Source organism: Ptychodera flava, chromosome 16, assembly GCF_041260155.1.
Source record: "Ptychodera flava strain L36383 chromosome 16, AS_Pfla_20210202, whole genome shotgun sequence".
Taxonomy (NCBI): domain Eukaryota; kingdom Metazoa; phylum Hemichordata; class Enteropneusta; family Ptychoderidae; genus Ptychodera; species Ptychodera flava.
Window position 1 is genome coordinate 1,868,669 of NC_091943.1, and position 72,089 is coordinate 1,940,757.

General features: G+C 36.8%; 3 protein-coding genes and 1 long non-coding RNA gene across 6 annotated transcripts; 3 read left to right on the forward strand and 1 right to left on the reverse strand.

Moving 5' to 3' along the window:
- Positions 1-1,366: 1,366 nt before the first annotated feature.
- Positions 1,367-8,573, reverse strand: LOC139152489 (carbohydrate sulfotransferase 4-like). Of its 3 annotated transcripts, XM_070725643.1 has the most exons (3): positions 8,492-8,573; positions 8,329-8,376; positions 1,367-3,546 (listed from the first exon to the last, which is right to left on the reverse strand). In XM_070725643.1, exon 3 carries the CDS (start codon positions 3,506-3,508, stop codon positions 2,309-2,311), a length of 1,200 nt encoding a protein of 399 aa, XP_070581744.1. In that variant the 5' UTR covers positions 3,509-3,546; positions 8,329-8,376; positions 8,492-8,573; the 3' UTR covers positions 1,367-2,308. The 3 variants fall into 3 exon arrangements, with proteins under 3 accessions (XP_070581744.1, XP_070581746.1, XP_070581743.1); XM_070725645.1 differs by lacking the exon at positions 8,329-8,376 and having other exon boundaries at positions 8,492-8,543; XM_070725642.1 differs by lacking the exons at positions 8,329-8,376; positions 8,492-8,573 and adding an exon at positions 4,547-4,818.
- On the forward strand, positions 5,969-14,087 carry LOC139152490 (inosine triphosphate pyrophosphatase-like). The gene is made up of 8 exons (XM_070725646.1): positions 5,969-6,253; positions 6,856-6,907; positions 7,344-7,408; positions 7,682-7,755; positions 10,733-10,764; positions 12,106-12,221; positions 13,014-13,090; positions 13,630-14,087. Exons 1-8 carry the CDS (start codon positions 6,113-6,115, stop codon positions 13,742-13,744), a joined length of 672 nt encoding a protein of 223 aa, XP_070581747.1. The 5' UTR covers positions 5,969-6,112; the 3' UTR covers positions 13,745-14,087.
- A 3,454-nt stretch (positions 14,088-17,541) lies between these two features.
- Positions 17,542-43,889, forward strand: LOC139152491 (high affinity copper uptake protein 1-like). The gene is made up of 5 exons (XM_070725647.1): positions 17,542-17,775; positions 20,217-20,345; positions 30,886-30,952; positions 32,683-32,854; positions 40,334-43,889. The coding sequence occupies exons 1-5, from the start codon at positions 17,710-17,712 to the stop codon at positions 40,533-40,535; spliced, it is 636 nt and encodes a 211-aa protein (XP_070581748.1). The 5' UTR covers positions 17,542-17,709; the 3' UTR covers positions 40,536-43,889.
- A 12,792-nt stretch (positions 43,890-56,681) lies between these two features.
- Positions 56,682-59,128, forward strand: LOC139114851 (uncharacterized). The gene is made up of 3 exons (XR_011547976.1): positions 56,682-56,878; positions 57,658-57,702; positions 59,025-59,128. It is a non-coding gene; the product is annotated as an uncharacterized lncRNA (long non-coding RNA).
- The last annotated feature ends 12,961 nt before the right edge of the window (positions 59,129-72,089 follow it).

Below are 72,089 nucleotides of genomic sequence, written 5' to 3' on the forward strand. Positions count from 1 at the left end.
ATTATTCCAAATGACGCGTTCGAGGAGGTACCATGTGATCGGCATCGGAAGCGATCTCTAGCGCGCTCTCCGCAGCCGATAGAGATACAGATGTCATCGCTTGAAGCACAGTGATACACAGACAGTAGCTACCAGTGTTTTCATTCTCTTCTCAGTTTGTCTTTTCCCTTCCCTTGCAATCAAGACTTTTTTAAAATGTACTTTGAGAATTTGGATCAAACGACTCCTATTTCTTTCTTAGATTCTTTGACAAGACTAGCGCATTTACTTTTATTTTGCTGTTGCTATGGCGTTACTGTACCTCTATATTTTCATGCAAAAGCACGTTGACGTAGAGTGATGGACTAAATAATATGCACCATTGGTCTTTTAAGCGATCCCTTTTAAAGCCGTTTTTATGCCTTTGTGAGACGTCTGGTGCTTCCGACGTCAGAGGTATTTGTCGATATAAAATTAATAAATAGCTCATGGGATGAATACAGTCCCGTCAAATTTGAATACTGATACAGCAAATTTGCTTGTCTTGTACAGTTCAGAAAACGTGAAAACACTCCGCGTCATGGAGCAGCATCTGCTGAAATACGGAGGTGGCATATCAGGCTGTTAAAATTTTGCCGTGGTGCACCTCAGTTGTGAGGTCATACACTGAAAAGCGACGCTTTCCTTCAAATCAGCCGTCATCTTGCCTCGGTCTCACTGAATGTGACCATAGACAATACAGAAACGAGACTACGGTCTATCATATAAAGCGTTGTTTTCCTGTTTGTCGACTTAGCTGAGAAACCTTGAGCCTTGTATTGTTTATATTAAAAACAGAAAAGAAACAGTGAAGAAAGAGCAGTTTGTAGACTATCTGTCTATGTGTCTGTCTCCTTCATTCGTAAAGATCATGCATTATTAACAGCAGGATGACTGGAAGAGTAAATATGTACACGGCTTTTTTCGCCTCCGCCCCACGACGTTAGCCAAATTTTCAGAGCCCCTCTGTTGGCAAGAAAATTTGTGGCGTAAAAATGTTGGGCCGACAGACGCCAACTTGTTCCGTAAACTCCCACTGTCACGGCGTGTGTATATCTTTCTATCGAAACTATATATATATATATATATATATATATATATATATATATATATATATATATAAAGATATGTTATTATACTATATATACTATATATTATACTATATATATAGATATATCTGCATTTATGAATGCATGTATGCATGCATGCATGTTTGTATGTTTATGTATATATGTATGTATGTCTACATGGATATATGGACGTATGATGTATACACAAACACACACCATGAACTTTTGCAAAGCTACACACACATAAAATTAGCCATTCTGTATATTTTTTTTTAAACATAAATCAACTTACAGGAATACGGTGCTTTAAAGCGCATTTCTGTACAAGAAATTTAAACACAGAATTTCATCTAAAAGTGTCGTTTCACTATGAACATTTCTTTTTCAACACAAAAGTGGCAATATCTGTGTTTTTATGTATTTTGTAATACTGACATGAATGTACTTCACTAGAATATCGTGATTAAGAGGACAATTGTGTACAAGAAATTTGATTTTGGAATTTCTCATTGGTATACTTTAAATGATCACAAGTCATTGAAACACAGCTGTTTCATTGGATAACAACTGAAATCTGGTTTATGAAAGATTTGTTTCTTTCCTGTTCAGAGTGATTTATCGATAGGATTTAACATTTAGTGAAAATTTGGAGGCCCCCTTATTATACTATGAAATTTTCAAGCCCCGTTGAACACCTTGGTATTTTCGTGGCCCCTTCCCCCTATTTTCTCTTCTGGCCCCTTCCCCTGCCACTAATAATGATTTCCCCTTAATTTATGTGACAGGCAGCCCTTAATTTATGACATTGTACTACATCTGGCCATTCGGATACTGATGTGTCATATTGAATGTCTTCGCTCCCCTGAAATACTCCTACATACGGTACACCATTCTCTGCAATAAAGCGTATCCAATTACACACATTAAAATATATTCCAGAAAAAGAGTAAACTGCTTCAATGGACAATGATGTCATTTCACCAAGACTAACTTAGTTCCTATGACAAACAAGGTTTAACGACAACTGATTTTTTACTCGTCAACGAAAATGGTACGGTAAGTTCAACATAAAGAAATAATCTTCTTAGTAAACAATACATTTAAAATATTGAAAAAAAAAATACTGAGTGCCATTTTTGCAGCAAATAGTCTGCATGATCTATTTCTGCCAGGTGCACGGTGCACGATTTTTACTGATGCAGCCCGTAAATTTTGGATGTCTACAAAATGAAATTAATGCCACTCGGTACAAGAGGCTTTGTAGAAAGAAGTTTGAAATTGCCATTGACGAGTTGCTCTGCGTTGTCAACTTTTACATAACCATAAAATCGAAACAGATCGTCATTGCACACATCCTGGACAATACTTGTTCTGTTGAAAGGCATGTTACGTCTCCAGGCTAAACCATTCCCGAGTTTATCTTTCTGACCGTCGATCATGGATCGTACTCTCTGGTGAAGATCCAGGCCAACGAAATCGTATAACTTGGGTACGATGTCACGTGGTCTGTCTGCGAGATCCTCGTATCTGACGATAACGAAGTTCTTCCGGAGTCTACGTGGAATATTTTGGGCGCTTCTCAAATTAGTCTGCAGCCACTGACAGTAGTACGTGGCGTACTTCTCGAACTTTTCTATGTTTTGCTTGATAACAGTGCCCCACCTAGTTCTATAGTTCCAGTGTTGAAATCTCTCCCTCGCCGACAAAGTAGCGCGAGGATCACGAACAAGATGTACTATTTTAACTTTTCCGTCGATGAACTCCTTTGTCCGGACGATGAAGGCGATATCGCTCAGTCGAATAGTCTTAACGACCCGATGTCGTTTTGATACGCAGTGTGTCGTGAAATTGTCAGTTGTCATAAGGTCTTTAATATTCATTTGGCTTCGGAGCCAGATGTTCCGTGTTAGCAAACTCAGCACGTCTCCTTCGAATGTGCAGTTGAAAAAATCGATGATGCTCTGGACAAGAGGCAACTGCATCGGCGCAAGGTAGGAGGCGCTGTCATTGTACTCGTTCATCTTGTAGAGTTTCTTGACGAGGAGACCAGGCTCGTACAGGTAGGCGAAATCTGGATGCTCAGAGAAGTACTGGCCCATGAGAGATGAACCAGTTCTCATCCGGGCATGTACAACAACCCTTGCAGCCAACGGTCGATCAGACGGTTTGGAAGGGTACAGGCGCTTCCAAAGCCAGAGTCGGTCGGAGTCACCCTCGATGTCGTCAAACTCGACAGGTAGTTTTCCGAACATATGCTTACTAAGTCGCTGGTTGAAGACGACCGGAAACAAGCGTTCAAGGTCATTTGTATTGGTGGCCCAAATGTGAGCCAAAGTCAGTATTGTACTCACAATGTACATCGTCATGACGGTGGAAAAGGTAGTTGAATTTTTTCGGTTTGTCAATCGTCGCAGCTTCATTTCAAACAGTCTTCTCCGACATCAGTGCAGTGATTGACCTGCTCAGAGAAAAAGACACCCATTTAATGTTTTGAGAAATAAAGGCGAAAATCAGACCAAAATACATAACTTTATTACAAAATCTAGGAGAGAGAGAGAGATATACGTTCAAAATATAGTTATGTACATGTCGTACAGAGCAATGAGATTGTCTTAAAACATCAATGTGTGCAGCAGATTTTATACATTGCTGTTTCATGAAGCAACGTGACAAGTTTTGGGAAAAGTGTATAAATGATGACGTCATTATTCCAAACAACCTCGCTTTAAATTTAGCACTGGTATGACTGTAGATCTGAAAAAATACACCTAGTTTCAACAACATGGGTCGCTTTACATTTTCGAACACTGTCTGAACCCCTCTGCATATGATTGCCATCATTGCAACAGGGTTGCACACAATAATTCAAACAGCCAGAAAAAACAGACTTTTTATTTGGATACTCAGAGGCGGTACTTTAGAGTGAAATGCTGCTTTTAGTTTTAGTTTTGCCAACGTTTTTGTGGGTTTGGAATATCCGATAGTCATTCATGTTCTTTGACGAACTACATTTTGGAAAAACCGTTTCATTGTTTTCAAGCTCGGTGATGATGAATAAACAGCAGCTACACATTTTCATCGAGAGTGCCACCACCAGAGCTATAATTCTGAACGTACTACTGGTGATAGATTACAGTTTGGCAACTCGAATTGTAGTTAAAATAGTTTTTTCGCGAACTCATACACTTTCAACTCATACTGGCCCCTACAAAGTATTGCAAGATACAAATCTTAATGGTTCTAGTCTCCCGTTGTCTCTATTCGAAATGGGCGTGTCCTGTAAATGGGCGTGTCCTGTCGTTTCTCAGAAATAGCAGCTCCGCGGAAAGATATCGACGAAACGTATGGAGCAGCCTACGAATTTATCCATGGGAAACTACGTAACATTGTTTGTCGAACAGGCCTCTGTGCGCATCTCTTTCTATCACCTGTGACGCTCATATGTCACCACTACTTACGGGAAACTAGCGAGAATCGACGTCGTCAGGCCTGTCTAGTCTAGGTGGCGCTGCACGCTGGTTCTTCGACAACACACTCAGAACTCCCTTGCAGAAGACTGGTCCCTTCCAACGTACTGCTCGGTAGTTTCTAAATAACTAACAGATTACTTTTGTGCTGTAATTTCAAATCAACCATGCACCGTGTGTACCCAACGGTCAAGCTCTATGGCATATCCTCACGTGATAAACTTTTGTGTCTCAAACCTATTTTGATTGGTCACTGAAATTTTGGGTCTCTGCCATCGTGAATGTAAATCTGCATGGGTGCACCTGTGAGGAATAATGTCCAATGTGTATGTCTGAACATGCTCACTCCCAGTAATTGTGCTGTATGGGAGCAAATGGATAAAAAGATTGATAAATTCGCGATTTGAGAAATCGTTCCGATGTAAGTGTTAAGAGGTAAAACACGAGGATGTGATGTTCTTATATCGGAGTAGGCCTACATGTCGATATTGAAGCAAAAACCAAACCCACCGATAACCACGTGATTACGACATATATGTATGAGCGATAGACAGTGAATATGTAGCGTGACCTGGTCAAAACAGAGTGGGTGTGTCCGTTTTTTGAGGTAGTTGTTTGCTATTATACCATAACAGTATATTGAAATTCTGGTGTGAAAGATCGAAATAGGAATTTTTCTCAAGCCGAGAGCCTGCGCGTGTTCTGTTCACGAATACAGTATGCTTATGTTCAAGTCTCGACCCATAAGATGGATGTATTTGCGCAATCAGTATACCTATATACTGTTCTAATAACTATCAATAGATTATGATATGCTTTTTCTTTGAAACCATGGGGGAACACACTTGCACTATAAAAGTGACGCGATGTTAGAATTTCATTTTACCGGCATAGAATAATTTAGATTTGAAATTGCGTCCAGGTTCTCTCTTTAAAAATGGTGTTTACGTCATTCGGTCATTCACAAAATGCGTAGAGGGGTGAAATTTGAAATTTTCTAACCGGGAAAGTGAGCAGAATTCTCCAACATGGCTGGTATTAGAGAAATTGTTTTTATGTTGGAGTCTGAAGTGAGTGTTCAGTGCAGTCGCATGGTGTCGTCGCCGCCCTCTATACCGGCTATCGCGCTGTCAATGATAAGTAAGGCCAGTAGAGAGTTAATAAACATTTAAAATTTACAATATTAACAATTATTCTTTCCAAATTTACGCCTTCACCTTTCACACTATGACCCTATACTTTGTCTGACGTCAACCGACAACTGATTAAGACACTGATTCATGCAAAGCACAGATAAGAGAATCCAAACGCAGGACAATAGACGTTTTGTTCCATATTTACGTATAAATAATGAAAGAAATTATCAATGCCCAGACATAACAGAACAGGAAGTCGCTTTATATTTGAACTGACAGAACGCATGACGAAACATGTTCGGCCAATGCTGTCTTTCAATCAGCTTTCTGCATTTCAAAAAAGATTTTAGTTCTTTTGGTCATCTTTATTTTCATCGAAAGCTTATATTTGTTCGACGGGGCGGCAAGGTGTTCCTATGCCATGGGCCGGCTAGCATTTGATCGGGCGCGTCGTGTTTGGTCTTTCAGGCCGATGTGGCGGAATCAGCGACCACGAAATATGCACACAGCAGGCACAGATACTGTTGTCTTTGTGACAGGCAATGACAATAAACTCCAAGAGGTTTGTATCGGTTCGTTTGGACTTTCACATTCACTTCCGTAACTCTTCGTTCAGAACCACGCAAAACCGCCACCATTTCTCGCAGACTACAGCCACATCGTGACGATAAAATGCACGTACAAAACCTGTGGGAAGAATAAGCCTTATTACCTGCGTAAAGGTTGGCCGTAGTTCATCTCATTTGAATAACTTTCAACGAAGTCTATTGTTTCTATAACCAATTAACTGATTCTGCTTGATCACAATGCTTAATTCACGTCGTGCCAAATGAATGTCAACAGAAAAGATGCATTGAGTTCAGGCCTACAGGATTGCAACGCACTGAAATTTTCGAAACGATCTCGGAAGCAAGACATTTTGGGTATTTTTTGCTCTGTGTTTCACGTTGATCTAACATTTCTACTTCAAAACGGTCAGGTTTCTCTTCCGAAACACAAACTTACGTCCTTAGCCATTGCAAGCAACTATAGTTCGACGATAGGCTTTAATTTTAAATTTGGAAAATGAAGTGCATTGTACAAACATTCTGTGGATTGCTTTACTTAATACCAATTACTGTATTAATCTTGTAAATCTCTGTTTTATCTTTCTCTCATATCTAGGTAATATCGGTACTGGCTGGAAAGTTCAACTTTGTTTCCAAGAAACTCGATAGTAAGTGACATCGTTGACCCCGAGAGAAATTGTTCAGGCATGTGAAATCACTGTTTTCCTTCCGTGTTGACCGTTCACGAGTTAGGTAGCACTTTACTGAGATCAACTGTAGTGATTTGGCATGATTTGTTTCTCCAGTTCCAAAGTTTCTATGGTCCCCTCTGATTTTATTTTTGATTTGATGATTTAAAGTTCATTGAGAAAATTTTTCGCAGAAGTTTTAAGTTTTTCACTTTCGAGATGCATATTACCTTATTGGTGTCTTTCGTCAGAACCCGTTCTCCAGATTTTGTGTCTTCGTGTATCTGAACAAGTGACTGTTTGACTGCGAGGCTGTCATTATTGCTCTCACCCCTCGCAAGGATCCTAATATCATCAAGTACAGGGATTTAAATATTCGTTACCATCATCTTTTCTCTCAAACTCTCCCACAAAGTTCCAGAATACCAAGGTGAACCGGACGATGTATCAATAGCGAAATGTAAACAGGCTGCCCGCCAGGTATGAATTATAGCACAATTATATTTAAAAATGCATACCAAATGATGATACCCTTTTCCCGGATATTTTAAAAGAAGTCACATACACAAACGTCATAGGAAGACTAAAGGGCCAGTTGATTTCACACCAAAACATTCCTAAAAATCTCACTTGGCAATAAAAGATATGAAGCCGTGTAAAAACACTAGACCATCCACCAGAAGGTGACGCGACAGGAAATACAACAAAAGTATGTATGGAAATTTAGCCATACATTTGTTTTGTCATATCCAGGTCGGAGGAGCCGTACTTGTTGAAGATACGTGCCTCGGCTTCAATGCGTTAGGTGGACTCCCAGGTCCCTACATGTAAGTGTAGAACCTAACTTGTTGTTAATACTCTTTGTTGCGAGTAACTTCGACACCGGATATTTGTGGTACTCGGTTATGTAGTAGCCACGCTGAAGGCAGCTTTGTAAACTTAGGGGTGGACCATTTGATATCCGCGGGGGGGGTCGGGAAGATTTGAGAGGTTGCATTTATTTTTCGTACCTGATCCACTGTTCAATTTTTTTCACTCTCTAATTACTGGTAACTTTTTTTTCTCGCACTCCTTTTTGGATACTTTTTTCCAATAATAAATGTACAGTCCTCTACTGTGTGCGGAGTAAAATGTTGCACATTAGATAATCAGTTGGAACACAATACTTGTACATATATTTACCATTTACCATTCAATGAGTATATATATATATATATATATATATATATATATATATATATATATATATATATATATATATATATATATATATATATATATATATATATTACAGGTGATCCCCAGTGGAGCGTTGAGTGGGGTGTAGATAGAAGAAACTTAGGTTGACACACACTATACTACCACACTTGGTTGTTAGGTTCCAAACGTATTTATTATACCTCAAACACAACGTTTCGCTCTAAATTTAGAGCTTCTTCAGGTGTTTTCTACAATGAAAAGAACGAACATAAAAATTACAATTGTTGAATTGTATAGGAAAACGAGCAATGTGGAGTTTCTGAAAATCTGTTAATGTACATAAATGACAGGAGAAAGACTAACCTCGAGGCTGTGGGTACGGTCAAAACTGTCTGGACCGACGCCGAGAGCTGGAAACTGGCGCACTGAAGTCCAGGCGGGTCCCTTTAAATACTCAAAAGTTGGTATGTGGGGGCGCTGTTGAAGGCTATGCAAATTTTGGGCGAATATTTAGGCCAGCTGGACAGTGTGTCAAGTTTTTTGATCCATCTTGATTCTAAATGTTTGCGTAGTTTGTCATCCTGTTTATTGACTTGTATGATACCAATTACTGAAATATCACTGATACTGTGTAGATCAGAAAACAGTCCCTCGTGGGCTATTTAGCTCTGGGACTATTCGCCCCATAGACGAGTGTACATAAGCGAGAAACACACAGTCCATGTAGCCGACAATGAGATGCAAATGATATGCGGTTAAGGTCTCCTCAACTAACTTTCAGCTGGTTCTTCACTTTCTACTATTTTTATAGTATTTTATACAAAGGCACGTCTTTAGATCAACCTCCTTCACGTCTATGGGGCGCATAGTCCAAGAGCTGAATAGCCCACGAGGGACTGTGATCAGAATTAAAATGTATGGCGACCGGGGTATTTTTTTGTGACGCACTGAGGAGAGGTGGTTATTGAAACGAAGTCGGAGAGATGTGTTTGTTTCCCCGACATAAGCTTACCGTTTATGACAGCGTTGGCATGTTAGGAGGTATACGACGTTTTTGCTGTTGCAGCTGATGGCATTTCTGATTGTGTATGTTTTGTTGTTGACCGTGCTTTGGAACTATGATGTACTGAATTTATATTTGCAAATGTTGCAACCCCTCGTAGACTGACATTTGGTGAAAGCGGAGATGGGTTCACCAGCGTTGTCGATATTCGAACGGACTAGGAAGTCTTTGAGGTTAACATTGCGTCTATATGATATAATTGGCATTTATATATAGGCATTCATTCACACACACACACACACACACACACACACACACACACACATATATATATATATATATATATATATATATATATATATATATATATATATATATATATATATATATATATATATATATATACTTTTGCGATATAATTTTTAGGGTATATTTTAAACATTCAGTCATTCTGTGTTTTATGCAATTGTTATCATGTCAGTTGTAAGATAGGAACTTAAAAGTGTCATTACTAAAGTTTCAATAAAGTATTTTGAATGAGCTGTGAATGTACTCCACACTTTTTATGCGTAACCAGATGTCCAGAACTGTTATAAGAAAAATGTGATAGTGGAATTTTAGTACATGTTGCTTTCTTATACCTTAATTCTCATAGAGAAAACAGAAAAGTATCAGGAATTTGTCATGCTTTTTATGTGAACTGAAAACCCCCAAGGATATCAAATGGTCCATCCCTTATTATGTATTCATTATCTGATTGAATTGTATCGTCAAGCACTGAATATGCAAGGCAACATTTCTTTGATAGAACGGTAAACTTTTAATTTAGAATGCCGTCACTTTGATGTGCAAGTGCAAGTACTGTAGGCTCCATGTGAAAAACAAACCCCTTTAAGTAGCGTGCGCTTGCTCCTCGGGCACAGATTTCGGATTCTCATTTGTGTTCAGTACTTCTATGGTCTAGCGCATGTAGATTTTCATCGCAAGGTTTTCTCTATAGATTTCACAAAGGGATATTGTTTTGAAATTCAAATATCGATAAATGCTTTAAGTAATTTGTTTCTCTGATAGCAAACTTTGCACGGTGACTTCTGACTGTATTCTTGATTCGATGGTATGAGAATGGCTGTAAGTTTCATTGCGATTGAGGAAATTGAAGCAAAAGTTTTGTACTTTAGAGGTGCACACTACCTTAATTACGGTGAAAATCCGTCCCATGGCAAATGCCAGCTTCACCCAGGACGAGCTAATAGATTACAGGGGAAATATCATTACATGTATTTACTGTTCAGGACACTTAGAATTTAAATTCGCCATAACACAAAATGGCAAACAACTCCACGAATTACAGCTAGCTACGATATTGCGATTGTTTTTTAGGTGCAGTTTTACATGAAATTATTCCAAGAAGAAAATGTCAGCTGAATTGTTATTTTCTCAGAAGCAATTTACAAATCAGCACAGTGAAATTTACAAAACCAATGTCGATAACATTTTGCAGCGAGATTACGTTGCTAACTTTAATGCCAATATTACTGAAAGATCGATTAAGATGATGCTGTTTGATGATGTAAATTCTTCGGATTCTACATTTGTTTCAGAAAACACTTTTTCGAAAAGCTTGGATCTGAAGGTGGGTAATAATAATACTTTTATTCTCAAATGTTCCGTTTGTGATCACTTTGAATTATTACCATTACGACAGTTATAAAACAATACATCATGAATTATGTCGCCTTTTTTGTGTATCCGTTGTCCCAGTCGTCCGTCCTTAGCTGCTTCGAAGCATTCACGTTTCCATGACAAATGGTTAAGGTACTTCGTTATACCTGACCAATATTATTTCAAATGCCAGCGTATATACCAGAGGAAATTTCCTTCAAAGTTTTGCATTCGAGCGCCATTTAAACTGCAGCAGTATTTTTCGGTTAGTTATATTTGTTTGTTTGTTTGTTTGTGGATTTTTGTTTCACTTTTGAAAAAAAAAATACCAAATGTATTATCGTTGGGAAGACCGTATTCTGAGTTATGTAGGTTAACTGTTCAATAAATGCGCACATATATACACGTATTGTCATTATCAAATATTTACATCATGGAATCTTAACCACTCATTTTGCTTCTCCTTTAATTAACTAATACAAAACGGCAGTGTAGACATCTCATTAGAAGAGATACGCCAGTTTACGCACCTTCGCACAGACACGGTTGACAGCTTACAAGTATTTTGACATGGATACCACTGGTGATTGACACAGCCTTGTAAAAGACAAAGCCTCATGCTAGGTTTCCTACTGACGAGCAAAAACAGGAAATATCCTACCTGCGCATGAATACGTATACACACTAGGAAAGAAAGTGTTGCATAGCAAAGGCCGAAATAAAAGCCCATTATCTTTGCATTTTTTATTAAGAAAAACTTGCCACATGAGCAGACATAGATACTGGCGCATCCAGGATGACTCAGTAACATCTGTTTTGTAACCATTCAAATTCCGAAAATTAGGCCAGTAAGTAACTAAAACAAAACAAAAAAAACCCCAAAAAACCCAATAAAACAAAAAAGTGAATACAAAATCAATTTGCCTTACGTTTGTTTTCTCATACAAGATGCATATTACTCTCACTGTATGTTTCTATAGGATGACGGTTTCACATCATCTCATGGTTTAATGGCTGTAATATTACTTCGTTGCAATGTCAAAGTTATTGCTTGGTTTTGAACATCGCTATTGATGGCAGCTACTCCTTAACATTTATGGAAACCTATGCGGGCGTGGAAGCAAACAACGAATTTACTTACTTTGGCCTTGCTGCACCTTCATTCCGAAATCGAAATAGCCATTGCTGTTTGCCCAGGATAGTCTATGTGAATATGTCCACGACTCTAATTTTCACTGTCACCCGTAGTTTTTCGCACTCTCCACATGCCAGTCTCACTTCAACTGGTGACCACTAATTGAATTCATTCCAGGGCTTCATCGTCTTCTGGCCGGTTTTGAGGACAAGTCTGCTGTTACACAGTGTACTTTTGCGTATTGTGACGGTTATCCCAGTGAAAATATTCAACTGTTCAAAGCTACTCTTGAGGTAAATGTAGGACTTTCCAATATAATCGTAGCTTGACAGGTTGACAAACAGATGGACACAGATAGACGACCCGACTGGCATGCACTGTTTCATGTCTTTAATTCGTTACCAAATCCTTCCTGAAGAAAATACGGAATGTACGGAAAGACAAAGGTGCAACCATTACCAACAGATTACAAAAGAAAGAAGAAAGAAACTGGAAGGAGAAAAGAAAGAAAGAAATGTTATGATTTGCAAACTGCGGAGGGAAACTTTGAGTCCAAGTATTACAAATATGTTTGAGAGAAATTGAGCAGGGTTGATGATGGAAAAACAAGGTTATCACAAAGACAGCTTAAAGACTTGTCGTTTATGTTTAGATGTCAAGGACTCGATAACAATGCTTGAGCAAAAATTGAGGAACAAAATTTGCCATTCTTTGCAAGCTACAGTGAATTATGAAATATAGTATTCAAATAAGGATCGGCCGATAAAAGGAGTGTTAGTTAAAAAAACAACAAAAATAAATGTGTATATGCTGTGCTAAATCCGAAACAGTTGAAACTCAAAAATAGAATTATCAGCATCTTGACCATCCTTCCAGTGTCTTATGGTGGATCCCTACAGAAATGTGTAAGAGAGGAACAGTCGCTTTTGTAATGAAAGTGGACAAAATATCGTTTAACTATAGCGTGTATTATTTGATAAAGCAAGTCACCAAAGTTTTTATTTCAACGAAATCTTAAAAACACCCCTAAAAGAGGATAATTCCAAAGCTAAGCTTAATTCATATTGCTCTGTTCTTATTTACAGGGTACCATAGTGTCTCCAATGGGCCCAAACGTGTTTGGATTTGATTCCTGTTTTGTGCCCATCGGATATAACCAAACGTAAGGGTGAACCGCCATACAGAAGTATCCAAGAAAGCGAATTTTTCACCAGTCATATATATTACGAATCTCAGAAAAACAAAGTTCTGTCAGGAGTTTAGATTGAAGCGATTAAAAGTGCAACATTTGCTAAATATTCTCTATTTCACAGGTAGAGTTGAGCAAATCCGTGCAGTTTTTAATTTTCTGAGGATCGGTGTATTAGTAGTAGTTCGGCCCCAGTCTAGCTTCGTGATCCATTATTTCCACTTGGCATTTACCTGTCCCCAGAATCACCGAGATTGCGATACCAGAGGTCCTGGTCGGATAATTCAGTCCCAGATACTTTTCTTGAGATTTCTTGAGTTCCTTACCAATGCCATGACTATCCTAAAAAGTTAAGAGTTTGCAGCATCGAAAAGGGTCGGTAGATCTACAAGAAACGTTTTCGCCCCAGCCTGGCTATTATCCCTCCACAGTAAAAACATCACATGAATGTATCACGAACATACAGGTCGTTGACGGGCTGTGACATTTATTTATTTACTTTCTGTCCACAGATATTCTATGATGCCAGAGGAATTACAGAGGAAGCTGTCTCCAAGAGCCAAAGCTTTGCAGTGCATGGCAGATTACTTTTTGAAAGGCAAACTTAAAGACACCAGTGAATCGTGACACAATGGTGCAAAGTTGATCATTCTTTCACTCTCCGCTTTTTACTTCAATATCATCCAACGGACTGTCGTATACAGCCATAAATCTTAACATACTGTATTCTACATTGGGCTCTCATTTGTTTACCAGCTATTAAGTGAAAAGGCTGATGAAGAAGGTTGTACAATTTCGGGAACGTCCCCTAAATGACTCTCAGAATAAATACCGCACATCTTGTGACCGGATTTCGCCATGATATTTGACATATGATTTTTTATTAGGTATGTGATATTTATGTGAATTTACAGTTACCTTGAATCAGTGATCGTCATTAGGAATTTCTAATAAACAGAGGGAAACGACACTTTGATCTTAAACAAACGATGCATTTTGTTGTCTTGCACGCCCCCTGCCCTGAGAATCATCATTTCAGCCGGAAGCAGTTCGCGGCGTTTTGGGTCTCCGGCATCGATTGGACAAATTGATCTCTCTGAGGCAAGATGATACAGTGGTTTACAGCACTGTAAAATAAAATACAATTTATGCAACATTGCTTAACGATCCATGACCACTGAACTTTAAAATGATAAAGTCATGGAATAAGCTTCTGCTTGGTCCAAGCTGTGTATAATTTTCACCAGATTTGTTTTTGACTGTAACATACACAATTAGTTCGAAATGAAGTCTACACAAACAAGGGATATGTTAATAATGTGACACTCCCCCACACACATATATAGTATATATATATGTGTGTGTGTATACATATATATGTATGTATGTATGTATGTATGTATGTATGTATGTATGTATGTGAGTGTGTGTGTGTATACATATATATGTGAATATATATATATATATATATATATATATATATATATATATATATATATATATATATATATATATATATATATATACTCAAAATTTCAGCATGACAAAAGAGTTAGGGTCAGACACGGTTGGTGATATATAGAAGCAGAATACTGAAAAACTTTCCACAAGTTACAGCTTATGTCCCTTTAATACTGTGATATATATATATATATATATATATATATATATATATATATATATATATATATATATATATATATATATATATATATACCTACGCACGCGTGACGTATTAACATCCCTTGAAGTCACCGTCTTACCAGACGACGATATTGTCGGTGTGCATTGGACATTCCCTCTATATATACTACACGGCAACTCCACGCACCTGTGACCTTGGCAAGCGAAGATGGCATTCTGTATGGACACTTACTGTTGAATCAAACCATTTTTCTATGTGGGGGTGGAAGGAAGACAAAACCGACCTAATATTAAGTAAAAATCACCTATTTTGAGCCCCTTCGGCATGATTCTTTTCTTGACATGTAAAAACTTGCTCATCACATTTTATTTACAGTGCAGCAGGTAAGCTCAATTATAAATATGACCAGTTGCCATGGAGATTGTTGCTAGGCAATGCAGAGAGTGAATAATACAGTGTGAAATAGTCAAAAATGATTATATTGAAATCATTCCTCTCCGTACAATCATAATATTATATCATATCTCCGTACAATTCGACGATACTTGGACAATACCAGCACTGAAAAACTCGTCCAGGCGTTCATTACATCTAGATTGGACTACTGCAATGCTGTTCTGTATGGGCTTCCAGAAAAAGTTGCAAAAACTACAACGAGTCCAGAATACAGCCGCTAGACCTGTCGTCAGGAGTAGGAAATATGATCATATCTCTCCTCTATTACGATATCTCCACTGGTTGCCTGTGAAGAAGCGCATAGACTATAAAATTCTACTTACTGTCTACAAGGCTTAAAATAATTCATGTCCATCGTATATCACTGAACTCCTATCTTTGAAAAGGGTATCACTAATTTTGCGATCCAACCAAAATGCTACATTGACTGTCCCGCGTATTGCAAACTCTGCTTACGGTGAACGGGCTTTCTCTGTGGCAGGTCCAAAATTATGGAACTCTGTTCCTTTTAAAATCAGATCCGCTGTATCAATGGGATCTTTTAAAACTCAGCTTTTTACTGTTTTTTTTAAAAATTTATTTATACTGTACTGATTTTGTTAAAATTTATTGTACATGTATTTTACCTGGTTTTGTAAAGCGCATAGAGACTTTATGTATAATGCGCTGATAAGAACTATTTTTAATTTATTTTCATTACAATATAAAATCCTTTTTCTTATTATGCACAGATACATTTTCACTCTGGAAAATCAATGGATATACAACGAATGTCAATAAGGTGAACGGCAATGAAACCTTATTTATCACAAAACACATCACATTGGTGAAGCATTGTTAGAGGGACTAGCATGCAGAATACTCTTGAAATCTACTAAGTAGTCAGTGTCCAACAATCTATTACCTCAGGTTTACTGACATTTGTTAAAATCTCCTTGAATCTTTTCAATGTTATGTAAACAATAATTTAATTCAACTTTCATTTGAGTTCATTTCTAGGCAAATTAAGACATAATAATGGTTAATTACGCTAATTCACACAAAATGCAGTACTAGGTCCAGTTTGAGATACTTTTACTACACCATAAATTTGCCATCACCTTTCAGACTACAATAATTCATCTTCATACAATTATAATTGTTACAAATGGAGAAATACAATTTTATAGTATACTTCCTCAAATTTTACTTGTACCATAAATTGCTTATTATGTTTCAGTATTCACTGCACATTCAATATTTTTCAATATATACAAAGCACAGTACAGCACTGCAATAACAACTTTTAAACTTTTACTATTGAGTGTGATACAATACATTGATATATTGTAGACATATAAGCAACGGATAGATAGACAGGTTGATATATGTATAGATAGATAGACAGACAGATAGGTGTTTTACAAACTGCTATATTGCAAAGTGTTACCACAGGGGGCTCTTCCACCTGGTTTTATGTGTGTCTGTGTTTGTTTGTGTTTGTTTGTGTTTGTTTATTTGTAATTTTTAATATTACCAGACAAGGGGAGCAAGTGGGATTGCAAGAGGGGATGACTAAACCTCTAGCCCAAACCCTTACCCTAACCCTAACCCTAACTTAAGCGTAACCCTAACCCTAACCATCGGAAATACATACAAACAAACAAACAAACAAACAAATAAATAAATAAATAAATAAATAAATAAATAAATTAATAAATAAATTAATAAAGGAATAAACAACTGTTTATTGACAAATATAAACAAAAGAGCTTTTCGCTGTCATTTTATTAAATATAACAAAAAAACAAACACAAACACACACAAACAAACACAGACACACATAAAACAAGGTGGAAGAGCCCCCTGTGGCTACAGTGACCAGTTAGAATTTACAATCTTATCGAAGAACACTGAGAATTTTCCGTATCACTCGTGACAATTACAGTGATAAAACGATTCTCGCCGTATAATATCTGGTAGCGGTGACAATGACATGACAGGGACAGGGAGCAAACGTTCTGGGAACTGTACTTTGTGCCTAAGCCATGCAAATGACAAATGAAACTCTCGGAACGAGTTTGGCAACAGCGCCATCATGGTTTGTCTCAAACATATTCAAATTCTTATTCGGATGCAACTTTCAGTACGTATCTTGTTAAAACACTTCTTAACCCATGACTCCTTCCATTATTCGGTAAAAATGTGGTTTTAATAATGAATATGTGTCCTCAGGTACATAAATCTTCCAAGCTCCTAGCGCGAACGGCCAGAAACAAACATTTTGTTCACATGTACAGATTGTAATCCAAGCACAATCTGAATCAACTTCGCGTTCACAATCATTATTGTATTCCTACGAGTGGGCGGCTTACGTACTCAGTCAAACCTACGCACGTCTTAGCTATTTTTGGGGTACAAGTTTCCGTGTTCATTCGAAAACACTCCAAGAGTCGATCGCCGATGCTGTAGAGCTGTCATTTACAGAGGAAAAGAAACAAACACAGTCAGCATGAACCACGATCACCATGGTATGATGATGGGCACTGAGCCACCGGCGACGACCGGTATGGCGATGGTAGGTAAAATTGCACCTGCATATGCCGACATACATTACCCACAGTAACCTCCAAGTCTCATTGCGAGTGAGTGACTCGTGATGTTTATGTCATTGTATAGATGGGAGGAGACCTACGTCTGCAACCATGTCCTTTACGAGTCTTGTATCTGATCTACGTTCCTCTGAGCACTCTTTCTACCTCCATGCTAGTGTAAGTCTAAACCAGATTAGACTGAACAGACCGTATGGATTCCCTGCCACTCAGTTTCAATCGTTGCCCATGTACACACCACGGTTGAGCATCTGTGTGCTACCGATGGATGAGTAGGGTAACGTGCCTATGTCGATCACATTTTCAGGCTTTTGGCGAATCAGATTGTAAGATTAAACTCTTGTTGTCATACACGGATCTTCACCGTATTTATTACCGTACAGTTAATAACGTTTGACCATGGATGTAAAAAATGGTTTGACCCTCATGGTGCCTACATACCTATTACCGTTGCCCTTTCCATTTTCAATAGTATTCTTGTATTCTTGTAATGGAAATTGTACTCGATTGCAGCGAAGATCCGCATACGAAGCCATCGACCCATAGCCCACTGGCTCCATTCTTTTGGCTGTACAGTTGTGTGTTGTCAGGGAATGGTCTGTACTCCCCAACAACTCAACATCTGTGGTAGGGCTATTGGTCTGGAGTGTTCTTTATTAAAGGGACAGTAGCTGTAACTTTTGATGATTTTTTTCAAAGATTTTGTTTACAAAATATGTCAAAATTCCTTGTACTTACTGTAAGCTTGCCAACACAGCATCTATCATGTGCAGTGTGCACTACTTGAATTGTTATCCATACCAAATTCCCTAGTCAACAATAATAATGCAGTTTTGCAAATGAACGGTCTGAGTTAATGAGCTGAGTACTATGTATCGTGACATGCTCTTTTCAGGAGTACAACAAAAAACTGTAGTTGACATTAAAAACAAAAATAGGGGAAAATCATCAATAGTGACAGCTACTGGCCCTGTAGAGTTTATACAAACTCTGTGTACCACATATCTATGGCTGTACCATATAGTTGTAATAATTTTAGCACTTAGTATTAGCCAGGAAGGCTGTTGGCCCATAACCAGCCGATTTGGTTTTGTAGCTCACAATTATTGCAATTGGTGTGGTAGTTTAGATCATATAGGCAGGTTTGTTGCCGCTTCTTGTGTTTAGACATATTATCATACACATGCATGTAATGTTGAGACGGTTGATCAGACATGGAATGTTGAGACTGTTGATCAGTTTACAAATACTGGTACATGTATGTTTTCAAGCTTCATTCAGAGATGAATAGTGATGACAATACAGCTTCAATCCAGACTATTTCCATCAATGCAGCATTGCGTGCGACATATTTTTTATGAGGATTGGCTGCAGTTTCATCAAAAGATGAAGATTGCCTTGAAAAAAGCAAGAATTTTTATGATTCTGAACAATATTTTACTGCACGGTAAAATAGACCTTCTCTTTATGCTGGAATGCAGGGGAATTAGGAAAAAAAACAACAGGTATCAGTGTTATATGTTAAAGTATTGATATTCAGAAACCATATGTAATGAAAGCATTCAATAAAAATATTCAGATCATGTAGACCACCTTTTAATATTACAAGAATTGATGATACATATTATAGTTGTTGTCAGTCATGGAAATGTAATCAAGGTATTTGTGATGAAAATAGATCACAATGATGCTGGAGTGTAAAAGTGAAACCTGACGGAGACTTGAAAATTCTTGTCAAAACGGTGCAGAAGTTGAAAATTCTTGTCAAAACGGTGCAGAAGTAACAATGTACAGATTATGTATACCACTACCAGTAAAGGATTTTCAAAATGAGCTGATGCAACTGACAATCGATCATGGGATTGAACATGCCATGAACATGTTAGTCTCATATAGAATCACATCATATCATAGACTGTGGAGTGAGGGGCCATGATCATATGATTCTTAACAGTTGTCACATGCCACTATAAACATGTAGCAGTTTTCTCCATGGTTGAATGAAAATAAGGGGGCAACTTTAATATTTGAATATGATTTGCATTACAATTTGCATATATTTCACATGAATCCTACTGACTCTTTTCTTTCATATGAGAGAGTAACTTATTTTGACGGTCAAAAGCACAGCATGCAGCACACAATATTACAACATGGCACAGAGAAAAGAGAGAGATATTCTTGACAATTATCCAATCTATCAAAAACACCTGAATTTTTCAAATGTGCGATTTCTAATGTTTTCTGCACATGTTTATCTCCATGTATTATTCGTGCAAAAGTGAGAAAAGGTTTCTTCACCCCTGCAGGCAAGTTCATCATATCTATCAAATAATTTCTCCACATTTTTCAAAAATTAGTTTCCTTTGGCAATATCAGTAATATCAGTGACTTCCATTCATTTCAGAATCACGGCGACCACAACATGATGACAAACGGAATGACGCATGACATGATGACACACGGAATGCATGACATGTCTGGAACAGGAGGCGGCCACGCTGGTCATTCAACAGGTGCAGGACACGAAATGAAGGTGAGGAAATTTAGTAAGAATAAAATTGAAGATTGTTTTACAAAGTACACATCCTTGAGTGAGTGTTGGAACTTCATGGAAAATGACTACAAGAGTTTCCTGTCCATGCAAAATAATATCTGCTCTGATAACCATGTCTCACTTACCATGTACTCTTTGGACATGGACTTCGCCTATATCTTAAAATAAAACCCCAAAACAAAAATAGAATATTATTTCAAACTGTCCATTATGTACCGTTGGTGTCAAACTACAGAATTTGATTTGCCTGAAGAAAAAATTTACCAAATGGGTTATGGAATAGTTATTTTCTACTGTGAATATAATCTCAAGCTATGATGTTGCTAATATATCTATTAGGAACAATAACTTTAAGTTTCTATAATATTTACATTTATTTTGTTTTTATTATTGCTCACCATATAATATACATCAACTAATTGATTACATCATGTGTGTACTAGCAGTGCATTACGATACATTGTCTACAACTTGTGGCTGACAAATGTCTCTGCACTAAAATTCAGTGGTAAAAAAAACAAGAATATTATGTTATATTGCAGACATATGACAGGTCGGAAAACTTCAAAAGTGGGTATTTTTAGTGCCCATGAACAAAGTCCAGGGAGCTTATGGAATTGTTCATGTCTATGTGTCCCTGCGTGCGTCCTTGCGTCTCTCTGTGCATCTGTTCACGCAAATTTCTCAGAGATGCCTGGCGCAATTTCTTTCAAACTTGTTACAAGGATTCTTCCCTATGTCATACATGTGCATGTTGATTTGTTTTATGATGCAATCCAAAATGACCATCATTTCTGTCAATGGTTTCCAAATTCATTAATGAAGTGGGGACTATGTCATTGACAATGACATGTAAAAGTGATTTTTGGAGTAGAACAAAAAAGTATTTTACCAAAAACACCAAAATATAAGAACCTACATGTACTTCAAACGTTAGGAAGTACTTGCAGGAAACAGCTTCAGAGAGTGAGGAGTCTTCATAGTCTCCATGGAAATCCTATTATTTCATTGTACAGTATCTTGGTAGGAGCTACATTGAGCTGTTCTTGCAAAGTGTACTAGTCATCCACAGTAACCTGATACGTTGATTGACTATAGACCCAGGGGTGATGTCTTGCTCCATGGGTGGTCTATGACCGGATGCACTATTTTGATTGTTCCATATATTTCTGTACATACTACATGTTCATGTATATGTATTGTGGTTGTTTGCAAATCTTGCATCTGGTACTTGGATTTGCTAAAACATGCATCCAGCAAACAAAATATGTCAAGTTTGTCAGTGATAGAAAATAAAAATGATTATTTTTATCTTGATGTACGTTAGCCCACTACTGTATGTGCATTGGGATACGAGCTGACAAGGGATCCGTCAGGGATCCGGGAGTGCGCTGGGGTAATCTCTTACAAGATGTTGAATTTGAAACCTTTGCTCGACAAGTAGAAATATTTGAGTAAGCTTTGTGAGTCACCCGATCCTGACTGTCGCCATGGTGGCAGAAGGACAACAGTGCTGTAGAAGCAATCAGCTCTGTCATTCCCCCGTTGTTTTTGAAGTATGTGAAAACACTGACACAGACAAATGGTGTGCATGTTTTTTTGTACTTTTTCTGCTTGCTTGACTGGGTATTGGGTTCATAGAATAATCACAGTTGTCACCCAAAGTCGATTTTCTCACAAACCTGTGTTTCAATTTTCACTGGATTTAAAAAGAAGTACTGGTACATGTACACCTTACATTGTAATCAGCTTACCGGACTTTGTATGTGTCAGAAGGATATGTCAGCAGGTGTTTATTTTGGCGTGGAGTGTTGTCATTGATATGCTGCACACCGGAATCATCTGGAAATATTCCCAATACTTTGTAATCGTCTTTGTCACGTTGTGTGCATGTACAAGCTACATATAATATACTTCTATCAATTTCCACAGTGCTAATCTTCAAGATGTACCGTCTCTTCCCAAACTGACCACTGCAGACAGCCTGTGGTCATGTTGAAATCACTAGCACACACCTGAAACTGAAAGAATTTGGGTCAAACTTCCCTCTAAGAAACTTTCAAAGTATTCTCCTTCAGAATCAACAATGTTAGAATATTCTGAGTCTCCATGCAAAGTTTAGTACCAGAATAAGAAATAAGCCAAAATTTACCTAAATTTAAAATTCAAAGTGGCCGCCATCCCTGCGTTTATTTCATGGGGAAAAATTAAATTTTTCAATTTTTCAGAAAATAAAAGTGAAAGCTTCATTTACCCCACAAGCTTCAAATGGAGCCCACGCAAACTGTAGACCAGAAAAATATGTGTATTGTAAGATTTGAGAGTCTTAAAGTCTGTGCCCAAGGCACATTTCTACCCTTTGATTTTTAAAATGATGAAAGGCACGAACCTCAATAAACACTGCTAACTGTTAGTGTTGTGATTACATTGTGGAATGATTGCAAATCCCACCCCTCCAAAGTCTTATTTTTCTGTGAAATAGAAATTTTAAAAGGCTTCATGCCCATACATGTACAATGTATATGTACATGCACAGTGCACCTAGATTGTGAAGCTGAAGTACCTCACCTGTCTCATCTATCAAGGTCTATTACATCACAGAATTATCTCCATATTGGATTCTCGTATCAGACTTTGAGTTGTTTGCATTGTTAACAAAAACAATGACATCAGCATATTTGATGGACACACTCATGTGTTTTCTGTGTAAAAAGGATTACCGGTATGTATCGGTACATTCATCTTCCTTCATATGCTTACTGATGAAAAATTTTATATTGTATAATGTTGAATATATGACTTCAAATCTAACGCATATTTACTTCAAAATAATTGTTACATTTTACAAGGCTGTTATATGTACGGTAGTTTGTTTGTTTATTCATTTATTTATTGACAAACAGATTATTGAAATTTGGTAACAGAATTTATTAATTTCTTGTTCTACCCTTCAGTACTTCTTAAAGTCGGATGTGTATGTGTTACTTAGGAAGTACAAAAGCTGACTGGATTGGTGAATTATTTGGTGAATAGGCCTTATTTAGACTGTGCATGTGTGTTACTAGATCTAACAAACACACATGCAGGATGCAAGCTTGTACCTGCAGGAACCTTGAGAAATTATATTATCTGTTTTGACTTGGTGTTTATTTCTATCCGTAGAGTTGGATCCCTGGATTTTGGTTTTTGCAGTCTTCCCCTGTACATGAAACTATCATAATTTTTTTCATATACTCAGGTCTTCTCTAGTTTATTTCATGTTTTGCATTTCTAAAGCTGTTCAGTGCCTTGTAACTCGCATGAACTGTGCTGGTTGTATTTGGACAAAATCTGAATAGAGTGTAACAAGATGAATGCCCTAATAGTTATTTATATGTGTGAGAGAGTGTACAAATGCGGCTGAAAACACACTATGATGGTAGTGTGCACTATATGGTCTTTTAAATACCTGGTCCTCTTCTCCAAGTCCTTCCAATGCCATGAATCAAACAGACATGCAAATATTTTTAAAGAGAGTCTGTCTCAACTCTAAAGCAGCTATTGTGTGCACACATTTTATGGCATTGCCAGAGGCTACAGTACCAAAAATACTGCAATTATACGGTGTCGCTCAAATTTGATCAGAATTGGTATATACCAGTATGGGTGACCAATGATCAACAATAAATGTTGTTTCTATCTGTTCAGTGCAGGAGAATTCTACATTGATGTTATGACAATGATTTCTGCACAGTACAACCAGAAAAACAACAAGAAATATTTAAACCAGAAAAACAAGAATGACACAAGTAATTAAGGTCTGAAACTAGGTACTGGAGGTCAACTTTAGCAACATGCATAGCAGAAACAAGCCCCTCTTAGTTTGAGTACAGACGGTCTCTCTCCCCCCCCCCCTACTGTCTATGGTTTGAGCAGGTCTGTTAATATGTAACAGTTCATAAACAATGACAGGAAATGACTCAAGATCAGTGGAGTTGGCCTGTTTCTTACTGGCATGCCATCACTCCTGCACATTTGCAGGATTTCACTTTTTCTTACCTCATGTGCACATTTTTGACACTGATGTGTTCATTTGAACAAATTCACATCTCAACCCCTGCATCTACCTGTACACCTAATACTGAGATGGTAGCTCTGGCGGTATGGGAGCCTTTGTGTGTGACGGACATACATCCGCACATACATACCCACAAACATACAGACATACAGACACCACCGACTCATCATATAAGCTCTTTTTGGTATTTATATACAAAACCAAATATGTGCTAAAATACATGAGAGCGTATGAAAAAACATACTTTGTATCAACGTCAAAGATACACAATTGGCCCCTGTTCCCACATGTACTTCAAAGGGCAGATTGATGATGTCATATGTGAACAGAGTACTGGAACAGAACTTTAAGTAAACAAAACGAATTACTCTGTGAGCAGAAGTATGGAAAGCCTCAGCTGCCTTAAGTTTACAGATAGTAGTATTAGGAGGTTACATAATTATTTTATAACGAAAGAAAATCATTTTATGTGCCGACACTATATTTTTATGTGCATCAGACATTTCTCTATGTGCAAACATTAAGATATTATGTGCTTCAAGTATTATTTAAGGTCAATTTACAACTATTTTATGTTCAAACACTATGATATTATGTGTCTATAGCATTACTTTATTTGCAAACATTAAGATATTATGTTCTTCAAGTATTATTTTATATCAATGTACTATTATTTTATGTTCAAACACTATGATATTATGTGTCTATAATATCATTCTATTTACAAACATTTCGACATTATGTGCTTGAAGTATTATTTTAGGTCAATGTACTATTATTTTATGTTCAAACACTATGATATTATGTATCTATAATATTATTTTATTTGCAAACATTAAGATATTATGTTCTTCAAGTATTATTTTATATCAATGTACTATTATTTTATGTTCAAACACTATGATATTATGTGTCTATAGTATTATTTTATTTGCAAACATTAAGATATTATGTGCTTAAAGTATTATTTAAGGTCAATTTACTATTATTTTATGTTCAAACACTATGACATTATGTGTGTACAGTATTATTTATTTGCAAACACTAAGATATTATGTGCTTCAAGTATTATTTAAGGTCAATTTACTATTATTTTATGTTCAAACACTATATTATGTGTCTATAATATTATTCTATTTACAAACATTTCGACATTATGTGCTTGAAGTATTATTTTAGGTCAATGTACTATTATTTTATGTTCAAACACTATGATATTATGTATCTATAATATTATTTTATTTGCAAACATTACGATATTATGTGCATAAAGCATTATTTGATGATTAACTACTATTAATTAAAGTTCAAACTGCATGATATTATATTATGCAGTGGTATTTTATGTTCAAACTTTACGATATTACGTGCACAAATAATTAGTTTTTGTGCCATCACTATGATTTTATCTACATACAGCATATCTTACGTGAAAAATAATAATATTGAGTATTTACGATATTATTTTATCAGCACATGCTATGTATTATGTGTGTAATCATTATTCTATTTGGTGTTGCCATCGTGTTATGCTGTTACATTAGTATGTTATGACCTTTCTTTATCATTTTATGAGCTCACACTTTGTAACCACTTCAGGGCATAAATTATGGGGTCAATCTGATCACTTCACAATTTTCAAGTTGCATGCGACCTGTTAACCCCGAACAAGGCCAACTAGAGTGACACCTGGACGACATCAAGGGCTGCAACACGATAGAAATAAATGCACTTAGCCCGGTCATTTTGTATATCTCGCCGATCGCTGTACCACTAAGTGGAAACACTGATTTAATGGATATATAGCCTAATTCAGTGTGGAAACAATCAGTATATTACAAAGTTCCATGCTACAACATGATTAAACCGAGCATGCTCCATGCCCTTTGGCAAGTTCTTTGAGCTGTTGTTGTCCATAATCAGCAACAGGCAGTTTGAAATGGATAGTAATTGTTCATCATGGAAATGCAACGTTCTGCTACGGTCACCTTATTGTTTAGGCTTAATCTTGGCAATTTGGTTGACAAATATTTGTGAATTATCCATCGCCGACTTTCATTCAGTCGGTCTGCACAACTCACAGGAAATGATGGCATTACGCACTTTGTGCACATCACACGGGTCAAAAGCTCGGTACAATTAAAAGTAATGTTATTTCTCTAAATTGTCAATTTTTGGATTCTCCTTTGTAAGTATTATCAAAATGTGTGATAAAATATTAGGGTCACCGCGCTCGTTTGTGACATAAATGACTATGATTTTGCCATTTGTGAGAAAAAATGCTGAGTCAGCATTTTTTCACCAATGCATTTTCTATGGATGAAATAATTCAATGCTGTTTATCTCAAAATTTAGCGCCGTGACCATATAATTTTATTTGATCAGTATTATTTATTTCTCAAGACTGAGCTTTGTGCAAATTTTCATGAAAATGACATAAGTAGAAATTGATTTTCCAGCAAATTTCAATGTAATCCTATGGGAAGCGACAAATTCCACGCGAGAGTACCGCTCGTACATCCTTAAGGTGCCTCAAGGATGTGGTGCACCACAGTCTCGAATTCATATCCAGAGACATACTACAAAACCACTTAGAAGAAGGATTCATGATATTTGAAATTGCATCCATGTTGTCAGTATCGGAGAGAACTATCTACAGGAGAATGCAGACATATAGACTCAGTAAGATGAACTTTTCCAGCATATCAGATGAGGATTTTGATTTGCATGTACATCAGTTAGTACAATAATATCCTAGCTGTGGTGAGAACATGGTAAAATGTCTTCTCATGGAGAAATTTGGAGAAAAAGTTCAACGTATGCGACTTCGCGATAGCATACATAGAGTTCAGTGTTCTCCCTGAATAAGGTAACAGGGGCGTGGCGCCCTCTGTAAATTCCGAGCGCCCCCTTGCCAGAAATGAAAAAGATTTATTTTTTTGAAAAATAAAACAATAAAATGTACGGGAAAAAAGTTGACAGTGATTTACAAGCAAAATGCGAGCGTGAGCGTCGATCCTGCAGACTGCAAACGTAATTCTCATCGATCTTGCAAATCTCGCGAGTTTGTGATGTCATCCGAGATCATAAGCCCATGTGCAACTCATCGAGGCAGCCATATTTGCATGGCTCAGTCCGTAACGTTACGTTAGCCACGGTCACTCCATAGGGACCGTGCATTAGGTAACCGACTTAGCTGAGTAAACATGGCAAGGAGCTGGAGGGTAACCAAGGACAGCAGAGTACACTGAAGTTTTTATAGGAGGTTAGAATTTCGTTTGTGTATTCCTTCCAAAAGCAAAACAACCTAATTTTAGGCTCGGTCGGACTTGTATCAGGATGAGAACACGTGAGTGATGGTGATAATTTTGCCATCGATGAATAAATGTATGTCTCTAGACTCGCTATATTTTCGTTTGTAATAAAAGTTATGGAACACTGTTTCAGATCTCTTTTCCTTTGAGTTTTTTGTACGAAAAAAATCTGAAAAAATGCTCCCCAAACCTGAGTGTTATGGTGATAATTTTGACATCGATGAATAAATGTATGTCTCTCGCTACGTTTTCGTTTTCAAAAAATGAAATCTTCATAATTGAAATCAGTGAACTGTAATAAAAGTTATGGTACACTGTCTCAGATCTCCTTTCCTTTGAGTTTTTTATACGAAAAAAATCTGAAAAAAATACTCCCCAAGTGCCACCAAATGACACCATTTTAATCGCTGTTTTTCAAAAGCTCCAACGGCAGGAGGGGGGACACCCCCCTCCTGACCTCCCCCCGCGACCGCTGACGCGGTCGCTTGTGGTGCTTCGCACCACGTCTTCGCCCTCTTCTCACAAAATCCTGGGGAGAACACTGGAGTTGATAATGATGGCGTACATGCCAGGAAAAATAATCGGCTAAAGCGACGGGTATACAATGTGAAAGGGGCCCAACCAATTGTGGCATGTGGACACAAATCACAAACTCATACGTTGGTGTTTTGTCATAATTGGTGGCATTGATGGTTTCAGTCGGTTGCCTGTAATGTTGGAATGTAAAGATAACAACAAGGCAGCCAAACGTACAATAATTTAATACTTTCATGCCCTTTGGTAATCTTTCAATACTAGAGACTGATCTCGGCCAGTAAAATGGCAAAACTATCAAAGCATATGTAAACTGTAAATGAACACTTTCCTAACTTAAAAGACATATCACACATTTCCAAAATAGGCATTGGCAAATGCCATATCATACAGCCCCAAAAGAGTATCATTATTTGGAATCGGATGGCTGACAGGGTCTTGGCAGGTTAAGACTGTTTACACATGTATTAGCAGGTGGCAGGAATGATGACATAGCTTCAAATCAAATCTGATCAACTGTGCGTCCGTCGAGGACCGTTTCAGGTTTGACTCTGCCAACGCTGACTGATTTAACCTTTCAAGAATAGCTTCCATGTCTAATGAAAGTTGATTCTCACTGACTCGTCAACATTCAATGGCTGCATTTCTATCCAAGAAAGGGTGCCCTCTAGTGGTTGAAAAGTGCGAGCTAATAATAATAATAACGAATGGTCTTAAAGGTATTAACGTAAAGCCTTAACACCATAACCAAACCAAATAAAATAATACTGTAGACACATAATATCATAGTGTTTGAGAATAAAATAATAGTAAATTGACCTTAAATAATACTTGAAGCGCATAATATCTTAATGTGTGCAAATAAAATACTACTATAGACACGTAATATCATAGTGTTTGAACATAAAATAATATAAATTGACCTTAAATAATACTTGAAGCACATAATATCTTAATGTTTGCAAATAAGATAATACTGTAGATATACAATATCATAGTGTGTGAACATAAAATAATAGTGAATTGACTTAAAATAATACTTGAAGCACATAATATCTTAATATTTGCAAATAGAATGCTACTGTGGACACATAATGTCATAGAGTTTGAACATAATAGTACATTGATATAAAATAATACTTGAAGAACATAATATCCTAATATTTGCAAATAAAATAATACTGTAGACACATAATATCATAGTGTTTGAACATAAAATAATAGTAAATTGACCTTAAATAATACGTGAAGCACATAATATCTTAATGTTTGCAAATAAAATAATACTGTACACACATAATATTATAGTGTTTGAACATAAAATAATAGTAAATTGACCTTAAATAATACTTGAAGCACATAATATCTTAATGTTTGCAAATAAAATAATACTGTACACACATAATATTATAGTGTTTGAACATAAAATAATAGTAAATTAACCTAAAATAATACTTTATGCACATAATATCTTAATATTTGCTCATGAAGTAATGCCTGATGCACATAAAAATATAGTGTCGGCACATAAAATAATTTTCTGTAGTTATAAAATAATCATGTACCCTCCTAATATACTACTATCTGAAAACGTAAGTCAGCTGAGGCTTTCCATACAGATGGCTGTCAACTGTTTTTATAAGAGACACATGGATGAGTGGTGGAGTGGAGGGAGTAAATGCCATCACTCAGTTTTGATTTTAAGTTTTCATTCAGTGAAAATGTGTTTTTTAAAATCTTAGATGCAGAAGTACACATACCGGTATATATGTATGTATGTGTGTACACTAGTGAATGAGTTACACCAGAAAAAGATAGAATGTTTCAATGGTTGAAATCGTTCCTTTTAAAAATGGAATTGTCATTTGACAAATTAAGCTTGCTGTTAGTAAACTTTTGAATTTTAACAAAATTATTTTCTGTTTGTTGGCATCCATTCAAGTTCTGAGCCTTGGTGGTACATGTATCTTTTATTTTAATTGATAGGAGAATAATACTGCCAGAAGTATTGAAAACCATCTGATTGTTTTAATAGTTTATAGTATATAACAAACTAAATATATTTGAGAAAATATTACAAATATAGATCGGCAATCTACATGTATCATACCCATGTTATTGCATTGTCAGTGTATTTTGTCAAATGGTGCTGTCTAAGCTTATATTTTGGAATACCTGTGTTAAGGTTTAAATTTGTCTTGATGACATTTATTCAGACTAAAATTTCACAATTCTCTTCTGATCTGCCACTTGTTGGGGCTCACTTAAAAGCTCTTGCAGTAAGAAAGCTTTTCACCATCTAAATTTTTTTTAAATTGAAAATGTTATTTTTCCTCATAGAGTTAACACAGCGATGGCGACCATTTTGAATTTCAAATATTGGTAAATGTCAAGTAATTAGTTTTTCTAATTCCAAACTTTGCATAGTGACCCCTGATATATACTCTCAATTTGGTAATAGTATTGTTTAAAGTTTTATTGAGGAAAAACTGGGCAAAAGTTAAGTCTCTCACTTACAAGGCGCACACATGTACTATAACCTTAAAAACCTGACTCCCCACTACTGGAAATACATGTACGTGTTATTACCAAAATTGTTTCTTATATTTTTCAGATGTATTTTCACTTCAGCCAAACAGTGACAATTTTATTTTATGAGTGGCAGGTGGATACTGTTGGAGGTTAGTTACTACGTCATAAATTTGCATATATTTATTTTAATATAGCACTTTTTAAGAATTTCCCTGGTACCATCCGAAATGTTTTTCGATGTACATAAAAAGGTACACAAAAGGATATATGGCAGGCAATAAAATAGCGTAGGATGTTGTGAATTAGGGTACTTTGTGATAATATGACAATTTAAGATGTGATATTCCCAAAATGCTTTGCTTAGATCTATCTACAATAGAAATTATGTGAGCAGAGCTATATGTTGTTACTTGTTAATGCATTATGCAAATGTGATGATGTCACCTCTTTTAGACTGCCAGCATATTTACTCAATTTCCGACAATTTTGCTGATGTAGTAATTTTTTTTTCAAACTCAGCTCTTGTTATTGGACAGATCTATGTAATCATCCCCATATTGAATAGATACAGTAACCAGCCTATTCATGAGCCTTTCCATGTTCGTATGTTACTTGTATTCTGTCTGACGTGCTGAGGTTAATAGATGAGGTTTTTTCAAGAGAAAGTTCAGCAATTATAGTGCACGACACTTTCCAGGCCCAACAGAATAGTTTTCAAACTTTTGCAAATGCCTATTGGAGTTGATGTGTATCTCTTTTCAAAGTCTGTGTAAATTAATTGTTCACTTTAGCAGGGCAAAAAGAAAAGTTGTGAAAAGGGCCGATAGAGCATTATGAGAGTGCTGGTTTCCAGTTGGTAATTTACCACAGGACAAGGATGTAAATCACTTGGTTTCGTGAAGAGCTACAAAAGTGTGTGAAAATGAACGTGCACTGTATACATATACCAGACTGAGTACCTTATAGTGTGGTGGGCAATTTTCATGTCTACCAGGATATTATACCGTACATACTTAATGTGAAGCAGGATATCTGGGAAGCCCTGAGAGCACATGCATTCTTTTCAGTCTCCCATCACCAGATGTAATTCAGATGCAATTCGGATTACTACAAACTTTGTGGCATTCACTACAAACTCTGTCACATTCATCCACCAGATGTAATTTGGATTACTACAAACTCTGTCGCATTCAACTAGACAGTTTTGGGTGTATTTGTGAAGGATACACCACTATGTTAATCTTTTTCCTGCCAGACAAAATCACATTCCCATGTAGTCAAGTCAGTTAAAAACAGTATTGAGCCAAAACCATAGGTATATGTATCTCCTTGGCTTAGTGTGTTATAGCAACTTTAATTTAACCCATAAAAATGATGTTTCTGGTATCTATGGTTTGAGGGGCCTTCAAGTGATAAATATTTTGTTAAAATGCAACGTGTCAGACACGTTATGCTTCACTAGTTTTAACCAACTTGACCTGATGGTGACATATAAACAGGATAAGGGTTGAACTTGACAGAATAAGGGTGAAATATGACACACTTAAACTTGTACAATCTCCACTTTATCATTGACACCACGTAAACCTATATGAATCATATTATCCGTGTATGTACATGTGGTTCTTGTCACTGGAAATTCAGTTTGAAGGTGCATGCCCTGTTGGTGTGAAAACTCATACTTTTCATTGAACACATTGATGACCTGAATTTGAAAGTTTCAACTGTTGTGGTGAGACATACAATATGTATTCATGTAGGATGTGGTTTCAGTGGACAACATAATAAAATTTTCATGCAGAATTAAACATTTTTGAAAAAAGTGCTTGAAAATGCTCTCTTTTCATTCTTTCTCTCTTTCGTTTTCATGCTGTTACAGCCTTGGTTGGTTCGTGCATAGCAATTTTTTTCCTGGCTATGCTCTATGAAGGCCTTAAAGTACTCCGAGAGTCACTGCTCAGGAAGAGCATCGTCAATGTTAGGTACAGCTCCACTCCGGTTGGTAAAGGCAGCGGAGAAACTGTTCTCATGGAAACGCACGGACATGGAAGGCAAGTTCAAGGTTTTATGCAAATAATCTTGCTTTCTCACGTAGTAAAAGTTATGCAATGATTTGGATTAAATCAATGAGATACCGGCTTATAATTCATAAAGGAAGTGTGTCATGCAATTCATTGACAGCCTGTTAATATATTTGTCGCATGTTAATTCAGCTCATCTACATTAATTTCCAGTAAAATTATTTTGCACACATAAGAAATGGTTTTAAATTATTAGAAAGTTCCAAAAATTTTACTGCTATATCTCCTAAACTAACCGATCTCTGAATTAATACAGATCAGATAAACTTTGTGAGCTGCTGAAAATGTACACTTCAGGAACGGAAATCATAAGCTACATCAGTGATAGTGACAGCAAAGATCTTGTAGTCAACAGATTTTTGGCAAATAAAAATATGCTGTCAGCAAGAATTGGGTCACAAATTATATATACATACATGTTATATGGTAAGGAATGGACCAAGTCTGGAATAGACAGTACATACAGTGCTCTTTGAACACAGTATACCGAAGAGGTCATGTGACAGCAGTACAAACAGAACCTGCATTTTCACAAATACTCAGTGGAATAAATGTATTTCCATGCCTTTTATGCACATGGCCTTGTTTGTACCACCCTTCTTTTGAATTCCACATTTGGTTCTTTGGCTATTTTGGTGTACAAGGAGAGGCTTTGTTGAATTAGTATAATGTACATGTAGGTGGCCAATTAGAGGAAATGATCAATCAAATTTCATTCTACACAACTGCACAGTGTCAGGCAGAAATTGAAAAAATCTCTTGATGAGGCAGGATATACTTTATCAATAGAATTTGGATAAAATTTGTTTTGAAAATTTCTTTCACTCGTCTTGAAATTGGCATCCTACTAGAAAATTTTCAATTGTGATATGTACTTGAATGCATTTTGTACAATTTTCATCTCCCCCAGGACTGATTTTGAATTATTTATCAGAAATGCACCATCCCTCTTGTCATCAGTTAGTTTACTTTTTCTTACTTACTGTATCTGTGAATAAAATCTCCACACGCACAAATCAAAATGGAAAAGATTGTGACAAAAGTTGAATAATGTGTTGCAAAGCCAGTGTAAGTTATGAATTCATTCCATAGAAATTTCACAAAGTTGATTTTACCAAATGTTTGTTTTGAAGTAACTAATTTTCAAAGCATACAGAGTCATGCACCATACTTTTCCTCACATGGCTGTTGGTGTACCTCTACAGTTCACTGATGAGAACACGTTTTTATTTCTGTTTCGGTTGTACAGAACTGAGCAATAAAAGTAGAATTATAAAACTAAGGGCAGCAGCCTTGGTTCAATTTAACGACAGCCAGAGTTGTCTTATTTCCTGGTGGGCACCCTTGAAAATTCACAAAAATGCAAATTTTGTCAGTTGGTAATTTTTGTCCAGGAATATTCAACAGAACTAAAACAGGAAACACAGTCGGGATAAACCTAGCATCATACTATACCAGCACTTCTTATCACCTCTGCTCAGCAGTTAGTTCATATACATGTAATTATAGTTACAACAGGTTTTTAGTCTACCAACATACTGATAAACCTTCTAGAGGCACGTGATTGGTGTCAGCACCAACATTCTCTCATATTAATGTAAAATTTGTGGCCATTTTGAATTTCAAGTATCAGTAAATTTGTAGGTTATTTTTTTATCTGCAGTACAAAAATATACATTTTTCAGTGGTGTCCCGTGATGTTTTATTCTTAAATTGGTAGTTCAGAGGATTTTTGTTGAGGAAAGTGTGAGCAGATGTTTAAGTCTTTCAATTTTAAAGCTGCCGTACTGTCTTTGTGAAGAATGACTATTTCTATGGAGTGTACCGTGGTAAATGCTGTACTGAATGTTTAACCCCTTGACTACCTATGGCGCCGGATATATCCGGCGCCACATTGAATTACCATATACCTTGAGTGCCGGAAATATCCGGCACAGTTAAATAGGCGTATTTGCTTTGTTTTTGTCGCTAAAAATCCCGTAATTTCGGCGTTGGCACGCAGCGCGACTAAGATTGAAGTATTCCGATCTGGCCTTAATGTGATTGCGTCCCCGTATGTCCGAGTATGGCCAAAATCCGGAAGCAAATTTTCTTGACCCATGACCTCGACCCTAAAAGGCTGATCACAGAAGCGTCGCGCTGATTGTTTACAGTTTTCAGAAGTACGGACGATCGCGAAGATGTTTATGGTTTGTTTTTTTAATGAAATGAAATGTTTATTTATTGAAAACAAATGATTTATATGTAAATATGTTCTATTAACAGCAATATTCGTGAATGAAACTAGAGGAAATACAATTTTTTACTATAAGCCAGTGGAATTTTATAGCAGCCATATTATCAATATGGCTGGTCACATGACTGGTCATGTGTTTGGTCATGTGATATGTTGTTCCCTAAAATGTATTTTTAAATATTGTGAATTATTTTTTGATAAATCATAACCATTTTAGATGCATGTTTCTGCAAGGAAGACATAAAGCAGGTGTTTACAAATATAAAATGTGTTGATTTTCAAATACAGAATCATGTCACATGCTGATGTTTGTGGTTCATTTACTCTGCCTTTTGTGAGAAATATCTTAAATAGGTACATCTATAAATGAAGTAAAGGGTAGTTATTATTACATATATGTAAAGACAAAGCCATAAAAATTGCAACTCTATTCAAATTTGCGTCATTTTATGGATTCAAACACGTCCTGATGCTTCAAATATTCATATTCTTTGCCAACTCTGGTCACATGATGTGTCATGTGATCAGTCACGTGACCTGGAAATACAAAACTTATGGATGAACAAGTCATTGACAATGACATAGTCCCCACTTGTAATAGGAGTATTAATCTTGATGCGGCAGGGAAATGTGGTCATTAAGAAGTATCACTGGAGTGTATATGTTGAGATCTATGGGCACATAGGTCTATGTCGTTGTTCCCAATTTGAAACACATGAGGCATGTCTAAGTTATGGTTCTAAATCGGGAAAAAAGATCAGACCTCTATCTGTATTGGCCAGCAAAGAAATACATATGCGCATAATAAAGAGGTACAAGATGTGACATCTTAAGGTCTAATATCCTATCAGAATTGGAGGGTATAGAACTTGTGGTTACTGAGTTATGCATATATATGTATAATCAAGGTCAAAGGTCATCGAGGTCACGTGACATTTTGAAAAAAAATTGTATTGCTAATTAATCCCTATATGCCAAAAATCAGACCTCTAGCTCTATTCGCTTGCCCAGAATTAGATGTGTGCATAATTAATGAGATAAAGCGTGTGTTGTCATAAGGTCTCCCACCCTACTAAATATAAAGGACATAGCACTTGTGGTTACATATTTATCGACATAAACGTATATTTCAGGTCAAAGGTCATCGAGGTCACATGACATTTGGTCAAAAAATTTCTATCCTATAGTTATCCCTATATACCAAAAATCAGACATCCAGCTCTATGGACTTGGTCAGAATTAGATATATGCATAATTAATGAGGTACAGTATGAAGCATCATAAGGTCTCCCATCATACCATATATGAAGGGTGTACCACTTGTGGTTACTGAGTTATGGACAAATATGTATATTTGAGGTCAAAGGTCACCGAGGTCACGTGACATTTGGTCAAAAAAATTGTATTGCTAAGTTATCCCTATATACCAAAAATCAGACCTCTAGCTCTATTGACTCGCTCAAAATTAGATATGTGCATAATTAATGAGGTACAATATGTGGCGTCATAAGCTGTCCCATCATACCATATATGAAGGGTGTAGCACTTGTGGTTACTGAGTTATGGACAAATATGTATATTTTAGGTCAAAGGTCACGTGACATTTGGTCAGAAAAATTGTATTGCTAAGTTATCCCTATATACCAAAAATCAGACCTCTAGCTCTATTGGCTCGCTCAAAATTAGATATGCACATAATTAATGAGGTACAATATGTGGCATCATAAGCTGTCCCATCATACCATATATGAAGGGTGTAGCACTTGTGGTTACTGAGTTATGGACAAATATATATAATTGAGGTCAAAGGTCACCAAGGTCACCTGACATTTTGTCAAAATATCTGAGATATCTGCGTGAACAGATGGACTCAGGGACGGACATGACCCAATCTATAAGCCACCTGGACTTCATCCGTGGGGACTAAAAAGTGTGTCTCACTGCATCCTTTTTGCAATATGAATACGATAAGAAACTAAATTTTTATTTTTCTTGGCCTTATACATGGGAGTCTATGGACTGCCTTATACATGGGAGTCTATGGAGACTGCCTTATACATGGGAGTCTATGGACTGCCTTATACATGGGAGTCTATGGAGACTGCCTTATACATGTGAGTCTAAGGAGGTGAAAACTAAAAAGTTCTCTAACACGGCCAAATTTGATCGCATTGTGAAACAAATCGACGTTCATCTGTATGGGGTAGGGTACTATCCTTGTGCAAAGTTTGAAAGAAATTGACCTGGGCATGTCTGAGATATCTGCGTGGACGGACGGACGGACGGACGCATGCATGCACGGACGGACGGACGGACGCACGCACGGACATGACCAAACCTATAAGCCCCCACGGACACCTAAAAAGTAGGAAATTTCATGCTGGTTCAGAAAATATATGGTTTATTGGTACTTACTTAATTTTTACTCTAAGCAGTGTTCAATGACCACACCGCAGATTTTATCAATATTTACATTAGGGGCCTGGTATATAGGAATACATTTGCCTTGGTAGTCAAGGGGTTAAGTCTCTTAATCATAGTGCACATATAATCAGTGGCTGGGTAGCTCACTAGCAATATACACAAGACAAAAGAGGTGAATAAAGGTATTGCCAGAAGTGTATCGCCCATTCATGGTTGGCTAAACTAATGTGTAAATTTTTCAAATGGTACAACATTGTGCCCTATGCCACAGGCTCTAGAGTCAATGCAGGCGAACCGCTAGCCGCCACTGATACAATAAAAATCAAAACAATTGATTTTTGATTGATTTTTATTGTATCAGTGGCGGCTAGCGGTTCGCCTGCATTGACTCTACAACTTGTGCCCTATGCTATTCTGGTATATCAGTAAATAAAATGAAGGCTTCAGAACATAAACACCAAAGCAGAATGTTTTTACTTCTGCTATTAATGCTAGTTCCATTCTGTCTGCATGTCCAAATGGGTAAATTTCTCCAGTGTTACAAAATTTACCCTAAGTTATGTTGCACTCCAACACAGACATGATATACCACTAACAGGAGGATTAGAAAAATAAAATGTGATTATGGGACAAATAAGCTTGATCTATTATACACTAAATAAGTACGGTTTCAAAACAAAAAAAAAAATGTTTCACTTTTTGCCACTGATTGTTTGGGCTTGGGTTTTTGCAGTATTGAATTGTTTTGGCTGGTATAAGCAAAATTTGTCGCTCAGACACGCTAGTTCATTTGAGAGCAGATGTTCCACCATTGTTCACAAGTGTGCAGACTTGTGCCTGTTTTGCATTGTGTGGAGAACAAAGTAAAGGTGGATATCTACAATTTTCACTTATATTGAACATGTATTTGCCAAAGAATGTAATTTACTATGAACTTCAGAACACCGATATTATTATAATATTGTCAAAGTACAATGGTGAAAATGACACCAATGTGTCCATGCAAAAGTCCTCTGTTGTTGCTAGTTTCATTTTTAAGAGATTGTAGAGTACACCTGATACACACCTGCATGCACTGATCCTACACATATTTCTTGTACAGTGCAAGATAAGTACAATGGGGTCAGGTCGTTTATGGGCATCACTGACTTTCTTTTTATTTTGATACCTTGAATTCCAGTGTTGTGCTCTTCAAAAATCCCTCCTACTACCGTAAAATCTAGTCACTTCCAGATGGCTGGAGTGCCATTGACCTTCACGTATATTTTCATAATACTAGAGTATTTTTATTCCCACTGTGATTGGTTTCAAAACAATGGCTCCATGTGTTATGTCAACAAGGAACTCAACCTTTACCATAGTTTCTGTGCGTAAACTAAAACATGTACATTGTATGTGTAATATAAATCCCACTTCAAACCTTGACCAATACAAATTACAATTTATTGCTTTCACCAAGTGGCTGTAATGTCTCTGTGCTGAAATGCCTTGTTTACTAGAGGAATTAGGTCACTTACGTGGAGGCACTGACAGTGGCAAAGACGGTAGCAGATTGTGACTTTCAACAAGTTAGAATTTAAAATATTTGAACTTTTTGACGTTCGAATCTTTCCTACAAAATACGAATCAATTCAACAGTGATTGGAGTTTTATTGATGTAAGAGTTTTATATTTATTCTAGTTTTATTTTATACAAAGTTTTACTTATGCTACGGCTGTACAGAAATAATTTGTAATTTGCTAGGTTGTACACAGGGTTTTAGAGACGTGTGAGAGAAAACTTGGGTAAAATAGAAACGTTTCCAAAGATGTGCAAAATTGTCGGCAAGGCAACTACACATACAAGTATACGGTGTACAAATACCATAACTACAATACATTTGTATGTGCCATTGAGTCTGTAAAGTTACTGTAGATGACATGTATGATGATGTGCTATGGAGTTTTGAAAGAGGTGGTTGGCTAGTACTGTATTTAGTGAGTTGTAGGATTCGGGCTGAAACATAATTATAATCAGTGTCAGGACGTTGCTTTTACAGTGCTGTATACCTTAGTATCTGTGTGAAATTGCACCATCATTATCATCAAAAAATGATGTCAAACTGAGAAAAAAATGACACTGAAATATAAGCATTCAGATAAAAACAGACATTGCTGAAAACCTTGGTAAAATTTTGAGATTGAGTCTCTGAGTCTCGTGGAGTGCAGTGCAATCAATCATGTTATTTCAAAACTGCGTTGATCATGTATATGTAAACTGTGTTTAGACATACAGAGAGCATGTTCAGCTAAGAATATCGCCAGCTTTGCAATCAACCATTACTGATTCATATATACCACTATGCCAAAACTGTGAATATCTGATATGTGCATGATCCCAATTACAAAATCTAGAAGCCTTCTTGCAGACATGCTGGGCTAGAAAACCATATGTCACCGTTATAGGCCTGTCGGAACGGTGTTACATGATCCGAGCACGCACAAACCTGCTATTTCAAAATCTGCAGACATGTAGTTCATGCTGGTATTAATATCAAGCGTTTGACTTTTTGCAATGACTGTGCATACCCCAAGGTACCAGTCAAAAATGTCAGGGTTTACTGAGGCACTGTAATCTGTGAATTAAAATTCTTGATATCAAAAGTAGTGAAAAACATAGTATTTCTGCAATTATGCCCACAGCTGAGATAAAAAAAGACCAATAACTCTCCCACTGAGAATGATCATTTACCCATTAAATTAATTTTTTCACTTATATTTTAATGCATTCTTTCTCTTTTTCTTTTCAGGGCTCGCATGTTCAGCACTTCGCATGTCATACAGACGCTTCTGCATATCATCCAGATAACCCTCAGCTATTTCCTAATGCTGATATTCATGACCTATAACGTCTGGCTGTGTATAGCCGTGGCTCTCGGCGCTGGAGTTGGCTACTTCATATTTGGCTGGAAGAAAACAGTGGTGGTTGACATCAATGAACACTGCCACTAACCCTTGGCTGTGTCACTCTCTCAGTGATAGAGGGCGCTGCAGTACATTGTCATTCTCCTTTGTGTCATGAGAATTTACTCCTGTTGTTCTGCTAAGTTGAGCATTCTAATTGGATCATCCTCAGCTCTCTGCAACTTATTGAAAGCACATGGTAGTACAAATTAGTCAAGAAATTTATTTTTAATTAATTGACAGTAAATGATTTAAGCGCTGTAAATATTGCAAAACATGGTTTAATTCAGAACTTTTGCAATCAAATGGTGCATATTCTTGTGTTTATTTGAGAGTACAAGAGAGCTGTGATGACCCTCAAGATTACAGTACATCGGCAAAGGTTAGCAGTTCAACATGATTAACTTCTGATGAGAGACCAAAAGCAACCTGACTCAGAGGAATATGTTGCCAACTGCATTTTTATGAAAATCAGGAAAAGTAATATTCCCCCAAAATGCTTATATCCACTGCCATGCTGACATGGTAGTTTTGTTGCTATGGGTACTTCCATAACACTACCCGACCAGTGTTACTGAGCAGAGAAAAGCTCTGAAAGTGTAAAATACATAGAAAGCATGTTTGAAGCAGGAAAATCATATCTAGGTTATGCTTTGTGACTTGAGTGACTGTGTCTACAGCACCAGTTTTGGCAAATGATTGTTTAATTAACTCCAGAGTGACTGTGTCTACAGCACCAGGTTTGGCAAATGATTGTTTAATTAACTCCAGCTGGCAATGGATTTTAAATCATTTAAATGAATTTTCAATATAAGAAGTCATTTATCATGTTTGGTTTTTTTCCATAAGTTAGTTATCAATTCCTTTCACAAAATTACAAAAGATTTTCTTTGAAGAAGCAAGAGAGAGAGAGAGAGTATTTTAATACAAAATATATATATTATTTTGTAATACACTGGTTCATAGCAATGTCACATTACAGACATTATGGAGTGTACAGAAACGACCACTTAGCTGGTGCCTTGCCAAAAGCATGAAGGCAAGTTTTCCATGCTAGGTTTCCGTGCTTCAAGTTGCACTAACCTTTCCACAAAGTTGGTTGGATTGTAAGGATGCAGTACTGTAGCTCTGTGATGCACTCTGCCAAAATCTTAAATGTTGTGACTCTGCACATGTATTTATGTTTATGTCACTGTCTGAGCAGGATGAACACAAATCTCCTTATAAAATCAAAGGTCACAGGGGTTGGGTAAGAGTTCAAAGGGCATCTTGTCCATGTTCATATACTTTGCCGACTCCACTAATCAGGCTTTGGCATACAAGCTGACGTACTAGAAACGTAATTCCTTTGTTTAGGGGAGGGAATAGGACCCCAGTGCCTTTCCTTTGGGTCAAAGTTACAATAAGGTTTCTGCTGTCACAAAAATAAAAAAAATGAAAGAGTTGACATCAGACCACGAAACAATAACAGAAGAGAAAGAATGACAATACAAACACGGACACATATTTGTGTGTGGTTTTAAAAACGTTGATTCTGGTAATGTGATTGTACAGTTCTGATGCAGTAACTAGCTTCACGTTCATTAAGAAAACAATGTGCCACATATTACAACAACCTTCAAAAGTAATTTGAACTAACAAGCTCTCATCCAACTCAAAAAGTGTCGTATAAGACAAATTAAAAAGTAAAACACCGTGCAGATTCTTGTGTTGATGAGAAATTCTTTCCATCTGGGACCAAGTTTGCTCTTCTTTCATGACATATAAGTATTTATTTATGTGTATTTTGTTCTGTCAACCTATTCAAGCTTTCTTACTTTGCAGTAACTTTTAAATAGAGCGTTTTATTCACCCTCTTTTTTCACAAAACAGCATTTGTATTAAATATTTTGTGATTACGGTTGTTCATCATCATGCTTAAGAATTTGTTACTCCATAAATTACGTAAACATATGTACCAATAGCAATTTCCAAATGTTCCCTCAGAGACAAGACAATTACATAACAATTTATAAATAGTTCTAGAGAGTCATGGCACTTACATCTCTGTATGTTGTCTAAAAAGTTACATCCATCATTTCATATTGATTTTCCAGTGACAGTAATCATCACAGGGAGAGATCCGTACTGTTGACACCCGGAGATTGCTAGCAAGGACTCTGTCTTTGTTGAATATATAACCTACGTCTATTGGTACTCTTTTTATGTTAAAAAAGAATTAGAATGCTTAAGGTGCTGCTGATATAAGAAACAAAACAAATATACTGGAAGACAAGTAGAAATCAATGAAACAACTTTGTATGGCAGATTGAACAGTGAGATATGCCAAAATCCAAATTTTTATGAACAAGTTTTGGCACACTTTTTTAGCAAATGGTGTTCTTCCTGTTATAATGATTATACAGACACAGTGTCATTCTGCGTTCTTCTCTGAGAGAATGTGAAGGGACCATTTCTGTGTAAATATTTACAGCAACTTAAGGAGTCTGAAACTAATTCTATCTTGTAGCTGATTGGCTAGTCTGAAATGTTTCATAGTGACAATGATATTCAGTTAGTTTGCAGCCAGTAGAGGCTTCGGTGACACTGCATTTTGCCCGGAGATATTTACAGAATAATGGAAAATGCAACTATTACAGGACCAATACCTTCAATTTCAATTATTGGTGGGTTTTTAGGAATTTCTTGCATTAAGTTTTATCAAAAGCAAAGTGTTTTAAACGTGTGCTCACCTTATACAAAACCTTTCATATCAGCTATTTGTGTGGACCAGAGAATATGAAGTTTTCACAGTCTTGGATTTTTATGAAAAGCAACAATTTAATTCTTCCATAGGAGGTTACACAATGTGTAGTCACTCCCTAGTTACATTCTTGATTATAAAAGAATATTTTGAAGTTTCTGAGAAGACAGTATGAGCAAAAGTTTCGAGGTGGATATTACCTTAATAAGGAACAGATTACACACCATATAGCATATCAACTAAAATCTAAGATCATGGTTTTTATTCCATTCATTATATGATAGTAATTTCTCTGTGATCATGAACAAACAGGACATTACTGCAAATGGAATATGTAAACATATATTTTTGTAGACAGTAGAGCAGAAGACCTACTGTCTCTAGTATAAGGTAGTTTCCCACACTGATATAAGCAGCAGTAACACAAAGTGTCTTTTGACGTAAAAAGTATTTTATATATATATATATATATATATATATATATATATATATATATATATATATATATATATATATATATGAAATTCACACATACAATGATATGTCATACACTTTTATGTTAATAGCATAAAAATACACAAGCCTGATTACCAAGCATGTAAAGCACTTTATAAAATGCAAATAAATGTCACTATTATGTGAATCCAAATGTACTGTAATACGTATTTGAGATATATTTATATAAATATATATATATAGAGAGAGAGAGAGAGAGAGAGAGAGAGAGAGAGAGAGAGAGAGGGAGGGAGCGAGACACAGACAGACAGACAGACAGACAGACAGAGGCAGAGACCTATTATTTTGTTAAAAAAACTAGATAGGTTGTGACCTAATTCTTCCGCATAAAAACATGGTCCAAAATGTATCCTTTAGATTCCAACTTAATTGAAAATATATATTTTAGCTAGTTAGAACCCCAAAGGCAAACCTGCACCCACATCTGGGATGAGTACCCTCAACTCCCCACCCTGTCCCCCTCCAGCAATTGTGAAGTCAAGCACACATAATTGGTAGTAAAGGCCCTCAACTTCAAAAGTGCCTGTGTTGACATGAGGCATGCATGAATATATATTGTTTATAAACAGGAAAGTTGCAAAGGCACAGTTCGGATGACCACCCCTTCTTTAATACAGTACATACCAGTACATTGCGGAAGGAATGAGAAAGATAGGTCTGTGCAAGGTAGCACAGTACGACAAGCGAGAAAGGCCACCAGATTGCATGGTTTTACATTCAGTGATGTGAGAAATGCTTGCATGAATTCTGCTTCTTTGGGAATCATGCTATGTAAAGTAAAATTTGTCTCCCTTGATGAGGCCCATACACAAGAAAATCTCTTGTGGCAGTTCATGAAAAGAGTTGATGTTGAAAACATGCAAAAACAGCTTGTTTATTGCAGTTAATTCTGCAACACACCAGCTATACTGGAACAGAAAAAGAAAGTAAAATCCATACTTTGAACTGTAGAGGGCGCATCACGCGGGCAAGCCAGTATTGCATGCTTGTACATACTCAAACTTCCTTGAATCATTCGGAGAAGAAAATTGTTGTATACTTCTTAAAATTTCGGTCCTATGTATTCTAACAGAATACAAGTACATGTAGTTTGACTGGTGGGTTGTTCATGCAAATGGTCGGTGTATCGTTCATTGGTAGTTATGAAACGACACATGCATGTACATTTTCTCAATGTTTCAAAGACTTCACTTTTACTTGTAAAAAGTTTTGTAGAAGAAGAGATATTACAAGAGTTATTTTAATGAACACAATGTTACTTTTTTAATAATCTAACTTGTATGATAAGAATATAATTTTCTCATGTTGTGTCAATTGAGAGCGTTAATTAGTTGTCGATCATCGTTTGCCTTTCATAAAGATACTAGTAATAGATTTTCAGCACACAATTATGCCTATCATGCATGCAAAGTAGTTTCATAGTTGCAATATTTTGTATATTTGTTTTTTTGACATGTATGTGAAGAATACAATTAATGCAGGTTTACAAGAGTTAAAAGACTCATTGTCGAGGTACTGCCTTTTCTGTGCATTGCATAATTAAAGCCTATTTCTTTTATCTCTCTCTCTCTCTCTCTCTCTCTGTCTCTGTCTGAAACACATACATGAGGTTTACTTCAATGTGAAAGGAAGTTCAAGTGCTCTGATGCAGCCTGTGTCTACTTTAGTGATAGAATGCAAGGAACAGTGCTCCTTTTGCCGCATAGTGTACCTATCAAGGCCAAAATACAGGTGAGGCTATGGAGGAAAGCTGCAGTTGAAATCCTATTTCATTTCTATCATGCGGATCGTCGCGTGAATCACTATGTTTGAACTTGACCTTCAGTAATTACTGCGCTCTCCTGGCTGATTGACACATTGAAGTAAGAGCTGTACTGGTACTACTCTTGACTCGCCAGTGTTGGCTAATTATATGTACTTCCCAAGGACCCACTCAAAGAAGTTTCAGGAAATTCCTAAATTGACCCAGAAACCTCACAACAGGTAGAGTGCTCTCCTGTTACATGTATGCAAGCTTGTGGATTTTATAATATTTGTGCTTTAGTTCTGTGTATCTTACTGTTTTCAAGTGAAATCAATATGTTTTTCAGTCTATCCAGCAGCACAGGCAGGACAGAGCTAACCATAAAACCCACATGACCAAGCATGCAAAGCAGAGGAATATAATCCATAGTGATACAACCCACAGGACCAGCTACATTCCCAGCGCGACGAACAAGGTATGCACACCAGCAGCTTAGCATAAACTGCAAACCAAGTCATTAATCAAAATGCAGCTAGGAGATCTGTAGAGAAATGAAGTGTGGGTGAAAATCTACTTCTAAGGATTTCTTGTGTTAGATATATAAATTTTTCACTTTTTACTACAGATTTATTCTAAAGCTGTCTTCACTTTCGCAAAGTTTTACAAGATATTAAAATACAATCAAAATTGACTGTGTGCAAATAACCGTGTAAATGTACCTTCAGCACTGAAGTATCAGGACAATCATGTTGTTCAACGTTCAGCTGCTAGAGTGTTTGCACTCCTGCCTGGTAGTTGATGATGTCAGCAATTTTATCAATAGGTTTAATTTTCAGGAAAGGAGTTAATCATACTTGAAGCTCAGCTAGTGTACTGAACCATTTATCATTTTATACTCGAGCCATCCTGGAAAATTATCTATCATTCACGTACTATTGAACCTATTTGTTTTTGTCGCTCAGTAAATTTTCAATATCAGTGAATATGGCGTTCAATAACCCAGTGTGTAATATATTAGAAGCTATTTGAACTCGTGATAATAAGTAGTTATACGTAAAAATGTCATGGTTTCATGAAAATCCACAAAGGAAGAGTGGGGAAGGCTTCTCAATAAGGCAACAGTGCAGCAGAAAATATTCAACAAGTCAGTATATTATGCTTCTGAACAATTCTGTTTTGAAATGAAACGACATTCAATGATAAATATAGGGCATCTCGTAACACTACTCTGGATATACCTGCTGTAGGAAATGATATTCCCCATTTCCAAGTACCGTGGTGTGATTCTTTTAAATGTCTTTAAAATGGGCGGTTTTAATGAAGGTGTTGAAAATACCTTTAACATTTTATGCATTTTACATACAAATATTATTCTCGAGGTTTTACTGAATTAAAATGAATGCATTATTGCAAAAGCATCGTTATGATGTTAATGCCAAAGTTTAAAATGAGGTTATGTGAACTAAAAAAAACCCCGATACTGACATACCAATTTGGCTCATTTTCACATTTTTGGGCACAGACACACAGACACACAGATACAGACATACACACACACATACACACACACACACATACACACACACACACAATGAGAACACATCAAGTATATTGGTACCTATTGGAGTTTCACGCATACGCGTTTATTGTATGAAATTTGCTTCAGGCGCTTACATATAAGGATCAAGTTGGGTCAAACCATTTGTTCTTGTTGGTTGGATGGAAATTTGACAAGTAAAATTTGTTTTTGTGTTGGCATTTGGAGACTAACTCAGAACGCTTGTTTAACAGGTTTGCCTCGTCTGAATTGATTATGAATGGTTTCTCTGTTAGATAAAGAATGCATTTCTTATACACATTTGAGTAACTACTTACTTTCGATAGGATTGACCATGATATATTAAATGGTTTGTCAGACATACATTCCAAGTGCCAGACGCAGACGTACTCTGATTATTCTGAAAATGCTGTTAACCAAGGGTTCTGAGTGAGTCTCCAAGTACCGACTTTTCATTCCTAAAGTGCACCTAAATTCGTTTGACCTTAAACACATAGATATAAAGAAATATGTAAACAAAATGAAACTATAAATTTCCAGTACTGTTTGACTTCATAACCGATCGGAGAATCACAAGTAATGAAATATCTTCCCATTATGTGTCAATAAATTGCTTTTACGTGACATTATAGTTTTACATTTTGTTTCAAAATTAATATCTAGCGTTCCCTTGACACCGAGAAAGTTCCGGCAAAGTACTTTAGGCCACTTAAATAAAATTCTTTGTTTGCCGTCCTTGGATTTAAAAAAATCTAAGCTTACCAGCCAGCCAGAAAAAAAAACAGACAAAAAACGCAAGTGTATTAACATAAGCTCAATTTTAATTTAGCTTCTTTTAGAAAAGATAATATTTTTATTCATAATAGTGTTAACATTGTGGTTTTCTTAATTTTGTCTCAAAACCTATCAACAGGCGGACGACAAACAAAGAATTTTATTTAAAGCGCCTTACTGACACTACACAAACAAGTAATCATAACACGTGCCGAAATAATTTATTTATAGTTCCCTATTACAAATATGATCGATGACCTGTTTAGTTATCAAATAAATCATAACTTGAAACAAGATAATTATTCTCGTTAAAGTTTACTGCAATGTGTTGTATTTTTCTTGGATACGTGTTTTGCTGTGCAATGTGTCCACATTTCACCAGGTATGTTCTTTTTTATACCATTTTGCTTTTATGGTCATCTTTGGTATTTATTTGGTTTTCTATCCATTGAAAATAAGAGATAGAAAGCTCACAGAATGTCTTAATCCTATATGTATTTACGAGACTGCTTTGTCAGCTTCCTTAGTCTTCTCCGTTTTGGTAATATGACTATGTTAATTCGGACAAGTGCTAGTGATGGGAAGATTCGTAACGGAATAGCATAAACGTCTTTCACAGATTTTTCACGACTGGAAATTTCACGCTAATGCTATTCATCACACCAATAATCGTGATTCAATCGGATTAATGGGAAATTCGACATATCGGGTAACCTTTGCTTCGTCTTGAAACAATAACTTTTCAAATGAAGTGACGTCATTGTCACTTTTCAAGAACAAAAATCAAGGATCACAGTGTAAAATTTGGCACTGGAGAAACGAGTTACCGAATGTTTACAGGCACGTTAATTCAAAGTGGCCGCTATTGCTGTTTAACGCTATGGTGAAAAAAATTAGTTATTCAAAAACAATAAGCCGATGAAAACTTTATTTACATGTACTCCATGAGTTTCAAAACAAACCCCGCAAGTGGCAGACCAAAACATTACTGTAAAAGTTTGAAAGTCCTTATATCTATTCTCGAGGCAAATTCTGCCTTCATCGAGTATCATTAGTCCCTATACATGTCTCTCATCGTTGTTTTTGATGCATTGAACCAAACTTATTTACCTCACGTCGCATGCTACATAAATAATTGAATTCTAATTTCACGGTCATGCTAAGCGGCCTTACACAACAGGTTTTCAAGCGAAAGGTTCATATATCATGCCATTATACAGACTTGATGAGGCTTTTCACCGACCAGCCGTCTTGCCTTCTGTAGTAATCCTGCACAAAGAATACCTGGCATTGTAATTGTTATTTTTCATTTCTCCAGGAACGACCGGTAGTTATCTACCTGTAGTGCCTTCTCATGTTATACCTTTTGGTTTTCGGTGAATAAATCGACAAAATTGGGCACTTTTGATGAGATGAGAATAATGTCATCTGTCTTAGAAAGCAAAAAATGTAGTAAATACAGTGTGAGTCAACTGTTTGATTTGATAAGAGCCCATGTTGTCCGGACTGACATATTTATATATAACATTACATTTACATTGAAAGAAAAGTGGCAGAGTTCGCGTTTACGCAAAAAAGTGCGTATTTACGCATTGAAATTGACTTTCTACGCATTTTTTCATTGTTATGCGTTTTCTATACGCAAAGGAAAACAGTAAAAATGTTTCCGAAAGCATTCCCCGTGACTGAGCTTAGGCGACAACCAGACGAGATGAGTGCCCGTTTGACATTAAATTTGTTGCAACATTTCTGTCAATCACTCATTTTGTGTGGAAAGTTTCGGATTCTCTGGGCGTGGTCTGAAAAATCGGCATCGTAGTTCAAAGGCACGTTATCATGTCAGCTGTGCCTATGAATTACGTTGCTAATTTTCAGGCGAGCGATAGTTTCTAAAACTTATAACACAAAGTGAGTGATTGACAGAAATGTTGCAACAAATTAAATGCCAACTGTGCACTCTCATCGCGTCTCACTGTCTCCAAATTTGATGAAAGCACACATGCAGCATGGTGGTGTCGAAGCAAACAAGTCTATTTTATTTCAACTTTGCTCCACGAGTTCGTGAAACAAATGATTCAGAGGGTCAATCGTAATACACTACCGGTAACCCAACATGGAGAACACGGAGAAGTGCAGGCCATGTCGGAATCCACGACGTATTGTCCTGTTATCGCCGATACAACAACAGGGGATCAGCGCCACAGTGAAACCGTGAGCCGTGATGAAGATGCACCGGTTACCAAAAAATCCCGTCCACAACCACACGCAGGCTACCAAGAGCAGTGGAAGACTGAATATCCATGGTTACGTTTTGATGTAATCAACAACAAGACACTGCTGTACTGCCAATTATGTGAATAAATGGAAAGCGGAATGCATTTACCCGTGGTTCGGCCGATGTACAGAAATCCGCTGTCAAAAGGCATATCAAGACTGGATAAGCTGCAATAACTCTAACTTTGGGTTGCCCGATGTGTTTTGACGGTCGCATGTATACCTTTGCTGTTACTTTTCAGCATGTTTGAAACACAGCCGGGTTGTTCCACAGGCGTACGGAATGTTTCCTAGATCGTCGTCGGATGGGAAGTGACTGACACTGTACTGTGAGGCCGAAGGCCGAACCTCGTACTGTCTACAGTACCGAGTTCGGCCTTCGGCCTCACAGTACAGTGTCAGTCACTTTCCATCCGACGGCGATCTAGGAAACATTCCGTACGCCTGTGGGTTGTTCAAGTTGTTCGTTAAACTGTTTCCATTAAAATAATGTTACATCGTACAATCCGAATATGTAGTGTAGGTTTATTGAACGGCACATTGTATTTTGCAGTCAGTGTAAATTTTTCATCGATCGAGTGCTCAAGTGAAATTACGCACTCAAATACAGCCATTACGCAATTTTAGCAGACTGATGCGTATGCCGTACGCGAGGAGAGAAAAGTTACCGCGAACACTGACAGGTTGACGTGTGAACCATGGCCAATATTATCGGGCTTTTTTCGGAAAGGGATAAAACGATGTCACATCTTCTATTAAGTTTGGTAATTAAATTTCAAAGTTCAATCATTTTGTCCGGAATGACATATTCATATAACTTTACCTTTGCATTGAAAGAAAAGTGACAGGTTGACGTGTGAACCATGGCCAATATTGTCGGGCTTTTTTCGGAAAGAGATAAAACAATGAGTTTAGCAATCTAATTTCAAAGTTCAATCTATTAGAGTTGGAAATAGGCTGTAAGCCATTATATTTCCTGATAAGAAATCACCAGAGTGATCATATCTGCCCAAGGAAGTCCCAAAGTCCCTTCAGTTTCCCTTTGTTGCCTCTTTCCAATCACAGTAACCATGGAATTTGATGACAACCTTCCTGAAATTGCAACCCCAGCGCGTGGTCTTTTAGAGTGGCGACTGGCCGTTAGCAGACATACTCATAATGTGCCCACGGCATCGACAGATTTTATGACAGATTTTGCATGAGAATATTTGTGTGCAAGTAATTTTATGCTAAATATGCTAATTAAAAGGTAAAATGAACTACAACAAATGATAAAGAACAAGTACTTTTTACATCCCATGAGACCAACGCTTTCGCCTCACATACACATCAGTGCCACCTAGGGTGTTTTCGTATATTGCCCAGGTTTGTAATAAGTCTTTAGTCATGCATGATATATTAAAGCTCTTTTGCTGTTCCTTATCAACTCAACGTTACGGTTATTACTCGGTCGCTGTGTATCAATTTTTCAGATTTAACTACAAAAACTGCTTTTGGATTTTGTGCATTTACACCGTGTTAAGCTAATACTAAAGTTTACTCCTTCTGTTAGCTTGGACTTGGCAGCCAGTCTGCATTTTTCATATCAAAGAACTATCATGGGAACGGAGAAGACACAACAAGAGTAATTTTAAGGGTCAAATTTTCGAAGTTGAATACTGCTGTTGTTGTGAAAACAGCCGTAATGCATTTAAGAAGTTTCTGCTGTGGTTGTGTTGTTGGATGATGGAAAATCTACGAAAACTGACGAAATCAATAAGAGTACGCTTGCTCGGATGATGCTGAAAAGACATCTTCTCACAAATTCCCCCTCAATCCATCTGCAGCAATTAATGCTACTTTGACTTGTGAGTTATTAACTGTCAAGTTAGATGCGTTTCAGAGATCATTCATTTTGACGTCAACTTTGCTAATGTTATCTTTTGCCTAGTGACCAATCAGTCAAGAACTCGTCAACAAAAATGGCAATGATGTAGAAGTAAGGTAGTGTCTGATCAGGCATGATGTTAATATGTACAGCGGATGATGTAATGATCTTATACTTTAATTGTATGCACATAACCACTGCACGTAAAATGTGTCTTTACGAATACAAACGAAGAAAGGATGACATCTGGCCGTGCCATTCAAAAATAAGAAATAAACATTATTATCTTTGAAGACTGTGAGGCAATACTGTTGGTGTGTCCCAACAATTTCTTGCTAGCTATTCCATGATGTCAGACGGTGAACTGTAATATACGGTGGAGAATCCGGGTATTATTATAACCAAGTTTAGACGGCATGTGTATTTTGACGTAAAAGACTTAAGTTTTATAGGATTATGTTGGTATTCTTACAAGTCATATACTTCCATTACCTATTCTAAATAAATCATTGAGCATCTTGATCTGATCGCTATATGGAATGTTAACGGACTTCCTTCGCTTGTCAATAAAATGTACTTATTTTTATGATCATTAAATTTCAGAAGGGCATCTGACGATAGATGCAAATATGATGTAGGAATAGCCAAAAATGCGTCATTTTGAACAAAATTGAACCATTCCCGCTGGGAACTGTAATCCTTGTGTATGTTTTCTCTCCGACGATACTAATGTTCAAATATTCATTCGCCCTATTCTGAATGTTTATAGGTCTCATGACATACTAACGACATGGCATAGTTGAAGTTGACATATGCCCTAATAAAATGTATTGCTGTCAGGGCATCTTAATAGAGATCAATAAAATCCCGAGATTATCTACTCAAAATGTTAGTTATAAACTTTCAAAAACCTATTTCTATAGTACCTTGTTCTATTTTCATCCATGCATGAGAATTGTTTGTCCCTTTATTGTGTTGGTGCCACAAATTATAAGGCACGTTTAGCATGTCTGTCATATAAAAATATATCAAATGGCATCAATGATATTGACCCTTCTGCTATCACGGTGTCTAAAATATTTGGCGGTTGGTTGGCGCCTTTTCTGGTGTCAACGTTGAGACGACGAAAATATATCGTTCTCCAGCAAAAACGTCAGTATTTCTCGACTTTGGTGTATTTAAAAGTGTTGTGTACCGTGCTTTGACACAAAAGGGTTATTTTTCCTATTGACTCAGGGAGAACACTTGTCCTTGAAACGCACCATATATTTTAGACCTTTCTCGACAGGTCGTGTAATAATTTAATCACCTACTTGACTCCCACAGTATTCCCGGATGAGTATTGAACGTCACGAGTCACGTCATATTCAAGTGAAACATCGAGGTACTTCGTAGTGCAAGGGTTTCTCGAGATCTTCTTGTGTTGTAGGACTAAGAGTTTGAACATTTGTAACGACAAAACAACGACGGAAAATTTACAAATAGCTGCCCACGTCGACCGAGAGAATCTTGTTAAGGAAACATTGTGCCATATACACTTACAGTGAGAAAAGAGGGAAGTGTTTCATCAGCATAACTGAAGATGCTGTGGATTTTGTCCAGTGGCGATGTAGCAACAGTGGCTTTGAAGGTGTGCGTTGTGACGGGAGTTTTCATTCTTGCAGCAGGTAATTACTTTTGAGTTTTCTCATCGATAAATTAACATGAAAACTCTCTGCTTTCCCGGTGCAGATATCCTCGTTATCGAGTGTTGGATTAAATGAATCATATTTCTATCGTAAGCTGTGTTCTTAGTTACCACGATGTGCGAGTACACAAGCAACCTAAAAAGACACTTGACCCGAATGACCTCAAAAGCTATAGACCGATATCCAACTTACCATTTCTGTCTAAAGTTCTTGAGAAAATTGTTGCCGTACAGCTTCATCAGCATCTGCAAGAAAATAATCTGTACTGCAATCAGCTTTCCGGAAGTACCATAACACAGAAACTGCGTTCATCCGCGTGTGTAACGATATCCAGCGTGTCATCGATGAACACTAGCAGGTTGTTCTTGTCATACTTGACCTATCGGCCGCCTTTGATACGATTGACCATCAGATCTTGATTGACAGACTACAATATCGCTTTGGAATAGCTGGTAAGGCCCTCGATTGGTTCAAGTCTTATCTCCATCGTCGTGTAAAGTATGTCAAGATAGGAAATGCAAAATCATCCTATTTTAATCTTAATTTTGGAGTCCCACAAGGATCGGTCCCAGGACCGTTCTATTCACTTTGTATGTCGCACCACTTGAAAGGTCTCTTTCCTGATCACGATATCGACTTCATGTTATAATAATACCCTTTATTTCGAGAACCAGCTCAGAGGAAAAAGCAAACTTAAAAGAAAAACAGACAAATACGAAGACAACAAACTACAAGCTTCCATAAAAAATGTCTCAAAAATACAATACAGAGATTCTACAAACACAGTAAAACCTTATAAACAATCGGTCATAAAACATTTCCACCATCTACTCCCTTTAATAACATAACCAGACAAGGCTGAGCAGACTAAAGTGTTCTTACTTCTAGTCAATCTAAGATAAAAACTAGCCCTAGCCGCACAAAGTTTACTGTCAAAGGTCAAAATGTGATTACGTACAAATGTTTCACTTATGCTCAATCTTTGCTTAATATTCAAAAGAATTCTATAACTATTGTTATAAGCAACACGAATGTCGCTCATACTTCTTTTTGAGAAGACACTCCATAAATGGGAACAGTACATTGAAGAACAGAAACTTTGAAAAAGCCTAGTTTTGACCAGAGTTAAACTTTTATGAAATTTACGAATAAGTGAATTTGCCTGAGAATACAGCGATCTCATTTGGCACATTATGTCATCATTGTCATTTCCAAAATGGTTGACGATGACTCCCAAATACTTATGTTTCTCAACAAATTTCCACACAGTATCCTTAAGAAGAATGTGAGGTAAACGTAAAATTTTGTACCTTGGTGATTTTACAAACATGCACTTCGATTTCTTAGCATTAAAGATAATATCGTGGACAGCAGCATAATTACAGCACTTTTTAACTAGCATATTAAGACCCTTAACAGAGGGACATATAAGGACAATATCGTCTGCGTACATGAGATGATTAACACATTTTCCTGCAAGAAAACAACCAATTTGTGTTCCATCAAGGTCATTACTTAGCTTATCTACATATACTGCAAAAAGCCATGGGGAAAGAATTCCCCCCTGTCTGACACCATTTTTGACTGGAAAGCTGTCTGACAGCACTGAACCCCATCTGACACGAAAACCTTGGTGTCTGTACCAGAAAACTAAAATTTTAACAATAAAAAGTGGAACAGATCTGTCAATCAATTTACGAAACAAGGTCCAGTGATTAATCCTGTCAAATGCTTTTGTCGCATCAAGAAAGCATTAGAATACAGTACTGTTATGTCGATTGTAAAAATCAATGACCTCTTTCAAAATAAAGATACACATATCAGTTGAGTGGTTTTCTTTAAAACCAAACTGGTGATCACTAGTGCTTAGAAATTGCTTACATTTTTCTAAGATAATTATTTCGTACAGTTTAGAGATGCGAGTAGTAATTGCAATTGGACGGTAATTGTTGGAATTAGTAACATCACCGTTTTTATCTTTCACAAGTGGAACTAAAGTAGTGTCCATCATATGAGAAGGTAAATAACCGTGAACATGAATTGCAGACAACAGGATCGATAACAAGGGGACTGTGCATGTTTTGTCACAATTAATAATATATTATATGTAGGTGATTCGCAACTTTACTTGACCTTGAACAAATCTCAGCATACTTCAGCTATCTACACAATTGAAAGATGTATTAGTGACGTCAGAGTATGGTATGCTACAACAAACTAAAACTCAACGATAGTAAAACAGAAATAGTCAATTTTTCATTACGGTTTAGCAAAGCAAATCACATTCCTGGAACTAGCATCGGTGACAGTATAATTAATTAATATAAATGGTCGTGTAATACTTTAATCATCTACTTAACTTCCACAGTATTCCCTTCAGTGTCGTGTGTGATAGCCATTCGACGAGTGTTTCGAGACTCTTCATCTGTCGCTTGATTTACTTTATTATCCCATATATTTTAATTGAGTTATTCTTTTAAAAGAGGCTTGCAGTTGTATAATCTACTTTCTGTTGTGTTTGCAACTCTGTTGGATCACTACAAATCGTGTTAGTTTTTAATCACTGAGAGATTCTGTAGTTTAGATTTTTGCTTGTTTGTTTGAACTATTCATGGCACACAGAGAAACTGTCATTGACCACTATTTTCCACTGTCATGCAAAGATGCCTGTTACCTTTTAGTGCAAATTTTCGGCAATTAAAAAAATGTGTAATAGTGAGCATCTATGATTGCCAGACGGGAGTTCGTCTCAAGGACAAAACCATTTTCTTTGAGTGCATTGTTTGGAAAGTTTTGTTGGAAGAAAAATTCATTAATCGTGTGATCGTTCATTGTTTTGACTTTATAGTGTTCCAATCTCCCCGTCGTGGATAATGAACTCGGGCATACTCATTCATGCACGTAATAACTGAAGGAATTCGCACGTCAAAATAAAACAGCAAACTCTTTAGGATGATCACCATAGTCAATGGTACAGTGTTACATTTATCGACCATGCTGGTGCAGAGTATCTTCCATGATGAAATATAAGTTTTAACCAGATACCAAAACATCAAATAATTTGTCACTTATATATCTTGCCGCTCACAGCAGCATCAAGTCCCACAGAAGCAGATTTGTATCACCACCTATTTGAGAATTATTCCATTCTCACTAGGCCAGTGCAAAATGTGGCCGATAGCATCGATGTCCTCTGCCATGTTTCCCTGACACAGCTGATAGAAGTGGTAAGTCTCAAAGAAAATTGCCGTTCGCACAGACGCGAGGCACAAATGGTCAAATCGTTGTGCATAAACGATACCCATGTCTGTTTTACGTAATAGCGTTTACAGACTGTTATCAAACGGAAAGCTAACACAGTAATATTCTTAATTTCTTGCAAAGTGAAATACGGGGCTATATTACCTTGAATTAATGAAGCAAATTTATCAATAAGGCGAAAGAGTCTATTGCAGCATATTTCAGTGTGTTCTTCTATCTTAGGCAGTTTACACCACAGGAGTGAGAGGAAGTGACGTGAGAGATACATGGATGTAGTGAAGGCTTGTTCTTTGAACTCTAGAATGTTCTCTGTAAATAATAATGTTTGCAACCGTTGAACACTTCTGCACAAATGAAAGCTGGCTACAAAGTATCGTCCACGCTCTGCTGACTTCGTCAGAGTTAAATAGGTATTCAAGACAATGCATGCACTCTGAAATAAAATGACAATTACGAATGATCGCTCAGATATTATACATGAGTAGTATGCGCCTCGACATCCTTATTAAACTTCTGCTTAATCTTTCTGTAGCCGTAGACAATAAGCGTAGTGAAAGTTTTAGAGTCCGAATATCTGTCCTCGAGGCGCATTCTTGTGCCTTAAGAGTCGAAACACATATTTTCCATGATATCCCCACTTACTCTATACTGGGAGCGAATGTTATCTCGGATAGGTTATGGATAGACAGTAATTTCGCATATCTAATTTTTTCTTCTTTCTTGCCATTTTGACCTTATCATACAGAACGAAAAGTCTCAAATTATAAAAGCAAGCATTTGGATGTACCAGGTACGTGCCATTGTTATTTATGAATGTGGAATTTAGTTTATTCAGATATGACTCATTAATCTTTTGATGAATATGTCTCTAAAGACACATTTATAATGCTCCTGTTTCATACGCCATTGTATGTATGTATGTATGTATGTATGTATGTATGTATGTATGTATGTATGTATGTATGTATGTATGTATGTATGTATGTATGTATGTATGTATGTATGTATGTATGTGTGTGTGTATGTATGTATGTATGGATGGATGGATGGGTGGATGAATGTATGGATGTATGTATGGATGTATGTGTGTATGTATGTGTGTATGTATGTATGTATGTATGTATGTATGTATGTATGTATGTATGTATGTATGTATGTATGTATGTATGTGAGTATGTATGTATGTGCGAATGTACGTACAATCGCGAAAATAAATTAATGGTCATGACCATTAATTCATTTTCGCGATTGTTTCGTTTATCGTGTCTAAAACCGGGGTCGAATATATTCATGGTCACCTATTCATACAGTATCTTTCGACATGTCAAACAATATCAGTAGTATCTCACATCAAATAAAATTCATGAAAAATTGCCGACTTTGTCCTTTTAGTGAAAGGGTAAGGGAGGGTAATTAATAGTAACAATGGACTTGACTGCCGGACGAAATTGGTAAATGGTTTTTGCTAGAGTATGGCTATGTCACCCTACGGGCGGCCAACAAATAAACCCCTTCTTTTTGTTCATTACTGATACAATGAAAGCTTGAAAGTCATCATGTATCAATGAAAGCAAAGATAATTCATCTTCAAAAAGTAAGTATTCTTACAAAAGACAAATATCAGCCAAATTACAAAGGTTCTTAACGTCTGCAAGCGATGATTTGAGTTATCTACAACTCTAAGGTGTTATCATTATATCATACCAGTACATTCATGGAGCAAATACAGCTATCTGATTGGTCGAGACGTGAAAAGAACAGTGGTATATTCGCGATATACCACGGCTGGCTTTGACTAGAACAAAAATCCTTTTTGACTTTCCATGTCAGAATTTCAATATACTCTTATGATATACCAGCAATAAGTCACACCCAGCAAGGGCATACCACTCGACTTTGACCAATTCACTTCATATATGCACTCGCGGTCGCTCGTGCATTTATGTCGTGAACTAGTCAAAATCTCGTTGTATACCGTCGCTCGGTGTGCGTTATTGCTTAATTATACAGAAGCTTTTTGTAATGTAAAGCAATGTAATGTCATATCATGTCATGTCATGTCATGTCGTGACATGAAATGTAGGATTTGATCCCTCCCAATTAATTTTGCAGACATGGATTGATCTAAGACTTGCATGGGATGAAAATGTTTATGGCGGACTAAAATATATCTCTGTACCAGTTGAAAAAATATGGGTCCCAGACACTGCTCTAAGCAATAGGTTGGTTTTTCATTATCATTATGTTCCTTTTTATTGTCTGCAGGCCAATCAAGAACAAATATACAACGGATAAACTTAGTTGATTCTCTGACACGCTTAATATTTCAAAATATTGGATTGCAATGAATATGTTTTGGTTGCTTGCTGAGAGTTCCAATTAATTAATTTTGCGTCAGAAGAAGAACGCGGTACTTCTGAGAATGTTTACATACATTCATTTCGTATTCGCATTCTGCAAGTCTAACATGGTATTAATCAGAGAATAGTATGTGTAACATAGGCGGATTTTGACGTTATCTATGCTTCTCTGAATAGAGAATGCAACATATTTGATTACTTTGTTGATCGGACTGTCCGGGACTGAAATCTTCATGCACATTAACATACTCAACAAATATATATTCTTTTGTGGCTACATGCACGCGTACATTTATACACAGGTACACATCTGTATGTATCTAAACATAGTTTTTCAACAGGTTTCCTCTCTTTCATTTTGTTGGTCATTAGCGCCAGTGACGAGTTTGGCAATTACCCCAGAGTCCATTTGAGTGGGCTAACAGTAACCGTATCAAGTGATGGCAATGTTACCAAAATTACACCGATGATTTCCAAGACGCCCTGTCTGATGAACATTCGATACTTCCCAAAGGACGAGCAGTCCTGCTATCTGGAGTTCGGTCTTTGGGGTAGCACCGATTCCTTTGTACGTTTACAAGCCAAGAGGGACGAAGTTGCAAAGGAGAACTATATCCCAAATACGCAATGGGAAGTCACCTCTTCGAAGATTAAAACAGTCACCAAGAACTTTCTCGGAGTCGACGATACATTTACGAACATTATCGTGCAAATTGACATGAAAAGAAAACCCCAATACTACGTAGTCTATCTGATCGTTCCTTGTATTTTGGTTTCATTTCTTACAATACTCACATTCTGTTTACCGATAATGTCACCAGACAAGATTAACTTAAGTGTATCGTTGTTATTGACGATTTACATCTTCAATTTGCTGGTAGCTGATCTTCTGCCTGCAACGTCATTACAGATGCCACTTTTAACTGTTTACCTGATGTTCATCATGACGTTGATAAGTATGTCTATTGCAATGTCTGTTGCTTTTTCCCGATTCTATGTGACATGCACCGAAAAATCCTCTCCAGTACCATATTGGGTAAAGAAGACATTTTTTCGATGGGCTGCCAAGATACTAGGGGTGAAAGGCGGTCCTGTTATAGAAAGCAAACACGAAAATGAGTACAATAATCTCAGAGTCAACAGTGGATCTAATGTACGTTGCCGAAAAATCAGTAGCGAGTTCAAGAATAAAAGTGAAAGAAGAGCAGACTACAAGAATGGAGACGGATGCTGTGCACGTGATGGCGTTTCCAAGGATTCGAAGAGGCACTACAGTAACAGCAGAAAGAGCTTTCTTCGACGTAGGCGTCTTACTTTAGGCGATGTTTACGGCAACAATGGGAGATATTACGAACACATACTGAAGGAAATGCACAACTTAACTTTGTATGTGAGAAGAATATCGGGGGTGGTTTCGCCGAAGAAAAATCTGCGAGATGAACAGGTTTGTTCATAAACATACAGTCCTATCTTATATATGCAACATGAAAAGCAGACCATTTAGTCAACCGAAAACACACATAAACATGCAATCTGTCAGTCAGTCAGCCTGTCTGTCTGTCTGTCTGTCTGTCTGTCTGTCAGTCAGTCAGTCTGTCTGTCTGTCTATCTGTCTGTCAGTCTGTCTCTCGAGGCGCGCACGCTTTCTCTGAACACAGACACGCTATAGATTCCAAGTTTATGGTTGATAACAAGGGAAACTTTTACTGTATGTATATGGACATACAAGATATGACGCTTAAAAATTGTTCAGCTAAACGTTTTAAAGGGAAGAAGTTCCTGTAAGACCATTGTACATACATACATGTATTATACATATTAACAGACACTACAAATTTTACATTCTTTTACAGATCAGATGTGAATGGTTGACACTGGCGTCAATTGTTGACCGGATATCCTTCATCGTGTTTTCACTCACTACCATCGTTGGGTCTTTCATCATTCTTCCCCGAATCATTTGACAACTGCCGAGGAACGCAGAATATCTTGCGTTAGGGTACGAGCACATGTTCTTTCTGACTGACCGTCATTTATACAAAATTATTTTTTTCCCGCAATTAGCTTCCTATGGCGAGAGGAATCTCATGCCATATCTATACAGAAAATGCAGAATTAGAGGCGGTGAACAATCAGGTTAATTAGTATATTATTTCAACTTTAGGTCTTATGTATGATAGATGGGACAACATTCCTTTTTATAATCATTAATATTCATTAAATTCTCGATTGGATTCGAAATCACAACGTATAGCACCTAGTCACCTAGCGCAGACACCACATCAAAACTGCTCAGCTAAACCCCCTTTAAAATGAAGCATTTAATAACCGAGCTAGGTTGTTACAATTTTGCCATCGCTATACCCCTCCACACTCCATGGAGTTCATTAAGCACTTACATCTATACTCTCTATTATACATCACACAGACTTTGTGTGTTCTTTTTCCTTGTTGGCATACGAAGAAGGTTGATCAAGGTTGAAATACGCAACGATCTCTTACCAGATGGCAGAATTAACCTTTTGGAATAAAAATAAGTCGTTGCAAACGATTTTGCACTTTTAAACATTCAAAACCCTCCAAATATTGCTGGATTATTCTCTTCTACTTGAATGGATTATGTACAATTTCTGGTATTTAAAATGTTAACCTCGAAGACCACATCCCCCTTTCGCAGTCAAAAACAAGAAAATAAAACCGTTCGTAGCTACAACTAGCCTGTCGTGTAATTTTGAATTATTGATTTCTGCTTGAGGGTAGATTTTTGAAGTATGTTGAAAATGTACATGGTTATTTATTTGTATGTATGTACATATGTATGTAGGATAATATGTAGACGTAATATATCAATTAAAGAGTTGTCTTTCTGTCTCAAAGGACCAATAACTTTAACTTTCGATGATTTGTTTTCACCATTACGTTATTTTTGTTTGATATGCACAATTTATACTACTCACAGCAACATGTAAAGATGCACAATATTTAGCTTGTCATATCAGGCGTGTAGACTGTGTGATTATTGTTGACATGCGAATTTTCGTCCTATAGAATTCAAATACATATATAAACAATTAGAGTGCATTATACATGTTTGCACGCTTTGTTGACGAACTAAAAGGCCTTTCAGCATGCTTTTAGGGTAGAACGAGAAAATTCGGTGACGTACAAAATCGAAATAGTGAAAAAAATCATCAAAAGTATATAATGGTAATGGTGTCGGCGACGACCACCAAACGACGATGATGCTCATGATGCTCAGTGCTGCCGCAGCTCTTGCTGCTGCTGGTGTGCTAGTAGTTTTCAAACAAATCATTTATTCAATATGAACATTGGCTGTTTACAAATATGCATCAAAATATATACATAGATTCATCAAACTGCTAAAATCAATCAAAATTTGAAATACATAAGCCAGGACTTCTACAAAATTAACGGCGGAAGCTGTATGCCCGGCAGAAAACTGGACGAGAGACATAGTGTATTCGTCGAAAACATCCCATGTTGAAGTTTCTGGAATGATTAGACTGACTTTCAAAGGTCATGATTTGTAAATGAAAAGAATAGACTAGAAACGTTATGTGTTGTATGTCCCTCCATCGAACTTCGACCGATCCGAAGATCCCTTGAGGAGTACGGTGCCCAGGGTTCGAAGACGACAACGACCAGGAAACATGGAATTGTCAGTATGTTAACAACGGTACAATAAATCACTGGAATGGAAAAAAACCCCACTAATTAAGTAAACGCGAAACGTTTCGAGTACCATCTGCATTCACTGAACAAAGGGCATTATTGATTGTCCAGGTATTTTTGAAGATTTCAAGTTGATGACAAAGTTAAAAATAAGAAAAGTCAATTTGAAGACGAGATTTAAAGCGAGTTTTGAAAATTTCCAAAGGTTCAGTGGGAAGATCATTTTCGTTTCTTTTGATTCTACGGCTTATGTAGGTGGACGTGTTCGCGACAGCATTGATGTAAACGAAGAGACGGTTTGCTTTTTTCGAGAGATATTTACCGGATTTATGTGGCCGATTTGAAATAAGCCAGTAGCGTGGGATAGACATATTCTCATCACTTAAAAGCTGCTTTGATAAACGTGTAAGATCGTTGAAGAGATCATTATTATATTACATTGAAAGAACGTGTGTAACAACTTGAGGTATCGCTCTCGCCACATAAAACACAATTTGGAGTCGGAAAATAGCTAATTTTGAAAAAGCAGCATGCCTGTTGCGTATTCACCATGAATTAATCTCCACAAATAGTCTCCTTCTTTTGAAGAAAGTGGAGGAGAATAGCAAGCCTTGAAATTTGGAATCACAGAGACAGGAAGTTGTAAAATGCTCCGCCAACACGTATCGGACGCAATAGGAAGACGTTCTGTTTGGAGAACTTTGATAAGATATTTGTAAATGGCACCTTTCTGGATTTTGTAAAGCGGGTGGTTGATTTCATAAGAATGGTGAAGTTCATAACAGTAATGTATTGGCGTCCTAGTTATCGAATTTCTCCCCTGAGATAGGAGGTGATCATATTTTACATTGTGGTTGAATTGCCTTCATCGTAAATGAGTTTAGCGATGCGACGAGAATGGATATCAATCTTAGAATAGATGTCTGTATCAGTCAACCATGTTTTTTGCCGGTGATCAATTAAACTGCCGATCTTTGTGATGTCAGAGTTGATAAAAATAATCTATTTTTAACGTCTCTCTCGTGTCTGGGTGAAGGATTTCCTTAATGTAAAACAGAAGCTCTTGAAGGACCTCATCAATGTTTTTAAAATTTGTTTTACGAATTTTTGACAGTGAATACCAGCATGTCAGCAAATCATTGTGAAATTTTTGAATGCAAATGAAAGGGGTATCAATTTTAACTTCAAGAAGAGTTTAATAGTAACAGAGGCTCTGAATTTGATTGAAATAATGATCAACAAAACGGAAATTAGGATGGTCATAGTCGTAATAGAGATATCTTTGAACAAACTGGAGACGAAAATACTTGATACGAGAACGGTAAATGAACGAGACCTTGTCCTCCTTCATTGATAGGAAGGTATAATTTTTCTGCAGGGATCCAATGTTTTCCTTGCCAAAAGGAGGCGAGACTGGACTTAGGCCACCGTGCCGACAGGAGGGCAAAGTTAAGAACAACGGTACACAAATTTGCTTGCTATTAAGTTAATGTTTATCAAAATGTTGAACAAAATTTATCAAATCCAAGTTTTGTCACATCTTTCCTTTAAAATTGACATGAACATGTTAATTTAAACACGATTGGAACTAATTTGGGATGATTGGATGGTGAAGTAATGCCGATTTGATCTGCAAATGTAAGCTCATCTGCTTTTCTTTTAAAGTTACACACTTGTTTTATGGGTAATTTGTAATGTTGCAACATTCAGCTATACGGCACCTAACAATTTTTAGAAATTTGGAAAATATGAAAATCCAATTTTCCCAAATTAGTTCCAATCGTGTTTTTAGTGTACTTATTACTCGGCACACAATTATTTTAATTTTGTCAGGGTCTTTTGGCCAACTTCAACATCGTGCATGTACTTGAAATTTCCGAGAACCTTTTGTCACGCTCGTAGTTAGGGGAATTACGAGTTGAGGTACCAGTCTGGATCGTAATGCTTTCAGTAACTGAAGCTGACACGCAAAGATGAAGCTTGTAAAGCAACCGGATTTGCACCTGCGTGGAATGAACCCTCTCCCGCGCCCTGTTACACAAAACCTCCCTTTTATCTCTAGGTATCGGGAGAAACCATATTCCATCACGTACAACCGTTAATGTATTGTTTACTTCTGTCCGTCTGTCCATTATCACAATGCTTCGTAAACGGCCAGATAAATTTTAAAAAAAAATGTTTTATAAGCAATAGTCAAAACTAGTGTTTTGCGTAATTAAACACCATGTTCACAGCTGGTGTATAATTATTATTTCTCAAAAATAAGTGATTAACTTGAATGCAATACAATGATTCATTAGTGAAATATTGAGTTCAATGAAATCCCGAGAATATATCCTGAAAATGTTAGTTATAAACGCTCAAAGACTTGTTTCTCAAATACATACATTATCCGTTTGCTTATTTTGAGAAAGGAATGTTATTGTTCGTCCCTTTATTGTATTGGTCAAGTGACGTAAGCTGTAGGGCACGTTTAGTATGTCTATCATACAACAAGCTATCAAATTACATCTATGGTATTGACCCTTCTGTGCATAGATGGCTGGCGCAATCTCTGGCATCAACTTTGAAACATCGAAAATCTACCGAGGGTTCTTATTTCTATTGACTCAGTAAGAACACTTAACTTGTCCTTGAAACGCAACATATATTTTAGCTTTGTTTGACAGGTCGTTTTATAATTTAATCATATACTTGACTCGCACAGTATGCCCGGATGAGTCTTGAATGTCATGAGTCACGTCACATTGTAGTGAAATATAACACGGTTCTGTCGAGATCCTGTGGTGTTGTAGGACCGAGAGGTGAACATTTGAAACAAACAAAACGACGGCAAAATTGACAAAAAGCTGCTCACTTCGACCGAGAGAATCGAGTTAAGGAAACATTGTGTCATATATACGTACAGTGAGAAAAGAAGGAAGTGTTCTCAGCAAAGATGCTGTGGATTGTGTCTGGTGGCAATGTAAATGCAGCGGTTTTGAAGGCGTACGTTGTGACGGGCGTTTTCTTCCTTGCAACAGGTAGGCTAATTACTTTTGAGTTTCCGCATCTATAAAGCAACATCAAAATTAGCTGCTTTTACTAGTTACACGATTGGAACTAATTTGGGATAATTAGAGAGTGTACTGTTGTTTAATTAATCCACAAATATAAGCTCATCTGTTGTTCTTTTTTATGCAATACATTTGTTTTTATGGGTAATTTGTAATATTGCAACTTTCAGCTTTAGAGGACCTAAAACTTTTGATAAATTTGAACAATTATAAGATCAAATTCTCCAAAATTAGTTCTAATCATGTTCAATGAAAATATACTCGTTATCTAGTGGTAGGGTAAATAAATCATAGTTTGTAAAGTATGCTAGGGTCTTAGTTACCAAGATACCATGATACTGTTTGTAACCTAATAAGTATGTTTTAATATAGAAACGAGGACATTGCCAACGTTTTCCCGTCCTCCTTAAGGGTAGGGTTGTAAGCATTGCATTCACATAAAAATAGGGCAAGTTTTCAATGTAAGTTAATCTGGCCTCCGTCTGTATGTCTTTTTTCCCTGCCTCTCCGTCTGTCTGTACGTCTTTTTCAGTGTCTGTCTGTCTGTCTGTCTGTATCTCTTTTTGTCTCTCTGCCTCTGTCTGTATGTCTGTCTATCTGTCTGTCTGTCTTTCTGTCTCTCTGTCTCTGTCTCTGTCTCTCTGTCTCTCCAAATCGTGTCGGCAAAGTATGGCGAATACGCTTATATTAGAATTACAAGCACATAGGGAATTCCCAGTTGACCTCGTTCGGTTTTGGAATGTTTTCCCACAGTATTGAGGTAGTTAAGGGTTAGTCATATTTTGACGGTTGTCAGAGCACTCGACAAAGTAAATTTGGTGTCAGTTTGACCTTAAAAATTATCGGCCATGCCCACGTTTAGTGTTCTTTGTGAAGTTACTATGGATGACGAGCCACAACATCCGACCTGAGCAATCCGTGTTCTTGGCCTTTTGGCCAGAGGTCCATATATATCTTTCTCTCATGAATTTGACTTTGTTGTGCGTACCGGTGCTTTACTGTCATTCTGTGCTGTTTTGTGTCTATGTTTATAACAAGTGTACTACGAATTTTGACATAGTGTTATGGATTACGGATGGGTATGATTGCGATTATTTTTCTGAAACAAGCTGCGACCTGCCATTTTCCAAACGGCGATCTGGGTATTGTCAACTTGGGACATACGATCCGTGTGTAAAATAAGCTGTGACATGTGAGTTTACGATTGCGATATGCGACCTGCGTGTTGTACATGTATAGGGCGGAGGCAGGTCCTCGCATCGATTCGAAACTATTACGTTCGGATTCATGTCTGATGCATCATTTTTAGCTCATGTGTTCACACAAGTGAGCTAATGTCATAGTGATGTCTGTCTGTCTGTCTGTCTGTCTGTTTACACGATAACTCAAAAACGCCTGTGGAGAATCAAGTCAGATTTGGTAGACAGGTACTATATGCCACTTGCAAGAACTGATTAGATTTTGGTTGGTATGGCTTGCATATTAATGAAGTTATGACGTATCATTTTTCATATAATGGTTTCCCATGGAGACAGTGTCGACATATATCAAGAAATACTGCACGAATTTTCATGAAACATTTCACAGATGACAGTCTTAGGAGATTATGATGATATATATCTAATTGTACTGAGAAGCATTGGGCAGGGCCAAGTTAATGAATAGCTCATTTGCATATTTTATGAAGTTTTGTAATTAGTCATATAACTCCTAAATAACTGCACCAAATTTGATAGAAATCTGCTGCACATACTGATCCGACAGATATCTAACTATGGTGTAAAGCATTTAGTCGTGTGAAGTTAATTAAGGGTTCACTTACATATTTAATAAACTTTGTAATTTGGTATATAACTCCGAAATAACCACACCAAATTCGGTGAAACCTGCTACAGATATCGATCAGATATATATCTCAGTGTACTGAGAAGCATTGGGCCGTGTCAAGTTAATAAATAGCTCATTTGCATATTTTATGAAGTTTTGTAATTAATCATATAACTCCGAAATAAATACACGCATTTTGATGAAATCTGTTGCACATACTGATCCGACAGATATCTGACTGTGTTGTAAAGCGTTCAGTTGTGTGAAGTAAATTAAGGGTTCATTTAGATATTTAATGAACTTTGTAATTAGGTATATAACTCTAAAATTACGGCATCAAATTGGTGAAACCTGCTACAGATATTGATCTGATAAATATGTAATTGTGCTATGAAACATTGAGCAGCGTCAAGTTAATGACATGTTCATTTGCATATTTGATGAACTTTGTAATTAGTGATATTACTATAAATTACAGCATTAAATTTGATGAAACGTGCTAAATATGTTGATCTGATAGATATCTAATTGTCCCATGAAGCACCGAGCAGTGTCAGGTTAACGAACAGCTGATTTGCATATTAAATTAAGTGTTGTAATTAGTGATTTTACTCTGGGAGTACTGTGCGAAAGTTGATGAAACCTGCTACATATAATGATGTAACAGATATCTGATTGTTCTGTGAAGCGTACTACTATTAATGAATCTGTTGTAAAACACGTGAGCACATTCAGTTCACATCTGGTTTTCATTGATAATACATAGGCATTAGGACCCTAGGGCCCTCATCACGTGAGCTTGTGTGCATGAGAGATTAGCTCCATATTACTGCGGGAATGTCAACATAAATCAAACAAGAAATTATCGAAATAATTTGATTTTTATGTTATTTTTCATCAATTGGAAAGCAAACTCACCTTTCGCGACATGGTCAATTGGTTAAAGTAAAATATAGTAAGAAAGGCAACACTAGTATTGCATAAAAAAACAGCTGTTGCAATTGTCGTGATAATAAAGACGGAATCTATACATTTTGCGATGTGAACTATTTTTGATCGTTGCATTTCAGAAAATCGGGTATTTTAGTTTTTTTGTTTGTTTGAACTATTCGTGGCACAGAGACATTGTCATGCACTATTCCCTAATATCATGCAAAATCCCTATTGCCCTTCAGTACAAATTTTTGGCCGTTTAAGGTAGAATGTGTCTCGGGGACAGACATTCGGACTCTCAAACTTTTACAATTCTTTTCTGATCTACCATTCGTGGGGTTTCATTTTAAAACTCTTGGTGTAAGAAAACTTTTCACCGGCTTAGTTTTTCGAAATGCGAAAATTGTATTTTCTCATAGAGTTAACACAGGGATATGGCGGTCATTTTGAATTTTAATATCGGTAAAGCTTGGGTTATTTATTTTTCTAATACCAAATTTGCACGGTGACAGCCCGCCCGATTTTTATTGAAAGAGAAAGGTAGAAATATTCCTCGCAGAAAGTTTGAGCAAGAGTTTAAATCTTTCAATTTCGAGGCGCATACTATCTTAAAACGTGTGTTATAGCGAATTTCTATGATGCCCAGTCTTTAGGACCAAGCCTATTTCTTTTGGCACATTTTTGCAACGTTAAGGTATTTGAAAAAATAACATTTTTTATGTTACTTTGGAAGAAAAGCTCATAAAAATACTTTTAGTCTGTGATCGTTCATTGTTTTGAAAATTTATACTATTCCACTCGTCCCGTCGTGAATAATGAACGCGGGTACATTCGTTCATGCACTAAATAACGAAAAGAATTCAAACGATGAATAAAATCACAAAACTCTTCGAGATGATTACCACATTCAATGGTATAATGCTACATTTATCCACCATGCTGGTGCAGTGTATCTCACGAAGTCATTTAAGTTGTAAACAGACACCAAAACATCAAATAACTTTGACACTTTTATCTATTTTCCACTCACAGCGGCATCAAGTCCCACTGAAGCAGATTTGTATCACCACCTATTTGAGAATTATTCCATCCTCAATAGGCCAGTGCAAAATGTAGCCGATAGCATCGATGTCCTCTGCCATGTTTCCCTGACACAACTGATAGAAGTGGTAAGTTATAGTTGTGATTCCTGTTCTCACTGCAGACTCGAGGCACAATTTATATTCAACATCACAGCGTTGTACATTAACGATATTTATATCTGTCTGACAAATTGGAATTAATGTGTTGAAATATCCTGTTTGTCAAGGCAAGGCATCGGCACAATTTTCTATGTTGGCGATATTTCTTTTCCGCAAATTAGACAATGACAGCTATAGTACCTTTCGTTCTTCGAGCAAATTTATAAATAAGGCGAAAGAGTCTATCGTAACATATTTCGGCGTATTCCCGAGCTCCGTATTTAAGCAGTTCACACCACGAAGTAAGTGACGAAGTGACGTGAAGGCTTGTTCTTTGACTCCATAATGTTCTCTGTAAATAGTAATGTTTGCAACCGTTGACCACTTCTAATAAACTTCTGAAAGCTGCTACAAAGCATCGCCTACTGACTTCATTGGAGTTAAAAAGGTATTCAATATCTTGCATGCACTGTCGTGGTGAAATAAACTGACGATTGCGAAGGATCGTTCACTTATTATACTAAGATAGTATGGGCCTCGACATTCTCTTTTAAACTCCAGAATAAAAATTAGAGGTCACTGCGTAAATTTTACAACGCGAAGCAAATGACCTTAAAGTTACCGATACTTGTGTTAACGTTCATAGGGAAAATTTAGTTTTCGGTTTTCAAAAAAGGAGCTGGAGAAACTTTATAGATGCAATTGTTCCAAATATGAGCCTCGCATGAGTTGAAGACCAAAAAAACGCGTGGTAAAAGTTTCAGAGTTCGAATATCTGTCTCCGAGGCGCATGCTTGCAACATCTTTCGAGATCTCCACTTACCCTATACTGGAACTGTATGTTATCTCCGATAGGACAGAAAACATTTTTGCATATTTAATGTTTTGTTTTTCCTTTCGGACCTTATTATACAGAACGAAAAGTCACAAATTATAAAAGCAAGCATTTGGATGTACCAGGTTCGTGTCACCGTTATTGATGACTGAGAAATTTAGTTAATTAAGCTATGAGTCATTACTGTTTTGATGACTATGTCTCTATTGAGACATTTATAAAGCTCCTATTTCACACGCCATCTTATGTACGCACGCACGCACACATGAGCGAACGTACGTATATACGTCTGTACGTACGTATGTATGTATGTATGTATGTATGTATGTATGTATGTATGTATGTATGTATGTATGTTTGTTTTAATGTTATGCAATGTAGTGTCATGTCATGTCATCATTATTATTCACTTTAATTCAGATTGGTTAAAAACCCCGTTCATAAAACAAGAATTACAGAGCAGACAAAAGATAACCACACTACAATACAGGACAATAGTAAAACAAACAATAAAAACCCTCAAAAATGTAATGTAATGTAATGTAATGTAATGTAATGTAATGTAATGTAATGTTATGTTATGTTATGTAATGTAATCCATTGTATCCTAATGTAATTTAGGATTGGATTTGTCTCGTATTGTTTTGCAGACATGGTTTGATCCACGGTTAGCATGGGATGAAAATGTTTATGGCGGACTAAAACGTATCTCTGTACCAGTTGAAAAAATATGGGTCCCGGACACTGCTTTAACTAATAGGTTTGTCATTCATTGTCAGGGTGTCCTCTTTCATTGCCGATAGGGCAATCAAGCACAAATATACAACGGATAAATGTATTTGATTCTCTGACACGCTTAATATTTAAAAATATAGGATTGCATTCAGCATCTTTTGGTTGTGTTTTGCGTATGAAAGAGAACTTGATACTTCAGAGAATGTTTACACACATCAATATCATATTGGTATGCTGCAAGTCTATTATGGTATCAATCAGAGGGTAGCATGTTTAACAGAAATTTGCTCAAGTTGTCTGAGGCGTATTTTGACGGTATCGATACTTCTCTAAAGTAAGAACGCACCATATTTGATTACTTTGTTGATCGGAATGTCCTTTCCTCTTTTTCATTTTGTTGGTCTTTAGCGCCAGTGACGAGTTTGGCAATTACCCCAGAGTTCATTTAAGTGGGCTAACAGTAACTCTATCAAGTGATGGTAATGTTACTAAAATTACACCGATGATTTCTGAAACACCCTGTCTGATGAACATTCGTTACTTCCCAAAGGACGAGC

What these genes read in the sequence shown, in the direction of transcription:
- LOC139152489 (XM_070725643.1), bottom strand. Translation starts at nt 3,508, where the DNA reads ATGAAGCTGCGACGATTGACAAACCGAAAAAATTCAACTACCTTTTCC.
- LOC139152490 (XM_070725646.1), top strand. Translation starts at nt 6,113, where the DNA reads ATGGGCCGGCTAGCATTTGATCGGGCGCGTCGTGTTTGGTCTTTCAGG. An exon ending in ATGACAATAAACTCCAAGAG is followed by an intron (nt 6,254 to 6,855) that starts GTTTGTATCGGT and finishes TCTCATATCTAG; the next exon opens with GTAATATCGGTACTGGCTGG. An exon ending in CGAAAAGCTTGGATCTGAAG is followed by an intron (nt 10,765 to 12,105) that starts GTGGGTAATAAT and finishes AATTCATTCCAG; the next exon opens with GGCTTCATCGTCTTCTGGCC.
- LOC139152491 (XM_070725647.1), top strand. Translation starts at nt 17,710, where the DNA reads ATGAACCACGATCACCATGGTATGATGATGGGCACTGAGCCACCGGCG. An exon ending in GCAGGTGGATACTGTTGGAG is followed by an intron (nt 30,953 to 32,682) that starts GTTAGTTACTAC and finishes ATGCTGTTACAG; the next exon opens with CCTTGGTTGGTTCGTGCATA. An exon ending in GAAACGCACGGACATGGAAG is followed by an intron (nt 32,855 to 40,333) that starts GCAAGTTCAAGG and finishes TTTTCTTTTCAG; the next exon opens with GGCTCGCATGTTCAGCACTT.